A 71,648-nucleotide genomic window follows, 5' to 3' on the forward strand; every position below is an offset into this window, starting at 1 on the left:
GAGAACCAGGTTTCCGTATCTCTGTGTGCTCCTCCTCCCCTGCAGATGGGGGTGAGAGTCCTCAGTGACTGGCTGGCCTTGCCCAGACCTGAGGCCAAACACTGCTTGCATGCGCTGCTGTTTGCTCAAGGGGGCAAGCAATGGTCATCTGGTCATGTCGATCACTGGAGTGTGAATGGCCAGACAGAGGCACAGGAGTGGGAGGTGGGATGGGGTGATTCTATCATCTGCCTTGCATCACTGCCCTCAGAGAGTCTGAGAAATTGGATAAAAGCATACCATGTCTTGGGCCTTGGTCACTTCCAGTCAGAGGTTGGCTATGTCTTGCCCAAAGGCAACCCACTCCCTCCCGGAGCTGGGAATCCTGAGTTGTTGGCATGCTTGCTTGTCCCTAGCACCGGCCCACTCAGAGGTGGAGGGAGGTTCTGGACCTTGGAAGAGCCTGTGAGGTCAGGCCAGGCCAGATCTGACTGTGTGGGTGTGCGTGTGCACACGGGAGTCACGGAGACAGGCACAAAGATCAGCTCAGGCATCTGCAGTGCCAGCCAACATTAATTGGCACGTCCTCTGCGCCCGAGGGAAGAGAAAGTAAGTGGGAACCATCCCCAACTCTAAAAAGCAGCTCAGAGACCGGCAAGGAAGCAGGAACCTGGGAAAACCTACACGCCTCTGCCTGGCCCCAGTGCCTGCTGTGTCTTTCAGTTTAATCCACCCCACACCAAAGAAGGGGACATTACCCACGTTGTAGCTGAAGACATTGAGGCTCAGGAAGACTAATGGACATGACTTCGGGGTTCCATGGGCAGCCAGCACCGATCTGTTTTTGCTCACCTTTTAAGTGACTGGCCCATATGAGAGAGATGCCCAGTGAATCTTTGGTGAGTGAGCGAGTGCGAAAAGTGTCCAAGGCAAGATTAGAATCCAGGTCCACCAGTACCAGAGCCCTGGATGCTCCTTAAATTGCAGAGATACACACGTCAATGCAGAGCAATGTGGGAACGACAGTGTCAGACACTGCAGGAGGAGATGGGGGAAGGGACCGTGGCACAAAGAGCAAGGATGTTTGATTGAAGTTTGGAAGTATAGAAAGGAGTTTTCTAGGCTCACCATTCATTCTCCCAGATATTTAATAAGCATTTATTATTGGCTGGCACTCTTTTAGGAGCTTGCATTTCTACAGGCTAATTCGCTTCAGTCATGTCCAACTCTTTGCAACCTCTGGTCTGTAGCCCCCCAGGCTCCTCTGTCCATGGGATTCTCCAGGCCAGAATAACAGAGTGGGGTGCCATGCCCTCCTCCAAGGGATCTTCCCAACCCAGGGATCAAAAACCCCTGTCCCTTACATCTCCTACACTGGCAGGCAAGTTCCTTATCACTAGCATCACCTGGGAAGCCTTTTAGGAGCTTGGGATCCATCGATGAAGGATATAAGGTTTCTATCCTGTGGGACTTAATGTTCAAAAGAATCACAGGGAGAAAGAATCTCAGACAGAGAGAACAGCGTAGGTAGAAGAAAGGAGATATATTTTGCTCAGTCCCACAGTCATGTCTAACTCTATGCGACCCCACGGACTGTAGCCCACTGGGCTCCTGTGTCCATAGGATTCTCTGGGCAAGAATACTGGAGTGAGTTGCCATTTCTTTCTCCAAGATGTATCCTGGGGACTCAGAATAAGGAGTTCATTGGGTACATATATACTTACTGTGTTTTTCTCCTAATTTAAACCATGATTACCATCACAGAAAATCTGAGACTCCAGAGGGTTTTAGTGTCATTTAAGAGAAAGGAAATTATGTTTATTCATTATTCATCTTTTCATTCTTTTTATTGATTTTGGTATTGAAACATATTTATTTCCACATTTAAAGCTGCAATCTTTATGTCAGGTACACAGGCTTTAACAAGGGTGGTTAACTTGCTTATAAAATATGTGACATGTTTTAATTTCTTTAAATCAATCAATCAATCATTCGTGATGTCTCTGACGGGGATAAGATAGAAAGCAGGCTTTTATTTTATTAGGAAGCTGAGGTTGTCAACATTTCAAACGAGAAAAGTTGCCTAACCCATGTTTCTACAGATTGTTGGGGGAAAAGTTAGAGTAGATAACTCCAGGGTTGGATTTGGGTGTGGCTCTGTGGAGGACAGGGGAAGCGAAGGGGATCTCCCATCCAAGTAGGGCCCACTAGGGCGTGGGGCTGTGGGTGGAACAAAGTGGGGGTGGGAGCAGCTCCTCCTGCAATGAGCAGAAAGGGAGGCAATGACAACTGACTTCTACTGGGCCCAGGTGGCATTGCCCAGCCAAACTGGGAGGGAAAGCTCAAGGATCCAGCAGCAAATAAGGAAACAGAAGTGAAGGAAGGCTTTGGGAGGAGCCATAAGTCTCCTTTGCTTCCCAGGTGGCGCTAGTGGTAAAGAACCTGCCTGCCGAGACACAAGAGACACAGGTTCGATCCGTGGGATGGGAAGATCCTCTGGAGGAGGGCACGACAACCCACTCCAGCATTCTTGCCTGGAGAATCCTATGGAATGAGGAGCCTGGTGGGCTGCAGTCCATAGGATTGCACAGAGTCGGACATAATGCTAAGTGACTTAGCAGGCTTCAGAGTCTCTGTAAGCCAGGAATGAGGAGTCAGATGATGGGGATACAGACATGGGCGAGGCAGGGACGACAATCTGCAGAGTCTGAGGAACAGGCAGGGGACGAACGGTCAAGGTGCCCAGGACAGAGCCTGAGCCATAGCTGGCACTTGCCAAATATCTATTGAGTGCATGGTCTTGGATACCAGGCAGATGGCCTTGATTTTTTTTTCTTTATAACTTTGATATGTTAGATATTTTTTATATGCTCAGAGATAAACTTGCTAAAGGCTTCTCCTTCCCTCCTTCGTTCATTATCTCATTCTACAGACGAGGAAACTAAGGCTCAGACAGGCCAGTGGCTTAACCAGGGTCACAAAGCAAACAAGTGCAAGAATCAGGGCTTGAACCCATTTCCTTGTGAGTCCAGCACCTCAGTCCTTTGTTTCTTGGGACTTTGTCCTGCAGAGAAAGAAGTTCAAAGCCCAGGCTGGATCACGGCTTTCGAGAGACCTAAGAACCATTGCTTTCATGGGCTCTGACCTCCATAAAAACATATTTAAAACTGTAACGCATGACTGTGTTGATATAAAGAAAAATATAATCCAGGCTGGATGATATTCACTTTTTTCCCCTCTGACTTTAAAAACATTTTCTTGGGCCCCCTAAAGTGTCCTGGGCAGTAGTCAGGCCTATTGTGCCTGCCAGAAAAGTCAGAGAAGTAGACCCTGGGTGTGGTGTCTGTGGGCCCCCTTTCAAACTAACCCAAGTGACTCTTTGAGGTGTAGCCCTTAAAGCCACATAGCATATGGCAGACCCCTCCAGGAAGTCATCACCCAAGGAATGACTCTCTTCCTGGAAACATTTTCAACTCTTCAGCTCTGCAGTCAGAGAGGAGAAAGACCCAACTGCTCCCTGGGACTCAGACCAGGCCAATTTTGTGCACAGAGAGAAACAGTAGGAAAATCCAGCCTACTCCAGGTCCAGCCCCAGCCCTGCCCTTTCCCCGACTCCCAAGGAGCAGAGATACTTGTGCTGCTCTCTGCCCTCTGCCCCGACCCTGGGCTTCCTGGAGCTCCCTCCCTGGGAGGAGCTGGGGCCCCACGGGTGACCTTTAGCATCTCTGATCTCTGTCTTCCCTCCTCCCCACCTCCTCCGCCCCCATCACCGGGGAACTGCTGGAAAAGGGCAGAGGGCACTGGCAGGTGGGAGGGTGGGGAGGAGAGGGGCCTGTCCCCAGTCCGGCCTCCCAGAACCCTGTCTGCCCCCAAAACTCCTGGGGTCTGGAATCACCCATCTCAGCCTCCTGTATGTCTGATGTAGAAATCAAAACCACCCTTTCCTGGCTTCCTGAAATCCCCAGTACCAGCCAGCCCCAGTCTTTGATTTCTGAAAGAAGACAGGAATAATTTGCAACTTTTGCAAGTGCCAGACTCTGCGCTAAACACTACTCAATGCCCATAACAATTACACTAAGTAGATACCACTGTGGCCTCGGTAGGGAAGAATAAATGTTAAGAGACTTGCTCAGGGTCACACAGCAGTCAGTGGCCAAATCAGGATTCAAATCCACCTGGCTCGCTCCGTCCTCTGCTTGCTCCAAGCATCAGGCCCCTGTGCTCAGTCGCTTCAATCGTGGCTGACTCTTTGCAACCCTTATGGACAGTAGCCCCCCAGGCTCCTCTGTCTGTGGGATTCTCCATGCAAGAATACTGGAGTGGGTTGCCATTTCCTCTTTCAGAGGCACTTCCCAACCCAGGGATCGAACCTACATTGCCTGCATTGCAGACTGATTCTTTACCCACTGAACCACCTGGAAAGCCCACCAGGCCCCTGCAGCTTCTCAAAAAGAACTCTTCGCTGACTCCCCCGTTCTCAATTCCCGAGCCCGAGTCCTAACCTAGCCTTTACCAAAGTCTTGTGACACCCACCCCCCACCACCACTCCCACAGGCATCAGGCACCCTCCAGCCATCCAGAACCACTGATGATTCTTCAAAATTCCACATTGTTTCATCTTCCCATGCCCTCAGCCTGGAGCATTCCCGATAGAGGAATTTCTCTAGTGGATTGAACGTGAGGTTTTGACACTCTGACCTGGGTTTGAATCCTATCTCTATGCCCCTGGGTCCAACTGTGTGAACTTGGGCCAGCTGTCGCATCTGTCTGAACACTGATTTCCTCGACCATAAAGCTAGGGCCACAACGCCTGCCTCGTACTCTTTTCATGAGAATTCAGAGAAAGGACAGGAGGAGAGACAGGCACAGGGATTCAGTATGTATTCTCTCTGCTGGCCCCCACCTTCACTACCTGCCCCCACCATCACTACCCGTCCCCATCTGTTCCTCTTTCAAATCTCAGCACAAATGTCACCTCCTCTGAGATGGCCTCCAGGAGTTTCTCAGACAAGCAGACGGAGTGCTGCCCCCTGGGCTGCAAGTTCTGGGAGGGTAGGGGTCTCCTCTGGACCCTAGGCCAAAAAACAAGGTTGACTGTGTTGTTGGAAGGAGAGCAGGAGGGAAGCTGGAAAATGAAATGAGCAAGAGGCAAGCGACTTGAGATTGATAGTGAGATTGAAGGTTAAAAGTGGGAGGTTAATAGTGGGAAATAAGTTAGGTCTTAGTTATTTTAGTAATTAGATCCAGGCGGACTTCTCTGGTAGTCCAGTGGCTAAGACTCCCAATGCAAAGGACCCAAGTTCGATCTGTGGCCAGGGAACTAGATCCCACATGCCACAGTTAAAAATTCCGCATGCTGCAATAAAGATCAAAGATTCCATGTGCTGCAACTAAGACCACTGTGCTGCAAATGGATAAATAATAAATAAAATAAATATATATATTAAAAAAAATAACTAAGTCCAAAGTGGCTGGGAACAGGAAGAGGGTGTCTGCTGGAGTGAGCAGAGATGGAGCCACACCCTTCTCCTCTCATCCCCCACCCCATTCCCAGCCCCACCATCCAGGGTCCTGTCACTCACACCCTCCTCCTCCTCGCCATCCCAGCCCCAATCCCACCTCACCACCACCACTCTTTCCCATCCCCCAAACCCCCTCCCCCCATTCCCACCCTCCTCCAGGTCTCCAATCCCATCCCAGAAAGCCACAGTAATAACAGCCTCCGAACCAGCCCGACAGGTTCCCGGGGACCCAGCCCTGCCCAGGAGACAGGTAAGGAGGTGGAGCTGAGAACCCCAGCTGCTGGCTGCCTGAAAACACCAATTATCTCTGCAGTCCCTTGACAGCCCCTTGTGGGGGTTGTGAGGAGGTAGGGGGCAGGGGAGGATGCCCTGGTCTCCAGGAGACTGTAGTTCCAGACCCCTGAAGTCCAGGACCACTCCCACCACGGATGCAGCCTCTTCTGAGAGCTGACAGGTCTGAAGAATTCTGCCAAGCCAGACACACTGACTCATGTTTAATTACACAAGGAACCCATCATCTGGTTGAAACGAGTGAAGTTTCACAAAAGGAGACATGAAATTCTGGGTGGGAGGGGGAAATTAGCAACTTTTTTTTTCTCTTATGAACATATTGTTCGAAGCTTTGATAGGAACTGTCCACGAGAATCTCTTTGGGATCCAGGATTTCTGAACTCAGCTTTCTCCACTGGGCCCTCTCAGGCCCACCCCTTGGGCCAGTGAGGCTGGAGAACTTTGTGAAGTTCTTGTGTGATTTTATGTGAGGATGTGAGGAAACGTAGGTGTCTGCATGTGTGTGAGCAGATAAACATGACTCAAGTGTGTGTGTGTGTGTGTGTGTGTGTGTGTATGTGTATTAGTCGCTCAGTTGTGTCCAACTCTTTGCAATCCCATAGACTGTAGCTCATCCGGCTCTTCTGTCCAGAGGATTCTCCAGGCAAGAACACTGGAGTGGGTGGCCAGTCCCTTCTCCAGGGTATCTTCCCAACCCAGGGACTGAACTCAGGTCTCCCACATTACAGGCAGGGTTCAAATCCCAGTTCCACCTCTTAGCTGAGTGACCCTTGGGAGAATTATTTAAACTCTCTGAATCTTGATTCCCTATCTGTAAAATGGACTAAGTTACCTGCCTCCTGTGGGGAGTCGTGGGAACTGAAGGAATTCATAAGCATAAGCACTTAGCCATGGCTGGCTGATGCTCGTGTTTGCTACTACCATCAGTATCAGTATTCACAGCATTACTATTACTATTACTATTCTGATTACAGAGCACCGTACCTGGAGTCATAAGCCACACTCATGCAGAGCAGTACTGACTGTGTGTCATTGACTGTGTGTGTGAAACAACCAAGGAAAGGCCCTGTGGATGAATAAGTGGATTTTCCCGGGGAAACGGTGGTTCAATAGTAGTTTTAGTTACAACAATAGGTTGGAAGTTTGACCCAGTTGCACTGGGCTAAAATCAAGGTGTCTGCAGAAGGCTCTGGGAGACAATTGGGAGGCTGCCTACACTCTTTGGTTCACAGCCCCTGCCTCCTCCTTCTAAGCCAGCAATATTGTGCCTCTTTAGCCCTTCTTCCCACCACATCTCCCCCTGCACGTAGAAGGGAAAGGCTCCCCACCTTTTGGCTTCCCCGGTGGTACAGTGGTAAAGAATAAACCTGCCGATGCAGGCTGAGATCCCTGGGTTGAGAAGATCCCCTGGAGGAGGGAATGGCAACCCACTCCAGTATTCTTGCCTGGGAAATCCCATGGACAGAAGAGACTAACGGGCTACAGTCCATGGTCGCAAAGAGACAGACACAGCTGAGCACCACCACCACAAGATAACTGTTGCCCCATCCAAAGAATTCGGGGTAACCTCTACATCCCAAGTCACTAACTCTAATCGTAAAGGCAAAGCCCTTTTTGTCACAGTAAGATAGCACGTTCACAGGTTCCCAGAATTAGGACAGGGACATCCTTGGGAGGCCATTATTCTGCCTCCACAAACGAAAAAGACCCTCCTGGTTCTGAATCTGTGGGAGTAGAATCTATCAATAAGCATCTCTCTTCAGCATCTGTCCTGGAGCTCGGGATACTGGAAGAGGCTGGAGGTAGCCAGACAGGCAGTGGACAAGCAAGTCTCCAAGTTCAAGAGCACTCCAGCTTACATTTCGGGCCAGGCTTGGGTAGCTCCTCCCAGCTCTGAAAGGGGCAGAGAGGTGCGGATCAGACTCTTCCGCTGACCTGCTGTGTGTCTGTGGAGACATCACTTCCTTGTTGAGCCTCGACGTTTCCTAAACCGGTGGATGACAACTCATTCTGAGGACCACACTCGAAGACCCTGAAGTTCTTATGACACTGTTGATATCCAGTAAGGGCTCAACTCATGTTTCAATACACCCATTCCACACCCTTGAGACAGGAAGTTCAGTTCACATTTACAAAAGCAGTTAGAGTGTGTGGCAGGGTGTGTATGTGTGTGTGTGTACGAGAGCAAGTGTGTGAATATATGGGCATGAAGGTGGGAATCAGTGGGTAAGAGAGTGCCTCCCTGCACAAAAGTCTAAGCCCCGTGCTCTTTCCCACAGGCCAGACACCTCTCACCCAAGTTCCTCTGAAGGCCAAAGCCATTGCATCCACAGACCCCACAGTTCTGGGAGCCTGACCACAATGAGCTTTCCCAAGAAAGACATTTCTCTGAAGTCTCGTTTTTGACACATTCTGTTCCAAAGACTGTTGTCGGCCGCTTTATTATACAGAGCAGTGTTTCAAGCTGCCAATCTTTGGAACACCGTGCAAAAGATTTTTGCACGGTGTTTAAAAGTGTGGGGTCAGACTCTGGACAGACAAGATGTCCAAAACATGTTGTTAAGCAAAAGAAAAAAGTTTCATAACACTGGGCATAGGTTGGACCCATTTTTGTTTGAAAACAAAGTGTCCCTCTTGCCAAGTTTCAGAAACACAATTGCTCTCAAGGCACAAGATGGGAAGTGGGGGAGGGAAGACTCTAGGGAGAAGTCAGGCTTATGTCATCCTCCTCATAAAAAGATTCAAATTCCAGCTTGCAAAGTGGGCAGTCAGACTTTGGCCTCTGGGGCCTTCGCGTGGAGGTGGGGGGCGGGGAGGGTGTATATCGTATGCTCAGTTGTTGAGTCACGGACAACTCTTTGTGATCCCCGTGCACTGTAGCCCACCAGGCTCCTCTGTCCATGGGGTTTTCCAGGCAAAAATACTAGAACAGGCTGCCATTTCTTCCTCCAGAGGATCATCCCAACCCAGGGATCGAACCCATGTCTCTTGCATCTCCTGCACTGACAGGCAGATTTACCACTGCACCACCTGGAAATGACGTGGCAGGGGGTGTACAAATTCTCGATGGCTTTGTAGTGAGACAGAAAATTTTCTTGCCTTTTCTTTTTTCTGTTTACATTGTACCTTTCTTCAATTTTTAAAAAGCAAGTTTTAAATATGTATCCCAAAAGTCTTAGTATAGTTTTAAGCTTAAAAATTAAGATTTCCCTAATTATAAAACATAGAGGCCAAAAAGTCAATATGTAATCAAATATGTGTGCAAAAAAGGCACCCCCAGGGGGACTTCCCTGGTGGTCCAGTGGTTAAAAGACTTCACCTTCCAAGGCGGAGGGTTTCGGGTTTGATCCCTGGTTGGGGAGCTAAGATCTCACATGTCTAGAAGCCAAAAAAGCAACACATAAAGCAAGAAAGGAAAGCAATATTGTGACAGATTCTGTAAAGGCTTTAAAAAATGGTCCACGTCAAAAAATAATCTTAAAAAATGGCCCCCCCCAGCAAAATCAGCAATGTCTGTTCCATAGATTCTAGCACTGCTGGGCACATGTGATCACGACACTGACCAAGGTCTGCCTGGGATCCACGCTGCCCCAGCCCCAGGGGTGAGTGAGCAGACCTGCTTGGATGGGCTTCAGAAAAGGTCAGCAGGGCCTCCAGCCAAGACACAGAATGTCCTGTGTGTGCGTGGAACTCACACACACACACATTCATGCAGGGTTCTTCAGACCAATCTCTCATGGGGTATACTTTTCATTCTCCATGGGCACCGGTCTAAGAGATGACAGGTCTGACTTCCATGGCGGACTCTGCCCCTTGCCTGCTGAGTGGCCTTGGAAGTGCCATCTTTACTCTTTGACCTTTGATGTCTCCATCTGCCAAACAGAATAAAAGATGATACATGCAGAGTGCCTGATACGTGGTAGGAGTCTAATAAACCGGGTTTCTAAGGAAGAGAGGCTCACAGTCTGTCCCTCATCCCTGGGCTCCCGCCAGGTAGGAGTATGTCATCAGAAGTGGGCTCGCCGCCTGGAGAGAGCAGAGTCCACTGACCTGATAAGGCCAGCCTCACTCTGCCCCACACAGAGCGGCCTCTGTCCTCTGACAACCTATAACTGACTAGTTCTAGGACACGTGCTTCGTGATCCCATGGCCCCAAGGCTCAGGAGGTCCTCACTGCCTGCCTTGCGGAGGCTGGGGAGAAGCAAGATATTTCCATTTTGCAGATGGGAAAAATAAGGCTCCAAGCGGCTATGTAACTTTTATCTACACAATATCTGCTTTCCGTTCTTTCATTTGATGTTTAAATGAGATGCTCATGAGGACCAGGCACTGCGTGAGTTTCAGGGCAGGAGGAGGCAGCAGTAAATGAGACTGTCCGTGTTGTCACAAAATCAGGACATGGGCATGTGACCTGTGTAACCACACAGGTGCTGGGCTTGCCTGTCACTCATTCATGTTTGCCTCTTTGAGATCCTGTGGACTGTAGCCCACCAGGCTCCTCTGTCCATGGGATTCTCCAGGCAAGAATACTGGAGTGGGTTGCCATGCCCTCTTCCAGGGAATCTTCCCAGCACAGAGATCGAACCTGTGTCTCTTAAGTCTCCTGCACTGGCAGGACCCCACAGCTAAAAAAGGCCATGCTGGCTTTAATGCTCCATTGCCATCTTAAACTTCTCAAAATGTTTAAACAAGAGGCACTTTATCTTCATTTTGCCCTGGACCCTGAAAATTATGAAACTGATGGAATTAAGAGGGTCATGAACCCAAAAAACAGTTCCCAGTAGATGGATGTCTGGAGAAAGGAATCTGGGCAAACCTTGGAGAGGCGGGGGCCAGTGATTATGGTAGGAGTGCCTGATCCAGTCGAGAGCTTTAGTGCTGCCTTCCTAAGGGACTAATGCTGAGACCTGAAGAATGAGTAGAAACTGACCTGGTAAAAAGGTGGAAAAACGAGATGAAAATGCAGCTTAAGTGTAAATTGGAGATAGTGATCCTGACTCTGCAGGAACAACTGTTACAATGAATTTATCCATTCATTTAGTCAATATATTTCAAGCACCTACTCTAGTAAACACTGTCCTGTGTATGGACCAATATATTCCTATGACCCATGTGTCCTCACTAGGAGATGGATGTTAAAACAACTTATCACACAGGCAAGTATTTCATCCATCCTGAGGTCCCAAGGGTAGTGGGTGGACCTTGGGAGGAGTTAGCCCATGGCAGGAAGAGGTCAGGAGAGCAATAAAAAGCTTAATTAAAGGGAAACAGCCTTCAGAGAGAGGGAGGCAGCGAGGGAGGAAGCCTAGCCTTACTGACTAGCAATTGTGGGCCTGGTATTTCCATCACATAAGTCAGTCCACGTTCAGAGCCCTTGAAGGCAAGTGCCCCATGTTACAGTAGGAAACCAAGTCTCAGAGAGGCTAAGTCACCACCCAAGTTCACACATGAAGTTAGGACCAAGATACAGACTCCCAGAGCAAACTCTGTTACCTCTACTCATCTCTCCCTGACCAAAAATCTATCCTGGCTCATCCAGCTTTTGTGTCCTACCTCCTATATCTCACTGATTTTGTAGTAGCTGGGTTCACTCTATTAGATTCGGCTTTATGATGCCATCCTAAACATCTAAGGCTTACTCTATAGGCCTGCTCCATCCTTCCCTCTCTGCAGAGAGCCTTTCTCTGGTTCCTTAGGCACAAGGACCAGCTGAAGCTCCCCAACTCTCCATCCTCCCCTTTCCAGCTCCCACCACACTCTAACTAGCACCCCAGAATCCAAACTCTAATTTCCTGGGAACCTGATGCTTCCTGGCCCAGCTCTGGTTTAAGTGTCCACTCTTAATTCCAGCAGCTGTGTACCCAGGCTCCCTGGCACAGCAGTGATATGGCAGCAGGATTCCATCACCACAGGGTGATCCTCTGACTCCTTATCCTGGGGTTCTAGCTCCTTAGGGCCCGTGTGCAGACCTCAGTTCAAACCCTAGCTCAGCCACTTGGCAGGAGGACTTGGGCAGATTCCCCAGTCTCTTCAGGAGCCGCCACGGGAGCACAGACTCACAACCACTCAGAGTGACTGTAGGATGACCTGGGAATCAGAGAGGTTGGGGTGCAGAAGTGCTGAGTACAGAGAGTAAATGAAGGGATTCATGGCTGAAAATCAGCAGGCAGTCATTCATTTATCCACACGTCAGTCCCAAGAGCTGGGCGGTGGCCCCTGTACCTGCTCTTGATCCTCTTGGTTCCCAGGGACACCAGGAAGGGCACAGCAAGCAGCCTCTGACCTCTGGATCTGCAACCTGTGTCCACTCAGTAGAGGTGGTGAGCTCACATGCGCGTGCACACACACACACACGCACGCACGCACACACACACACAGCACATGCGCAGACTCTGCAGAGGGGATGGGCCTCAACAGATCCTTGGCTCAGACCCCACCCATCCTTGTCCTCTACCCCCAGGGGGACCCACACTGGCCCTGCTTCCAGAAATCCCTGTTGGGAAGTAGGTGTGAGCTCCTTTGTCCTCTTCAAGTTTCTGGCCATCTCCTGTTCCCTGAAAGATCCCCCTCCCCAAGACTGGGAGGGGGCTGGAGGGAAAGGCTCGAGAGAGGGCCCATATATGCTGGTGAGAACCTGCCCGGGGCAGGTCGCTCCACTTACTGCTTTGTGTGCATTTTCTCATTCACTCCTCATCTCTCCTCTCCTGCCCCGCCAGATTAATATGATTATAGCCATGTTGCAAATGAGGGGCGTGAGGCTCAGAAAGATTACCTGGCCTCTCCTGGGCCACCCAGGTGGGGAAGCCAGAGTTTTCAGGCCAGAACTGGCAGTCTGCAGAAAGCGTAGGGTCTCGCCAGCGTGGCAGGCTGAGGATCCCAGCCCCATCCCAGGGAGAAAGAACCCCCTGACTGGGTTGAAGGAAGAAGGCTAGCCCCTGCTCCCCTGAGGGCTTTCCAAGGAGGCAAGTGTGGACAAAGTCAGCTGTTCGGGCCCCCGGAAGGCTGGGCTAGCCAGGCTCTTGCACCCCTCCTGGCTGGGGAGGAGCAAGGCGTCATTATTAGGAGGCCGACTAGGGTGTGGAGAGGGAGCTCCTCCCCCACCATCCAGAGTGCCTTGCGAGGCACAGGCTGGAGCTGACAACATGATGTGGGTAGAGGGACCAAGGGAGGGGGCAGGGGGGTAAGGCTCGAGCTCTGGCCCACGTGGATGATGCCTGGAGATTCCATCAGGCCTTGTCTACACTCTGAAGGTGGGCCAATTGCCTTAAGGGCTCCCCTCACCAACAGACTTTCCTCTAGAAGAGTAAGTGGGTACCAATAACGGCGGACAAGGTAATGATCGCCTTAGTGAAGATGGAGATGAAGGTGCTGGTGGTCACCACCGTGATCATGAAACCGACACCAGTAACAGCTAACACACCAGCACCGAGGATCCACCAGGCTCTGACTATTCTAAGCACCTTATGACACAGCAAGCCTGTGAGACAGGTACAATATTATCACCCTCATTTCACAGAGGAGGAAACTAAGACAGGGAGCAGTTGAGTAACTTGTCCAAAACCACACAGGGAGGACGTGTTAGAACCGGCATTTTGGTTTTGGAGTCTACACTCCGGCCTTCAATATTACCCACGTTATATGTAAATATAATACCATGAAAATAGGGATCACTCTTTACTGAGCAGCTACGATGCATGAAGGATTGTCTTAAGCACTTTACGTGCACGCCCGATTACATTCTCATGAGACCTTTAACTCCTCAACGTTATTGTAGTTCCCTTCAGATGATACAAAATCTGAAAGCTAGCAGGGGAAGTAACCTCTCTGATAGTAAAGGGCCGGCAAGGGCAGAGGTGACCATCAACCCCAGGCAGCCTGACTCTGAGGCCCCCATCTCAGCCACAAAGGCATACTGTTTTCTGTGGTTTTGTACACACGTGTACATACACCCTTCCAGGGTGTGCCCACACACACATGTGTACTGGGACGCGCTCACCCAACACAGACTTGCATAAAGCATGGCCATCAAAAGCTGGCTGCGTTGTCACCCAGTGAGGGACCCAAACCCTCAGCCCAAAGACTCAAGACATTCGCTTCAAAAAGCTGTTCCCAAGGCAGGAGGCAAGCATGCATTGCGACCATGCCAGAAAAATGCTGGCGAGTCATGTGAGTCCCGGCTCCCTGGGTTTGGAGCATCTGGGAGAAGCTGGTGGGGGTGAGACTGTTTGCACTTAGGCCTGAAACTCCAGCTTCTTTCCCACAGTAAGTTCACAGTTGTAAATCCCACTTCCCCGGAGCTCCTGCTGGGGTTTGTGCACTCCCTTCCAGGCCTTCTCTGCCAGTCAATTTCTTTGCAAATTGAGCCTCATTCTAGTCAGGGGATGGGACCGGTTAGACCTGCTTGACAGTCTCCCAGCTGCAATGTGGGAGTCTGGACTTGTGGCTGAACCTAACCCTTCTGGGTGACTTCTAGGAGCATTTCCTGAGCTCCTGTCTCAAGCCGGGCCCTTTCAGAAAGACACTGCTGGGGAGAGATGGCTCAGATCCAGCCCTCTCTCCAGGACTTATATTGTGCAGAGAGATCCCCTCCCCTCCCACTGGCCCAACCACACTCCCCAGAAACCACAGCAGGCACCATTCACTGCCCCTACCACCCACCAGACATCACTGACAAATCCTCCTGAGTGGAAAGAAGTGGGTAAGATGCTCCCCATTTTGCCAGGAGGCCACTGAGGCTCAGAGAGGTGAAGTGACTTACCTAAGTCCCCACAGCCAGCAAGAAGAGGTCTACCTGACTCTACAAGCTGAATTCCTTCTAGGTCCCCACTCCAGCTTCAGTAAAGATGTCAGAAAAAATCCCAGCATTGTCTCTGACTAACTCTGCATCTTTGAACAAGTTGCTTAACCTCTGTATGGCTCAGGAGCAATTGAAAAAGGAGGTGATCTACAGAGGGGTGGGCTGTGAGTGACAGAGAACTTCATAGGGAATCACACACCTCCAAGGTGTGGAGGCTGGAGGACCCAGGGCCAGTTCTGGGGTCAGTCTGGCCTAGCACAGGATGCTAAGCAAAGAGTGGAGTAGCAAGCGCTCCCAGTGCTGGGCCCTGAAGGCCAAGCTAAAGAATTTGGAATTTGCCCACCGATGGCAAAGGGGAGCCACCGATGGTTTCTGAGTGGGTCTACTTGCCAACATCTCAGAAAAATTAATTTAAAAGCAGTGACACATACACACCACTGTATATAAAATAGATAACTAATAAGCACCTACTGTATAGCACAGGGAACTCAAAACTCTGTAATGACCTATATGGGAATAGAATCTAAAAGAGAATGGGTATACGTACATGGATAACAGGACTTCCCTGGTAGCTTAGCTGGTAAAGAATCTGCCTGCAATGCAGGAGACTCTCATTCAATTCCTGGGTCAGGAAGTTCCCCTGGAGAAGGGATAGGCTTCCCACTCTAGTCTTCTTGAGCTTCCCCAGTGGCTCAGATGGTAAAAAAGAAACCACCCTCAATGCGAGAGACCTGGGTTCAATCCCTGGGTCAAGAAGATAATAGCAGCCCACTCCAGTATTCTTACCTGGAGAATCCCATGGACAGAGGAGCCTGGTGGGCTACAGTCTATGGGGTCAGACACAACTTAGCGACTAAACCATCACCACCACTCACTCACCACTGCTAGAGAAAACCCACAAGCAGCAACAAAGACCTTGCACTGTCAAATAAATAAACGATTTAATTTTTAAATAAATAAAGGCAATTTTCCTCATCATTCATGGGGGAAAATATTTTTGTGACTACGGATGGCTGACGAATGTTAACTAGACTTAACATTGATGGTTTCACAATATACACAAAGGTCAAACCAAATGTCAAATCATCATGCTGTACGCCTGAAAGTAATACAAAGTTAGATGTCAATTATATCTCAAAAAAAATTTTTTTAAAGCAATGTCCCCAGTGGAGCAACAAAGGGCTCAAGAGAGGAAGCAGGGTGATCTGGGGTCAGGGGCACTCTCAAGAGTCGAGTCTCCATTGGATAAAATCCCAAAAGCGCTTCTCCATCAGTCCCCAATTCTACCTCACTTATCATCCAAAGCCCAACCTCAGAAGAGTAGAAGAGCTGAGAACAAAGGCTCTGGATTTGGACTGCCTGGCTTTGAATCCCAGCATGGCCACTTTCTCGCTGTGCATCCTTGAGCAAGTTGATTAACCTCTCTGTGATTCCATTTCCTCACCCAGAAAATGGAGACATACTCTTCCCCTGTTTCATAAGTTTGCCGTGAGGGTTGCATGAGTGAATGGTTGTAAAATATTTAACAGTGCCAGGAGCATGGATGGTGTCTGTCAAATAAGGATCTTCAAGGCCAAGGCCCCTGATCCATCAAAGATCAAAGCAGGATGACTCTGACAGGATGTGTTCCTGGTGATCCCATTCTGGGTCCTAATAATCACCAATCCCTTTGCTACCTGCAAGCCATCCTTCTAATAATATGCCCTGGAAGAGTCCCAAGAACCAACTCTAGACCCACAGGTTACGGAATGAATCTATCACCTATGAACAGTTTCACAAGTTTCAACCTCATGCTTCTGTTTTTCGAAAGCAGGACTCCTGGTCTTCTGGTCACTCTTCTCTGTCACGCAGACAGAGAGAGGAAAGTGGGCCACCCCAGAGAACACAAGAGAGTTATTCTTTTTAGAGATCTCAAGCAAAAGAAAGGTCAAGATACATCATGCCTATAATCCAGTCGATGGATAACTTTTCCTACTATGTAAAAATATAAAACCCAGAGAAAGGTCACTCTCTGTTGACCTTGAAGGAGACAGAAGCTGGATGGGCCAACAGGCAGGTAAATATGGATTCCTTTTAGAGGTCATCTGAATGCCAGGACAGACTCTTATCAGGGGACTTTCCACTTCACTTCTAACCTCTGACCTTCCCCAAATTGCCTCAGAATCTGGGCTCAGCATCTTGGACTGCCAAAGCCACAGTCAAGATGGAACTGAAATCCAGAAACTTGCTCTCTTCTGGAACAAAGACAAACCAATGACTTGTTGATGTTGCCAATAAGACAGTGACATGATCAGAGGTGAGTTTTTGAAAGAGGGCTCTAGTAGTCTTGGAGGGGTAGGGTGGGAGCTGAAAGGGGAATTTATTTGAAGACTCTAGGAACTGACCAAAAAAGAAGCAAGGACATTCCAGGCTACAGTGTGGTATGGAAGAAACCAGAAGGATGCCTCTGAGAGGGCATATAAATGCAGATTTGCCCCCCAAGAAATCAGCTTATTTCTCAAGAACTGAACCAACAAGGACTTGATGGAGTTCCCTTGGCTGCGTGGTATTAATGGGCACCCTGAGACACTTTCTGTCCCAGCTCTGCTTGGAAACAAGAGGCCCCCGACTCTGTTTACCCAGCTGTGAGATGGGCTGAATGGCTATTCCCTTCCAGTGTGAGGCAGAGAGCCAAACATCCTATAAAGAATGCAAAGTGGTAGGGAGCAGGGGCGGGAGGGCGGAGAGGCTGCTCACAGATGCTTGTAGATTTCCCAGCCCAGAAGAAACGTCCTCCAGTAACTGCGGCAGCCTCATCTCTGGTCTGCTTTTAGAGAGCTTCTTCCTGCATCAATGAAACAGAAAGCAGGGGCTTGGGGAAGGTTGGTTTTGACTGGAGGACACTGCATGCAATCCTTTCTGGATGTTTACCAAGTATGTTTACCAAGCAGCCTGCTCTCCAAAACCTAGCAATTGCTTAAAACAAGAGAGCTGTTGATTTGTGGCGTGTTTTCTTTTCTTTTTTTTTTTTTTAAGTCATCACAAATGTTGGATCTAGAGACATTATTTCTTTTTAAAAATAACTTGTCAAGGGGACAAAATATTTAGGAGGCTTTCTTCTCAGCTCAGAAAGCAACGGGGAGGAAGAGCCTGGGTTTTTTTTTTGTTAGTTTTTTTTGTTTTGTTTTCTGCATGAGATTAGAGTGAGGGACAGGATAAACTGGGGGAGGAAGGGCAGTCAGAAAGGGGTGGGAGACTAGCTACCTCGCTTCCCTCAGCATTGAACAAGAGCCTTCTCTGATCCCCCACCCCACCTTTTTCTCTTCGAAGACCCACCAAGCACGTAGAGGGAAGCAAGGAGATCAAGCTCTGCTCTGGCTCCCTCCCCAACTCCTCCTCCTCCTCTGCTGTCCCACTCTGGGGCTCCCCCATCTGCCTCTCCCATCAGAGGTCAGACTTTCTCCTGAGAAACACCAAAATGTGTTCCAAAGGGCACCAGTGATATACACAAGAATTTGGAGCATGATATACAAACAACCTTTAAAAAACATTTTCAGTAGTATGTATTTTAATGAGTATCAAAAAACTAAATACAAGATAGATATTTGATAGATGGATAGACAATTGATAGATGAATAGATACATATATTGGATGAATAGATAGATGCTTAATGAATGAATAGATAAATAGATTAGATGGATAGATAGATTAGGTAGGTGGATAGATAATTGATAGATGATAAATAATAAACAGAATAAATGGAAAGATAGGTCATTGATAGATGATTAACAGGTTAATAGATACATAGATTGGATGGATTTATAGATACTGATAAATGAATAGATATATAGATTGGATGGATGAGTAAATAGACAGATTTGTTGTTGTTCAGTTGCTAAGTCATGTCTGACTCTTTGCGACCCCATGGACTACAGCATGCCAGGCTTCCTTGTCCTTCACCATCTCCCAGAGTTTGCTCAAACTCATGTCCATGGACCTGGTGATGCCACCCAACTATCATCAGATGCATGCCAAGTTACTTCAGTTGTGTCTGATTCTTTGAGACCCTATGGACCCATCAGGCTCCTCTGCCAACGGGCTTTTTCAGGCAAGAATACTAGAGTGGGTTGCCATGCCCTCCTCCAGGGGATCGTCCCAACCCAGGGATCAAACCTGTGTCTCTAACATATCCTGGATTGGCAGGTGGGTCCTTTACCACTAGTGTCACCTGGGATGCCCCAGATACAGATACATAATTGACAGATAGGTGTAGATAGATGACTGATGAAAGGATACATAAATTGAATAATGGAAAGATAGATAATAGATAGGTAGGTAGATAGATGGAGATAAATATACATGGGACCTCAAACTTTTTCACAGCTGCTATACCCTTTCCTCTTTAAACACATTTTACTCAACACACATTCATTCAACCCATTATTGGGTAATTGAGGTGCTACAGTGCCAGGTACCACTCATGGTGCTAAGGAACATCAGTGAACAAAACAGCCATCAGGCGGTGACCTCAAGGAGCTTACTTGCTGGCAGGAAGATGCAGAAAATGAGCAATAAATAAAGAGTTAATCCAGAGTCCTAAGATTATTAGTTCTATGGAGAGAAAGAAAAAAAAAAGAAAAAGAAATGGTAAAGCAGAATAAGGCAGGTCAGGACTTTTCAGGGAGGCGGTAGAGAGCAAGTTATTAGATCAAGTAGAGAGGTTAGGATAGGCCTGATCAAGGAGGTGAAATTGGAGCAAGGACTTGAAGAAGAGGGAGTTTGCCACAGTTATGTCTGGGGGAAGAGTGTTTCAGGCAGAGGAAACAGCTCAAGCCAAAGCCCTAAGCTAGTAGGGTAACTAGCAGGTTTCAGAAACATGAGACAGTTAGTGTGGCAGGACAGTGAGCAAGGTGAGAAAACAGAAGAAAAACTTAGCAGGGAGACAGAGATCCTGATCACTTATTTTAAAATTAAGACTAAAAGAGATTTAGACCTGGAATGTTCTTCCCATATCCATTTGACTTGGATAACTCCTATTCATGCTTCAGATCTTCACTCAAATATCACTTCCTCCAGGAAGCACTTCCTGACCACTCTTTGCCAGTCTGTGTCAGCTTCTTTGTTATACATAGGCTTTCAGAGGGCTAGGCTTTGTTCCTCCATAGCAGTTATCTCTTTTTTAAATTATATCCTGGATAGTTAAGCATCTAACTGCATCTGTCTCTCTCCTTATTGTCCTTTAGTTGCTAAGTCGTGTCTGACTCTTTTGTGACCCCATGGACTGTAGCCCACCAGACTCCTCTGTCCATGGAATTTCCTAGGCAAGAATACTGGAGAGGGTTGCCATTTCCTCCTTCTGTGGATCTTCCCCACCCAGGGATCTCCTGTATTGGCAAGCGGATTCTTTACCACTGAGGCACCTGGGAAGTCCTTTTGCTCTCCTACTAGACTGTAAACCTCACGAAGATTTGTTTGCAGGGATTATTTCTGGCCTTGCCCATTGTTGTGTGGTCTGGCAGAGGGAAGACACAGTGCCTAGTCCAGGGCCTGGCATAGAGAAGGCACACAACAAATATTTGCTCAATAGTTGAATGAAAGCTTTGAGGTGGCAGGACTGGAGGCAGAATACTCACTGAACACAGGGTTAAGGCAGTATAGCTCAGTGCAATGCAGCAGGTTCCTGGGGCCCAAAATGTAGCCAACCCCAGAAGCTGGAGTCCCTGCTGCAGTGAACCTGGGTCAGCCCAGGACCTCCAGCCCTCTTTAGCACCCACCAGCTCTCCAAGGCCCTCTAGGATCACTTCTGTCTTCAATGGAGAATCTTAGGCTCAGATATTCACACACAGCCTCCCTGCACTTGCAGTAGCAGCAGTGTTCAAATGCTTCTTTTCGCTGCCCACAGAAGAATCCTCGGAGTGTTGGGACCGACCTTGGCACATCGGCTGGGATGCCTGGGGAGGCGGGGAGAGGCCCGTGTGCTCCAGCACGTATATGGCCGCCCTCATGGAGCAGGTCCAGGAGCACACAGCCCTGGATCTGACAGGTACCACGCAGCAGCTGCTTGATTTACAGCGGCTTGGAGGGAGAGGTTTCGTCTCCTGCTTTGAGAGCTTGAGTGCTTCGTATAAATATTTATGGGAGTCTGGGCCTCCATTAACCCCACCAGAGCCACATTTCACTTGTGACGTGGTGCTCGTGTGTGAATGCATGTGAAGGCCACTGCTCAGTACCCAACGTGTGCGTGTGTGGATGTGACCCACGCATATTTTGTGAGTGTATATACATATGCAATCAGTTGTGTTTCAATGCAAGTGTAAGTCTATACAGGCGTGTGGATAATGGTGCACATTCCATGCACACTGCCTAAGTGGGTATGTATGGGCATTTGGACAGGCACACACATGGGCATGGAGACATATCTGTGGGTCTGTGTGCAATGTACCTGCGTGTGCATACATGCAAGAGAATGTGTAGTAAATAATGCATTTGAATGTGTGTGCACCTATGTGCCTGCCTCAGTGTATGTAAGTGTGAATTACACACACGTTTCTGCAGGTGCCTGCATGAGACTGTAGGCACACCTCAGTGAGGGTCCAAAGCTCCCATATCATACTGGAAACAGCTTTGGTTCATCTATGAGTAATTCCATCAAAATTGCCTCACCTAGAGGCTGCTTCCTCTAGAAACACTTGCCCTGATCATTATGAAATAATTTTTGGAAAGTTGCATTGAGAACGGATAAAAGGTGAGAGCACTCTGACTAATTACAAAAAGCACCAGTGTCCCAAGCCTAACAATGCCCAAGTGGGCCTCCCCGCAACACACATAGACACACACACACCAAACACACAAGCACCATAACTTGCTGGCTCCTCCATGAAAGATTGAAATGGGCATCAGACCTGCAATGTCCCTCCCACCCTCTTGTGGCATTAGTCCTGCTGCATTTCCAAGGGCCCACTCCCCATCCCCTGTGCCTGGGCAGGGAGCCCTGTGGCTGGAGAGCATTACGTATACCCCCAAGAAAGTGACTGCCCTCTACAAAGAGAATTAGATAGGAAACTGTCCCGCACAAAGGCTATTTCCCACCAGTCCATACTTTTCCCTAAGCTCTACCCCCACTCCCCAGTGTTTCAGATAAGGCATAGTGGACTTATGGAGTTTGGTGGCAAAAAGACGAATTTTGGCATCAGATAGGTGGGGATTCAAGTCCTAGATCCTGCACTGGGTGACCCTGTGTAAGAGATGACTGCTCTGGGCCTATTTATCCATCCCTCACTGGTGTGGATATTAGCAGTCCACACTCAGAGAGTCAAGTGAAATGTCGTGATGGGATGTACCTCGTGAACTGGTCAGGCCTTACGTGTGCTACAATCGGCTTGCCCCTGGTCCCTGGAAAAGGACTAGTGTGCCAGGCTCAGATCCCCAGGACACAAAGGAGGGCAGATGCCAAGTCCTGCATCAGGAAGCCCTTTGCTGTCCCTGGACCAGACCAGGTCCATGCCCTCTCTGAGAAGAACAGAGATGCATGTAACCCCGGCAGTGTCAGAGCAGTGAACGAAACAGATCAGATGAAACTAGAGGACTTGCAAGTAACCTCAGGACAACCTCGGTTCCTGATTCCTGGTGGAGTCACAGGCCAGGCTCAATGTCCACCCACCCTCACCAGCTCCAAAATGGACACCGTCTAGCTTCCCACCCTTGTCTAATTACTGTAGGAAATACAAGCCCCAATAAAGGGCCCCAAGCTCCAAAAAACGAAAATACAACAATATAAATACTGCCTCTGTGGACTTCAGCTCTCTCTTCTCCCGGCAACTGGCTTCTTCCAGAAAGTTGCAGGCCTCCTCCCCCTGCCCCTGTGGTGGCCCCTCCAGTCTAAAGGATATCATCCTTTATTTATTTATTTTTTTTTTGATACCAACAAAAAGGAATGTGTAATGAGTGGCTGCTATTTCACATGAAAGTAACTTCACAGACAAAGAATGCAGAGAGGCAGATAAAACTGAGTCTGCTTCAGAACAAATCCTTATTAATAATGTAGCTGCTTTTCCAAATTGGAGTGGCAACTTCTCTCGTGTATTTAATTCCCTCCAAGTGAGAACAGTTAGCTCTGATTTTCTTATCTAAGTGCATCTTTTAAGATAATACGTGGAGGACAAGGGAAAAGGGTACAAGATATTAAGAACACATGTAAGGCACAGAAATGCATGTAGTGCACGGTGAAGGTGTGCAGGGTGGAGAGAATGGGGGCTCCTCGGGTGAAACGCGTGCTCTCCAGGGTCTGGGCACCTTGCTCCCAGAGGCAGGAAGTGGAGAAAGGGTGAAATTCCAACAGCAGCAGCATCTGCCTTCCCCAACAGGAGGCTAGTCCTCTGAGTCTGTAAGTACCAGCTGCTTGCGAGAATGGGGTACACCCTGAACGCAGGACTCTCCCTTCACTGCAATCTGGCACATCTCCCCCAAGTATTGTGCTGGGCACAAACTCGGGAGCAGCTTTTCTACCCAGACTGAATTCTACCAGGAGAGCTGCCGCCTGCTGCAAAAAAAAAAACACTGTGATGGTTTTTTTTTTTTTTTTAACACGATGCGCCATGTGAGGACTTTTATTTTGGTGGGGGGAGGAGGAGCAGCACAAACCTCTAATCCTCCCTTCCTTACATAACAAATCCAAACACTGCTATCTCAGGGCTGAGAGGCCAGGCCAGCGGACAGCCGGCTGTAGAGGGAAGGGTTACGCAAGATGCCAGTTCTGGGTTTTCCTTTCTGAAAACAGAAGGGCTCAGAAGCGGGTTTTGCATCTGAAAGCCTGCAAGGGAACTAGTCAAATCTCTCAATCCAGCTGTTTTCTCCGGAGCCCAGAGAGAAAGAATTGGAGGAATGGGCTTGAGTGGCTGAGGATTTTGCATGGTGTGGCAGAAGGCGCCTCTCTAGATCACAGGAAAAAAAAAAAGCAAAATGACCATGCTGGGGGACCTGGTTTTGTTCTTGGCAGCTCCCACTGGGAGGCCCCCCTGGGTAGGGCACAGCCAGAGTGGGTGGGTGGGGGGCAGCTGGGCACCTCTGACAGGGAAGAGGGTTGTCCTGCCACAGAAATGCCCAGAGACCCTGGACTGACTGGAGGAAGCCTGGCTGTGCCGCAAAGAGGCGTCTGGGCTTAGGGTCCAGCCCCAGCTCTCCAGGGACCCCCTTTCACCACCACCAGCGGGCACCTCGCTCTAGATCCATCCCCAGCCGCCCGCCCAGCCGCTGAGAAAGATAGGGAGGGGAAGGGCCGGGTAGCGGGATCAGGCAGGCGGGAGCCAGAGCAGCTGGCCAGCGCTGCAGGCGCTGCGCGGAGGCTTCAGGGACGCCAGGCTCTGGCCTCCACTCCTCCCCGCACTTACCGGGCACCTCGGAGCCCGCTGCTATCGCTCTTCTCTGCCAGGCTGCGCCGGGATAAAGGGCAGAGGGGGGAAGAAAGAAAAGGAGGGGGAGGGGAAACGGAGAAATAAAGTTTTCTGAGATGATAATTTCCGCGGGAAGGGGTGAGGAAAGGAACAGGGCAAAGAAAGTAAGGACGCAGGAGGCTGTCGGGGAGAGCCGGTGCGGGGAGGATCCCCGGAAGCCGCCGGGCGCCTTCCCCAATCGGCCTCTAGGAAGGTTGGCGGCGGCGGCCCGTCCAACCAGCACAGTCTCCCTCGAACTCGCTAGATTCGGGGGTCGCAAGAGGGGACCCGCGCGCCCTACGCGCCCGACCCGCCCGGGGCCTCCCCCAGCCCCGGGCGCGGGCTGCAGCGGAGCCACTGTCGCGAGGCCCGCGTGTCTGTCTCGGCGTCTGTCCCCAAGGGCAGGCGCCAGCTGTCTGCGTGGGACCCGTGCTGGCGTGGAGGACTGCCGGCGTGGGGAGGATTTTTTTTTTTTCCTTCCCGGGCCTCGGAGGGTCGCGAGGAGCCCGCAGGCGGCGGGGAGTGGTGGGAACCGCAAGGAGCCTCCGGTCCGCAAAGCGCCGCCGGGGAGGGACGAGCCGAAGGACGTCGGGAACCGGTCGCTTTCCCCGAGCATCTGGGCGCCGGGTCTGCGTTGAGGCGGCGGGCCGGGACTTGCCTGCTGGACGAGCCCGCCCTAAGGCTCCCGAGGTCCCGCGCTCCTCCCGCGCGCTGCCCGCTCTGCCCGGCTTTCGCCTGCGTGCGCCCGGGCTGGTAGGTGCTCCGAAGATGGGTGGCGCAGGGAGTTACAATGTCTGCGACGGCATCAGTGTGGATGAGAGATGGGGATGTCTGTGTATCTGTGCGTCAGTGTGTCACTAGGACTGTGTCGTGGGACTGCCAGCTTCTCAGAGACGCACTTGGCCACTCTACACCGGCCTGAGCCACCGCGTTGTTCTGGAGGCACTGTGATGACATCGGTCGCTGGGTTGTGTCTGTGTCTGTGCTCTGGGGAAAGAAAACCGGTGCTTTGGAGTTTGCAACCCTCCCCAGCCTCCAAGGCTTTTCTGGCAGAGTCCAGGTGACTCTAGAGGTGGAGGGTGCCAGTCTGCTTGGGACCATTCCAAAGAGAGTCAAGTCAAGTCAAGTCTCCACCCCACGGAGTCCTGAGGATCCCGCCTGGTCCCACAGGGACACCTTTTCTGGTTTCTTCCAGAACTCCACCTGCCAGACCTTTTTTTGCCCTAAAGGGACAAGTGGGTACGCTTGTCCAAGTGGGGCACACTCTTACTCTGTGGATGTGCACTTGTGCACGCAGTTACCCAACTAATCATAGCCCTTTGCTCCTTCTGCTGAGCGCACGCGGGCAGTCACCCCACTGCCAGACTTCCATTCTCCCCTCAGCCAAAGCCTTCCCTGCCATGTACCTCTTTAGGTTGGTGAATGAACTGGGCCTTGGAATTTAACCCGAGCTAGGATCTTCGACTTCTGTCCTACTAAACAACACCACAGCACTGCTAAATGTAAATTACTGCTGGTATTTGCATCCTTACTGTAGGGATTTTTGCCCTTCTTATACCCTGGCTACCAATCCCAAATCTCCAGGGACTGGGCCAAAATCTATTCCCTGGTAGTTTCACCCTCTCCTTGGCTCTTTCCAGCTCTAGTCCCTGGCTGGGGTTCTACTTTCTGGGATTCCTGCATCTCCCCATTCAAGTACTAAAGCTCCACCTTAGGACCCGAGACTAGAAGGCTGAGTCTTCCGAATTGCAGATGCTGTGTCTAAGGAGATCAGAAATCCCATGGAAGCTGCTGTTGCCAAAGCAGCAAGAGAATTCTTCTGGAGGTAGTGGGAGGGCGGTGGTTACTACCCAGAATTATAGATGGGGTTCTAAGACGGCTGAGAGGGGCTTGGGACAACCTAGGCAGGTGACCTTGCCTTCTCTAAGAGTCTGGGTAAGGACAGGTTCTGGGACCACCTCCCAGTGAAGGACTTAGGGTCAGAGTCGCTGGCCTAGAATGATGCCCCAACCCCCTCCAACCCCTGGTTTAGGGAGTCATTGAAATCCTGTTTCAGTCCTTCTGGGGGCTGACCACTCCAGGCCCAAGTGGCAGCAAACAGGTTTGCAGGGACAGGCTTCCTGTCTGAAGGGTCTTCCACCCCAAGACCTCATACTAGATTCCACTTGCTTCCAAAGGCCCTGCGGGGAGAAGGGGCTGGGCCTCCACTTAGAGCAGGCATTCTAGGGCAAATCTGGTTGCCCCCAGCCGATGCACCAGGCTGGACATGGCAGGGCCAGCGAGCCTGATTGCCAGAAATACCCTGTTTCCCCATCAGGGTGACAACTCCCAGCTTCCTGGTTTTGGCCAACCTCAGAACCAGTAGGCTAGCAGGCCAATCCTGGTGCCCAAGCCTGAAAGCTCCGCCAAAGTGGCATGGGCCCCCTCTCTGCTCACGAACACCGGCTCCTGACCGGTGTCTATACCTAGGGTGAGAAGCAGAAAACACATTTAAGGCTCAGGTACACACACACTCACACACTCAACAGAGAGGTCTGCCCAGACTTGGGCTGTTTCTCCACCGGCCAAGGAAGGGGTGAGAGTGCCCCTCAAATTGGATCAACTCTTGAAGAGGCAAGAGAAGAAAAGTCAGGCGAACGCAGAATCCTCTAAATAAACACCATTTCCATGGTTTTAATAAGCAAAATAGGAAACCATTTTAATAACCAAAAAACAGAAACCAGTCTGAATAAAACTACAATAGACTAGGTTTTAATATTTTCATATCATAAGCAGGGTTTGAAATTGATCCCTTATTGTACATGAAATAAAAACAATTTCTGTTGTGGCAAATTTGATTTCAACACAGTTGAATCTGTAAAAACCGAAGCTCGTTTCCAATGCAGGACAAATATCCACAATATTTAAAACTGCAAGCACCATGCGGTTCATACAATCTTGTTATTACTGTTAATTTATCAACTAATACAAACTCAAAAATGCATCCGGCCAGCAGCGCCAGCAATTTCAAATGAGAACTAAAAAATACGCTTCCATTTTGGTATTTTTGTCAGTGCAACTTAAATCCTCTTACTGACCTGCAGGGGAGAAAAAAAGTAATAATAAAGAAAAACACCCAGATCTTCCCTGTAACTACTATACAACTGAAGGGGTGGGGGAGGGGGTAACACCACCAATAACTCGCCCGCCATCTCCAAAGCAGGGAAAGAAAACACACGTAACATATAGATCTAAAGAACGCACTTGAAAGTTGCAAAATGTCTTGCCAGTGTTGGGGTTTCTGGTACTTTCTGAGTGTGGCAGTAGGTTCAACATAAGTTGGGCTGTCCGGGCTGGTGAAGCCGATAGCCCTAGGAGCTCTTTGGCCCCAGCAATGAGTGCCGGCCTGGAGGGTTTCGTGGGGACCCTGGGAGTGATTCTGGTTGCACTAAAAAGCAAACAAGACCTGCTTTCCCTCCTTTTCTTGTTAGGGGTGTCAATTGAGCCCTAAGACCAGCTGACAGGAAGGCACTCCTGTACCTCCCGAGTGTGAAACTCTGCACACCCTGGTACTCAGCAACTGCCCTGCCCTGGCACTCAGGAACTGGGACCCCAGTCCTCCTTCTCCCATCAAAAACAAAATTGAAAACAAACTCGGAGGAAGAGAGGACCAAAGGGGGTGGGGGACGGGGAGACAACATGCAACTTCCAAGGGTGCCCCAAGACAAAGTTGTTTTCTGATGCAAATACCCAGAACTTTTTTTTACTTACAAAAGAAAAAAAAAATGCCATAATAATAAACCCAAACAAAGACACTCCACTTGCTGCCACGTCCTCTAAGCGGTTTGGCGGGGCGGGTATTTACAAGCCGACAGCCGATAGACTGCAACCGGACAGGCGGCCGCCCGCCGGAGTTTCCGAACTGCGATCCTTCTCACCCAAAGAAAACAAGGGGGTTATGATCCATGATCAACAACATGCTAAAGTTAAACAAGAAAAATGGTACAAAATAGAAATTATTACCATACATGTCCAGCATGCAGGATTAATATTTTTAATGCAGATTTTCGTATTTTTTTCTATATAATCGAGCAGGCAATAAAATTGATGAGATTTGCGCGCAGAACGTCCTAACTGAGGCCCGCGTCTCGGGGCTGAAAGCCAGTGTTCTCCGGACCCAGGACAGAGAGGTCCGCCTCTGTCCTTCCTTCGCTCAGCCTCGCCTCGCGCCTGCCGGAACGGGCCGCCAGGGTCCCTTCTCCTTTCCTCTCCTCGCTGCTCTGTTGCTGGGCTGGATTACGCTCCGGACTGAGGCAGCTGCCCCGGCTTAACGCGCAAAAGTTCAGGAAGCCAGGAGTCTCCAGACGGCCTTGGCGACTCCTCGCGACTATGCCTTGCCGCCCTCCAGCCTGGAGAAAAGTTGCTCTGGGACTTCCCACCCCCTTGCCTCTCTCTGGCTCTGCTCGAGTCTAGGAGGCGGCGCTGGCGCGCGCCGCGCTCGATTTGGCCAAGGTCCCCTGCCTGCCCGCGCGCCCTCCCGTCGCCCGCGTCCCGCGCGCCCTTCCTCCCTCCAGTCGAACAGGTCAAGGCTGGGGCCGTGGCAGGGACAGGGTCCGGGGGAGTCCGGGGCTAGGGATACGGGACGGGGGAGTCCGGGCCGGGGCAAGGGCGGGGGCCGGGAGCGGCCACGACTCACAGAAAGAACTCGGGAGAGGAGGGGCTGTCGCTGGTGGAGCCCGCCTCCCTGAAGCCGGAGTTGGCGAGTTTCTCGCACTTGACCTTGTAGGCGTCTCTTTCGCGGGCCAGCCGGGACACCTCCTGCTTAAGCTGCTCCACCTGCTGAATGAGCTGCGTCTTCTCATTCTCCAGGTGGTGTTTCTGCTGGACGCGTTTATACCTGCACGACTGGGCGTAGCCCCGGTTCTTCAGGGTCCGCCGCTTCTGCTTCAGGCGGATCACCTCGTCCTTGGTGAAGCCCCGCAGGTGGCGGTTCAGCTCGCGCACGGACATGGACACGAGCTGGTCGTCGGAGAAGCGGTCCTCCACGCTGCCGCTACCACCAGCCGCCGTCGCCGCGGCCGCCGCGTGCGGGCCAGGCCCGGGGTGGCTAGTGGGCAGCTGCTGCGCGGGACTGGCCGCGCTGGACGGCGGCGGCGACGCTTGGTGGTGGTGGTGATGGTGCGGGTGCGCGTGCGGGCCCAGCTCTTCGTGAGCCACTCCGGGGCCGGGGTACGCGTGGTGCGGATGTGGGTGGTGGTGGTGATGGTGATGGTGCGCGCCGCGGAAGCCGTCGAAGCTCTGCAACGGCTGGGGCACTGGGTGCGAGCCTATGAGCGCCTCCACCGCGTCCTCGGGCGTCAGGTTGAGCGCCTCGGGGTTCATCTGCTGGTAGTTGCTCGCCATCCAGTACAGGTCCTCAAGGTGAGTCTTCTGTTCAGTGGGGCTGAAGCTGGGCGACGAGGGCACCGAGCTGCACGGCGTGCTGAGCGGTGTGGACGACACCGAGCCGGCTGGCTGCAGGCGCGTGCAGGGCCGGCCCGGGCGCTCCGCGCGCCCCAGCGGCTCCTTCTTTACGTCGAACTTGAGCAGGTCGAAGTCGTTGACGTACTCCATGGCCAGCGGGCTGGTGGGCAGCTCGGGCCCCATGCTCAGCTCCGCGGCCATCGCTGACGCGAGGCGCAGCCGCCGCCGCCGCCCGGGAAACTTTGCGGCCGGCCGGGACGCGCCGAGCCGGGAGCTGGGGCGAAGAGCGGTGAGCCCGAGAGGCGAGGAGCCGAGGGCGCAGCGGGCCGGGGCCGCCGGCCAAGCCTTTGTCTGGGGATGCGGCGGCGCGCCGGAGAATCCCGAGCCTGCCTGCGCCGCCCTAGAGCTCGGGGCTGTGGCCGCGCCGGGGCCGGGCAGGGCCGGGAGTGAGTGGAGAAGCGAGCGGGGCGCGCGGCCGGGCGGAGGGGAGGCGCCGGGCAAGCGCCCGCGGCTCGCTCTCTAGCTCTCTTGCTCTTGGGCTCTCTGGATCGCAGCCGCTCGCAGCCCGGCGGTGCAGCTGTGCGGGATCCGGCGCCGCTGCTGCCTTTTATCGCCTCCCTGATGTCACCGGGGCGCGGGGGCCCGGGCAGCCCGGCGCGCTGGCCAATGGCTGCACGGGCCCCGCGGCCGGGCGGCGCAGGGCGGGGCGCGCCTGACAGCTCCTCCGCCCCCCGAGTCAGCTGACTGGCGGCGCGAGCAGTCGGAGAGCCGCCGAGGCCTGGCGGAGGGCTGAAGCCGAGAGGGACCGCCGGCCCGGGCCCAGCCCCCACCCCACCCTCTCGGTGTCCCGGCCCCCGCCCGCTCGCCTTCGGTGCGCGCCCCCCTCCCTGCCCCCGGCCGGGCCGCCACCTCCACCCCTTCCTTCGTGCGCTGTCCTCCCTCTTTACCCTTGGTTCCCCCAACCCGTGTCCCCCAAGCCACAGAGGCTCAGAATGAGCGCCAGGACGACACCTCTCGAGTCCATTGTTCCCAAGCGTCCCCTGCTCGGTGGGAGATGCTCCGTGTGCCGAGCGGCCGCGTGTGTGCAGTGCGTGGCTGTGTTTCTGCAGGTCTGCGCATATTTGTGTGTTAGGGTGGCGGGGTTGGGACTCCAAGAGTTATGTTCAAATCCAACTCAGTCTCAGGGGACCCTCCTCGAGGCCAAGCGGGAGCCGTCCCCCTCCTGGCGGGTGCGGTGGCCGAATCCTGAGATCGGCCTCGGTTCCCCACACACCCCACCCACAAATGCACGAGATGAAGGGAGCAGGGGAAGAACTGGTCCAAAGGTTCCGAAGCTCTCTCCCCAGCCAAACGCGGAGAATCCACTGAGTTCTCCATGCTGGGCACTGAGGCCAGTGCAGGACGGTGCTCCGGGTGGCTCCCGGCTGCTGGGAAACCGGCCCTGTTTTTGTTTGAACGTTTTGTAACGATTAAGCAGATCCCGGCGTCAGCCGGAGAAGGAGAGGCTCAAACAGGCATAAAGTGCGACTCCAAGTGGCCACTGTGCGCAAAGACGCGCCGAATCGCGGGGCCCGCAGCGGGAAGGCTAGACTGACCACTCGGACCTAGCTGGGTCTTCCCAACCGGCCCAACCCAAGGCGACCCGGAACGTAATCTGTGTGTGCACCGGAGCCCAAGACAGTTTCTTCTTGAGCCACACACAGGTCCTCAGTTCGGTCCTCGGACTCAGCCCCGAGTTCCGCGCTGATCTCCCCTCATGAAACTCGCCCTCCAGCTCCGGGGGTCAGGGGTCGGAGGAGCAGGGAGGGATGCCTGGAGGCGGCTCCTTGCACGGGAAGGTCCTAGGCCGAATTAGAAGGATGGCCGAAAGCGGAAACGCCACTGCGAGGGGCCCCAGGGTTGTCCGATGAGAAACCAACCCCGAGCGCAGACGGAGACCCCTGAGCGCACCACACTGAAGCATCCATACAGTGCCTGAGCGCTGCGCACCTTCTCTATCGGGTACAGGGTGGCCCGAAATATGAGCTCTGGAGACCCCGGCCCGGGCGCAGAAGCCGGATAAATCGCGAATTCGCTGTAACCGGAGACACGACCCGCCTCCGGCGTCGCCTTCTGCTCTTCGGCTTTGCGCGAGTGCAGCGAAAGACAGGAGAAGCGCGCACTGGGTGAGTGTGTCCTGGCCGCCGCCTATGCAGGATCCCCGTTCCCCCTACCCCACCCCGCCGCAAGACCGACGCCAGGATCGGGTGTGCACGCTCATGCGGCGACGGCCAGACGTGGTTTTTTAAGTGTGCGAAGGTAAAATATTTGCCTCCAGTCAATTTTGAAAACTCTGTTCTCTTGCGCCCCCGGTAAGACTGGAGTGAGGTGTGACCCTGGGCCGCCTATTTTTAATAAAATTAATATATTTGAACTAAAACTGGGACTGAAAGGTTTGGGTCAGCAGCTGTAATGCTGGAAGAGCCAGTCTTCAGTCCTCTACGCGAAGCATGCTCTCCGCAGAAACGATTAGGCTTTTTCCCAGGAGAGTCCGGGCCAAGCCGCCGCCCCGCCCCTGCTCGAAGGTGGGCGCTCCGGACACGCACCCTGCGGGTCCCTGCCTCGTTCTCCTGCAGCCAGAGCGCACTCAGATCGCGGCTCCGCAGGGTGACTGTTCGAGGCTACACTGGGTCGGCCTTCTCGGATCTATGCAGACTATGGCTCAGGCTCCTGGCGGCCAGAGCCGGACACACGCACTGGGCTCTCCCGGTGCCACTGATCCTATCCGTCAGCTCCCTCCTTCGCGCGCACACTCTGGCCTTCTGCGAGAGCACTGAGGCTGCCCGGCCGGTCTGGGCCCTCCTGGTAGACCCTCGGGTCTGTCTGACCCTTACTGTCGAGGACCCAACCTGAGTATCAGGAGTGTCCCACGTCGAGGCCCGAGGATTCCTTCCCCCGCAGCCCTCTGCGTTCTAGCCTCCTGCTCGCTTACGGTCATCCCGCGCGCTCTCCAAGCGTCTAGAACTCGGGCTTTGTCCGGGCGGTCGCGTTCCTCTTTGTCCCTGAGCCTCTGTCTCCCGTTTCGGTCCCTCCCTTCCCCTGGGCTCTGGCTTAGCTGTCTCTGTACAGTTTAAGATCCACCTTCCCCAATACCCAGTCCCTCCTCTATCCACCCTGCACCCAACCACCTCCACCAAAAACTTGGAAACTGGATAAAAGTGAAGCAGACCGTCGTGTTACTCCGGAGTGAAAGCCAATGCAGAGCAGCCGACCTCACGGGGCAGCCCGGCCTCCCCACCCTGGCTCCTGCTGCACTCTGCCGCGGGGTCGCGGCGCCCCAAATCCTAGTGGCCTCTTTCCCCTGCCAGCCAACGCGGGTGCCCCTTCTCCGAACCCGGCGCGCGGGAGGTGGGGGGTAGGGTTGTAGGGATCAGCGCGCGGGGATCCCCATCAAGGCGTACCTGGAGGCTACACCCCATCTCTGAAAGGTGAGTGGGATAGGGAGTGGGGGAAAGAAAGGAATAAAATAGAAGGGCTGATGGGACTAGTGGAGAGTCCAGAAGGAGACGTGAAGGGAAGGAGGCCAGGAGACACAGAAGCAATGCGCTCGCCGAGCCCAAGCCTCTTTTGAAGGAAAGCCAAGCAGGACTGGTGGCGGCCAGAGACCTCTTCTGAACAGTTTGCTGTCTCTAACCCCGCAAACTCTAATTCTGAAGTTTTCACCCCCTTCTCCCTACCCACCCCAGGTGGGGTCAGGAGCGATGCGTTCTGAGCGCACCACCTTGGGATTCTTCAGGTTACAGATGGTGATCAAGGAGGCTGTGCGCGTCCGAGCCACAGCGGAGCCTCCGGGCACCGGAGTGGGGATGGGCGAAAAAGTTATTCCTTAAGGGGACTGCATGTCCACCGCCTTCTGCCGGGTCCCAGGTTCTCGGCGCGGCTCCCTCCGCCCCTCCCCAACCCATCCGCTAACCCAAGAGTGGCCCGCGCGCTCTCTAGTGCGCCTCCAACCCTGCGCGGCACTCCCCGCAGCCGCGTTCAGCCCCAACGTGCACCGTACACTGATTTCCAGAGGGCTGCAGGTGTTTGGTGTGGGAGTGGGCGTCTCTGTGCGTGCCTGAGTGCAGTGGGAGGCGGTGCGGGAGGGGTGTGTGTGTGTGTGTGTGTGTGTGTGTGTATTGGGTAGGGAAGCCCGGCACAGGGAATGCTTCGAATCACGGAACCGGCAACTCCGCGCCTCCGTGCCAAGTAGGTTGCAAGATTGTACTATCCCGGTCGCCAATCGGAAGCCAGTGTTCCCAAGGTGCGTTGTGCCCGGGAGGTACCTGAGTCAGGGGACCACCCACCCCCCCCACCCACCCCCCCACCCCCCCGCCCAGGCTTCTGCCTTCTGCGTTTGCATCTCCCAGATATCGGATCACCTGTCTCTTCCAAGGAGCCCTGAAATCTCCCCTACGTTTTTCGAGGCCCATTGGGAAGAGGAGAGTCCTTCGCTGGCACTCCCTCTGAGTTTCCCCAGGTCTTTGGCTTCCAAGAAGAGGTAGCAGATAATTCTCCCTTCCTCTTCCTCTTTCCCAAAGGCAGCTGTCATTTCCACTGTTCCCTGCTGCACACAGTGGCCATTGAATTCCAACCCAATGCTTCCTAAAAGGCATTCTTGGGTTTCTGGGTCTTGGTGGCCTTATGCATCCAAAGGACTTAGTGGATTCCAATAAGAAGCCAGAGTTACCCCAACTCTGCAGAGCCTTTTCCTAGCTTCCTTCCCTAGGGACAGGGACTCCCCCACTCCCCCACGACCCAGACTCATGCTGGGAATGGAAATTTATCATTTAAACTGTTTTACCTGCTTCTTTTTACTTCGTTTTAATGTGAATTCTAGAAGATTTTAAATTACATCTGTGGCTTATATCTTCTTCTTTTTGGACAGCACTGTGTTAGATGACCACTGGGCAGTATGGCTTCCAAGTTGCTCCGTGATGTCTGACTCTTTGCAGCTCCTTGGACTGTAGCCCACCAGGCTCCTCTGTCCATGGGATTTTTCAGGCAAGAATATCGGAGTGGGTTGCCATTTTCTCCTCCAGGGGATCTTCCCAACCCAGGGATCAAACCCACGTCTCCTGTGTCTCCTGCATTGCAGGCAGATTTTTTTACCCACTGAGCCATCAGGGAAGCCCCACTAGCTTCCAGTATAGATGGGATATTTAATAATAATATCCACACCCATGTGTACAGAGATTCTGAAAGCCTTTATCCTTCACTTTTTCCTTCAGTCCTCACATCTCTATAATGTAGGGACTATGATTATCCTTGTTTTACAGAGATAGGTAGGCAGGTAGGTAAATACAGATGTATAGCAGTGTCCAAAGAGTTTTATTAACTTGTTCAGTCCCCACAACTGCCCTTGGAGATGGGGAGGATTATCACCACTCTACACAAGGAAGGAGGCTCAGAGAGGTAAGTGGTTTCTTTAGCAACACAGAGGTGACCAGCTGGAGCTTCAGGCCCTGAGTCCAGTACCCCGAACACTAGGAAGCCCGTGGTCTTGACTTCGACTGGGTGGCAACCCGGGAATGCAGCGTCAGCACCGTTCTTCAGCTGCTCTTTGGGTCAGGATTTCCAGCTTCCCAGAGACCTGGTGGTTCCTTTCAGGTCACAGCTGAGCCTCTAGACCTTGCCAAGTCTCTGCTGAGAGCTCAGTTATCCAGGCAGTGATGAACATGTCCGTCCTCTGGCCAATGGCAAACATCCTTGAGCTCACTCTTGCTCTCTTCCCTCTTCCCTGAGGGATGGGGCTAGAGGATGGAGGTTAGAAACTGGGGCAAGATACAAACCAAAGGGGAGAGAGTTTGCAGAGTCTTCTCCAAGCTCCTGTCCTTTGGTAAAGGACAGCCTGACCTCTAATCATGGCCTTGATCCTTCATCCTACCTCTGTCCTGTGTTGTACCATCAGCCTGTTTGGCCGTCAGCCCCCATCCATCCATCCCTATGGTGGTGGCAGAATGGGGGGAGATAGCTCGAAGTTCACTGTCACTTAAGGCCAGTGAGGAGGACCAGGAGGCCTCCTCCCTGCCCACTCTCTCCCCAAGACCCGGAAGGACAGCATTAGAGATTCTAGAGCCTCATCATTGCTCTCCAGAGCTGGGTCTTTCATCCCTTACTTCCCAACCATCGCTTAAGACCTTAGTTTCTCTGTCCAATGCCTTCACCCTCATCCAAGCTTTTGCTTAGATAACTACAGAGGTCTTGGCTCAGACTTTCATTTTCTCCACAGTGTAGTAGAACCAGGTTTCATGTGAATCTGATTATTCTAACTTCACCCCTCCCCTGGGTTTAATTACAGATTCCTTCGACACTTGGACAAAGAACTAAACTCCTTAGCATGGGCTTCAAGCCCTGAATGATTTATCTGCTCTTGCCAACTTCTCCCACCTCATCCCTCACTGGACCTGTCCCCCACAAATGCTCTAAGTACACTTCTGTAAGCCCTGCCATAGCCCAAGCTCTGTCTTCCACCAGGCGTTTGCACTTGCCATTCCCTTGCCAAAAATGAGCCAGTCCCTTGGTTCTGAAGGCCTTAGACGAGGTAGTCTGTTGTGGCTCTTAACCTTAGAGGGACTTGTGATGCAGCTGGGAATGGTGGTGGAGAGACAAGTCCAGGAGTCAGAGCAAGATTGTGGTCACTCTGGGGGAAATAGACACACTAGAGTCACGTGGCAGGGCCCCCCTCGATTCCTTCCCTCTCCTAGCTGAATTGGGGTTGACCTCACGACCTGGTTGTCAGGTTTGAGCTAGGCCTTAGGAGATAATACCAGAAAGGTCAAGGAGAGGCTTCGGTCAACTCAACCCAATGTCTTTCACTTGAGAAAACATGTTGCAAACCCAGATTCCTGACTACAGCCCGGCTTTATGGGTCTACGTGAAACCCAGGTATTTGCATTTTCATAAGTTCCCTAGGTGATTCTGATGTTTGAGGTCCAAGAAACACGTTTTGAGAAATTGTGTAGAACTGGACCATGAGATCCTAGAGAAAAATGCTGTGATGGAGCTATCTCTAGGTCTCTTACCAGGAGGGACAGGATTACAGTTGTGGAAGAAAGGAAAAACGGAAAGAAAGAAGGAAGAGAGAGAGACAGAAAGAAAGAGAGAGAAAAAGGAAGGAAGGAAGAATGAGGGAAGGGGGGAAGGAGGGAAGGAAGAAGGAGGGAATTAACAAGTAGACAAACACAGATGCTTCCTTGCAATACGATATCTCAGAACCCTCGGGCTTTTCCTGAATGCCCTTCTCCTCTCCCATAGTTAACAATCATTCCTAAACCAATCCTTACCCTTCCTCTTTAGAGCAAGGACCAAGTCAGGAGAAATCTGGTTGATCTGAGCGATTCCATCCCACTGACCTCCCCTCTTCCCATCTCCTCTACCTGGATGTTCTTCAGGAGTCCAGGACTCTAGCTTCCCACCACATTCTCATCAGCTTGGAGAGTAAGCTTCTGGGCACAGGGGAAGTTGTGTGGCACCTTCTCATGGCTGGAAACTGCTGTCGAGGGCTGATGAAAGGAATAATATTGTCTGACTGCATCCGGAGCCCATGCTTATTTCAGCCAGGAGTGACAGTGGTTGCTCCATCTCTTTCTTCCCTTTCTTCTTTCAAAAATGAATTATACAAGATATACAAGCCTACTTTCTCATTGTAAAAAATGCAACAATGTAGTTTTAACATCTATGTCTAGAGCTACCACTCACTTTTTATTTTTACTCAGCAACTTCTTTGTCAATACATCGAGATCTACTTCTTTCTTTTTAACTAATGCACAACAATTTGTCCAATGGATGCTCTGTAGTTTTTTATCCAGTCTTATATTTATGGACATTTAAGCTCTTTTCCATCTTTCACAGTTGCAAACAATGCTGCAACAAATTGCTTTTACATGCTCCTCTTTGCATGTGTGCAAGTGTTTCTCTGCAATAGATAGGAATGAAATTGCTGGATGGAAAGAAAGATGACCACATTTGTAATGTTAACATGCAAATTAGCCTCTAAGAAGATTGGCCCTTTGGAATTTTCCACCAGAAATATATGAAAGTAACCTGTTTCCCCACAGCCACACCACCAATGGATTTTATCACAGTTTCTCATTTTTTGTCTCAGTTCCACTTATGTCCATTCTGTGACTAGTACTGGGAGATGAGGCAAAGGAATGGGCATGGCTTCTTTCTTCCCCTCCAGGGAGCTGCAAACCCTGCCATTGCAGATGGAGAAGTGTTGTGATGATGCATCTATAATGCAGGCAGATACTCAACAAATGAGCCCTTGGAGGGGATTAGGGGAAGGGTTGGCTATAAGGCTGCACTTAACTAAGGCTTTGAAGGCTGAGCAGAAATGTATCATAGATGTACAGGGAGATCCAGGGGTAGGCCTAGCCCAAACAAAGACATGGAACAGAGGTACCATCTCAGGCATTTGGTGGGCTATTTCAGAGAGGCTATTTCAGGAGCCGACACTTGAAAGGCCTTGAGTGCCATGCCAGAGTCAGACTCCAGTCATAGCTAGAAGATCATCCAAATGGGGAGGCTTTTTTTTTTTTTTCGTTTGTTTCACTGTTGGACACATCATAGGCACTCAGTAAATATCTGTAGAAATTAAAAAGAGCATCCCAAAGGTTTAAACAACATGCTTGATTTCTTATTTATCTCTCATGGAGACAAGGTGCTCTCCGTGCCCAGGACTGGGAGTCTGGCTCCATTCTAGACGCTGGAGAAACGGCATGGACAAGTGCGGCTCAGGGATCCCTCCCTCGGTCTCAGCCCCCCATCCCAGCCCCACGCCAGGTCCCTTTCACCTCTGCCCATTAGAGATTGCTTTTGGTTTCTGTGTTGACAACCCTGTTTCTGTGTTTGGAGCGACTGTTCAGTGCCATTTCCTGATTTAATATCAGAGGCAGCACGGAGCAAGGATGCACAGTTAGCAGTTTTTGCTCCAAGTATTTTTCAAGTTCCCTTTTGATGTAAGGGTTTGGTTTGCAGCTTCCCTGATCTTGCTGAGCAGGGAGGGAGAGATGGCGGCTGAGGCTGGGAGCCTGAGGTGGGAGGAGAGGAGGGGACCCAAAGAAGATTCATCCTGTCCAGCTGAGCTGAGAGACACCAAGCTCCTTTAGTTCCTTTCTAGAAAGGGGAATGGCCGAGGGCTCAGCAGAGACAGAGGGACGGGTTAAAGGCTCTGCTGGCAAGGCTGCTGTCACCTTTCTGTGTGGCTGTCCTGGGCTTCCCCAGTGGCTCAGAGGTAAAAAATCTGCCTTCAATTCAGGAGACCCTGGGTCGATCCCTGGGTTGGGAAGATACCCTGGAGAATAGAATGGCAACCCACTCCAGTATTCTTGCCTGGAGAATCCCATGAACAGAGGAGACTGGCAGGCTACAGTCCATGGGGTCACAAAGAGTCAGACATGACGGAGGGACTAATACACACACACACACACACACACACAGATGGGCTTCTCTGGTGGCTCAGTGGTAAAGAATCCACCTGCCAATGCAGGAGACGTGGGTTCAATCCCTGGGTCTGGAAGATGCCCTGGAAAAGAAAATGGCAACCCACTCCAGTATTCTTGCCTGGGAAATCCCACAGACAGAGGAGCCTTGTGGGCTACAGTCCATGGGATCACAAAGAGTTGGACATGACTTAGCGACTAAACAACAAATGCATACATGCTTTGTCACAAAAACAAAGGATAAAAGAGCTTAAATAAGCGAGTGTGATGGGATTCAAAATACCTGACAATGAAAATAACATTGGTTCAAAGAAAAATTTAGGCCAGATAGAGCTCCCATAGAAACTCAGGTTATTTTAACTGAGCATCTACCATGCACAAGGCCTTCTGCAGGACTAAGTCGGGGGACAGACGGGAACTCATCTTCTGGTGAAAACATTTTTTTTCACTATGCTATGGTCGATGCAGTGATGGAAGCATGGACTGTGCACACACATATACACATACTCACATTCACACATACATGCACACGCACACACACAGGCTTGAAAGCAAGACATGGAGAGAGACTGGAGTCCCTGAAGGCCTTGACCCCCCACCTATAGGCACCCCTGTGACCTGTTGTTGGGTCTCCTATTTATCTCCATTGCAGCCACTTCTGGGAGGGACATGTCCCCTGACCCTCTGGGTCCTTGGGGAAAGGGACAACTGTCGGATTAGACACACAAGAGGTTTACTGGGGACACACCTGTGAAGGATGAGGGAGCAGGAGGAGGCAGGGGGAGCTTCCGACAGAGGCAGACCTGACACCTAGGAGAGGGGAGGGGCGAGGAGGGAGGGCAGGAGAGGGGAGGAGTGCAGACCGCAGCCCTGTTCTAGAAAAGGTTCAACCAGGCTGGTGGGGCATTCCTGGGACAGTGCCTCACATCTGGTAGGAAAGGGCCAGCCGGCATCACCCCTGAGCTCCATCACTGGCTGACAGCAATGGGGAGGAAAATGTAACCTCAGCTTGAGCACCCGGAGGGGTGGAGGCTGGGGCTGTCAGTCACCCCTGCTCCCTGCAGCAATCTCTCCCGAAGGAGACTTAAGGAGAGCATTTCTATGGCCACCACATCGTCCTTCTCCCTCCCAATCAGGGCAAGACCTCCCCAGGGCAGGAAACTAACAGCAGCAAGCATCTTACTCTTTTCTACCTGTGAGGGGCCACACCACATCTAGCCTGCATCATCTCAGTAATTCAAGGTAACCTTATGAGATAGTAACTTTTATCACCCCCAGTCCAGTATTCTTGGGCTTCCCTGGTGGCTCAGCTGGTAAAGAATCAGCCTGCAATGCGGGATACCTGGGTTCAATCTCTGGGCTGGGAAGATCCCCTGGAGAAGGGAACAGCTACCCACTCCAGTATTCTGGCCTGGAGAGAATTACATGGATTGTGTAGCCGATGGGGTCACAAAGAGTCAGACACGACTGAGCGACTTTCACTTTCAATCCATTTTATAGACCTTGAGACTGAAGCTCAAGTAAACAAAATCACTTGCCAGAGGCTATAGCTAGCAAGGGACAGGAAGAAGATTCAAAGTCTATTTGACTAACCACTGCGCTAGGCTGCTTTGGCCAGAAGGAGACTTGGAAAGGGTAAACGGGAAGCCCATATCTCTCTTTCTGCTGATCCTTGAGCTGTGTTAACTGCACCAGCCCCCAAGAAAGCCCCTCACGTCTCATCAGGGACAATACCAGCCCATTCCTTGTTGGTGCTGGGGTACCAACATCCTGCCAATCAGCTCCAAACAGAAAACCCAGAATGCTCACCTGAAGTAGGCACTCTCCAGCAGCTGCATATGTCTTTTTTTCCAGCATCACCTCCTCCAGGAAGTCCCCCAACTGGTCCATTATTCTATAGTACATTTTATTGACCTCCACCCTTGCGTTTATCACACTGTGTCCAAAGTTCCTGTTTTATCTGTTTCTACCATCTAAACCGGGATTGCCCAGGGCCCGAACCAGGTCTAAGTCATATTGGGGTCCCTAACAACCAGAACATGGGGACCGAGAACTGGAGAGGTGACAACACATAGAAAGGATGCTCTGATACATGAAGACTGGTCCAGGGCATCAAGAAGACTGTCTTGGAGGATATGGGCCCCTTTTCCTGAGGACCCATAGCTTTAGCCTTGAGGGGTACAGTCTGCACTCCCCAGCCTGGCCACCAGGGGCCTCATCAACCCTCATGTCAGCTCCCAGCTTCTCTGCAGTAAATCCATCCCTCCCACCGAGGCCCAATCATCTCTGAGGGCCCAGGCTCTGGCCCTCCAAGACCTCAGCATCTGCTCAGCCACCAGTAGCCCAGTGGGTAGCCCCAGCCAAGGAGGAGAGTTATTTTTATTTATTTCTTCTTAATCATGAACTTAATTTAGCTGCTAATCAGGTTACCATGGTGACTTGCACTAGATTTATAGCAGTTTCCTCAAGCGCCTTTTTTGCACTCTTTGGGTAAATGAATAAAATTTGGGTGATGAGCAAAGCACATAAATATTGGGTGTCCTAGAAAAAGGTCAGATGCTCCCGTTTTGTATTTGCCTGTCACCTGGCTTGGCATATTTAAGAAAGATCCAGAACTCTGGGTGGTCCCCAGGTTTCTCTCTTCTGCCTTCCCTTGGAGGCCATCAGTGGATCTCTGTGCCAACCAGGTAAAGTCTGAGCTTTTTGCCTCGCTTTCAAGGTCTGCCCTTCCAGCCCCACTGCCCTACAGCTCTCCCTTCCTCTCCCCTGTGCAGCTCCCCTTCCAGCCCCACTGCCCTACAGCTCTCCCTTCCTCTCCCCTGTGCAGCTCCCCTTCCAGCCCCACTGCCCTACAGCTCTCCCTTCCTCTCCCCTGTGCAGCTCCCTACTGGCTGGCGCCTCTGTGCCCTTGCCTGTGCTGTGTTCAGGCTGCTTTCAGAGACATCTCTTCTGTCTTGGGAGTGATGGTGGCCTGGCTCACCTTGGGATCACAGCCTGGTATTTGAGGACACCTTTGAACCCTCTTATTGGTTTCAATACCACCCTGGCAAGGGTGCAGATTATCATGCTGGCCAGCCAGGAGCGCAGGACAGGGAGACAGCAGGGAAAGGAAATGAGGAGCTGGCATTTTGACAGTTTTCTGTATTTTGCAGTCTGGAAGGCTCATCTAGTGTTCCATCCCCATGGTTGGGGTGGGGAGAGGAGGGGACATAGTTCATCTCCCCTCATCCCATGGGCTCAGAGGCACTCCCACCTTGGGACAACCAGAAGCCCCCTCCCCACCCACAGGTGCCCAAAAGGGACACTGTCTCCAGGCTGGAGGCCACAATTTCCAGGTTTCCCCTGAGGATCTCCAGGCTGGCTGCCAGTCAGTCCTGGGATCAGCCATAGTCCATTACTGAGCGAGTGCCCAGGGCTCGAGGCAGCAGGGGAGCGACCAACACTGGCGCCAGGAGCACCTTTCACCATTGTCTTGGCCTTCGTTATCAGCCCAACAGGAGACCACTCAGGGGACCTCCTCTTAGCTTGCAGGAGGAACAGATCCAGCCTGTGCTGTAGCCCAAGCTGTAGGCAAGGCTGTGTGAGCTCCTTGGGTTACCACCCCTCTCTGAGCCTCTCTTCCTTTATCTGGAAGATGGGGTTGCAGTCATGGCAGATTTGCTGGCATCACTTCCAGCCCTCCGTGAGCTTTGAGCCAGGAGGACCGGGTTCAAACCCTGTCTCAGCGCTTTTATTTGCTTTGGCTTCATGATGGAGGTCGAGGGAGAGGAAAGGTTGGTTCTCAGAATGCTTTGGGGAGGACAAGGTTAGCAGGCCTAGACTTCTACAATAGTGACCGAGAAGGGAAGGTCTGTGATGTGCCAGGAAAGTGTTATATGGCTACAGTGACTTTGGCAGGGGTGTTTGTCCATTTTCCCAGAGGAGTTTTGCCCCACATGAACACGACTCGTGGGTGTGGAGGTGGGGAGTAAAGCGAGCCCCTCTACATGGGCATGGACGGTCCAGACACAGTGGCCCAAGGCTGGAGAGAGTCTGAGGTTCTAATCCAAGCTCAGGGGCAAACTTGCTGTGTGATCTTAGGCAAGCCATTTAACCTCTCTGGGCTTCCGGAAAATTTTTCTGGGAAAGTCAAATCTCATTCGAATGACAGCGGGTCCTTATACCTCTGATCCCTCTCTAAGGGGTGGCTTTGTCAAGCTGGTTCTGACCCACCTGAAAGCAGTGAAGGACAGAAACAATAAATTTGTGTAACTCAAAGAGCAATCTGCCTTTGGCCGTGGAAGGCTGCCTTACTCCACCCCTGCATACCTCACAGTGTAGAAACTAACAGCTGCCCATTCCCTGAAATGGCTCAACAAGCATCCAGCGTGGAAACCCAGGCTCTGAAGCCCAACAGCCTGGGTTCAAATCCCAGCTCTGCCACTTATGAGCTGTGTTGTCCTTGGGCAAGCAAGTTACCTAAACACTCCGTGTCTCCTCTCCCCCATACGTATAACAGAACTCATAGAATAGAATTGTTGGGAAGATTAAGCAGGTTAATCCACAGTTAGCACTTAATACTGTGTGTGGACATGATCTACCAGACACTCCCCCATCTGTTAGTTCCGAAGCTATTCTTAGGCCCACTTTACAGTCAAGGAAACCGAGACGCAGAGCAATTAAACCTCTTCTCTGGGCGGGCTGCTCTAAATCAGTACCTTTGTCATCAGACCTTGCTGCTCCCACACCTGCTCGATAGGATCAATGTTCTCTACTGACTTGTTTTGCAAAACAAGTTCTCATGCCACGGAAATAGAGATGGGAGTAGGGAGTTCATTAAGAATGGCAGGGCGAGCCACTGATCAATTGTAACATCTTTAAAGGAGAACGAGTAGACATTAGGATCTGATACAACAGAGGTTGCACAACACCATCCACAAAGACTTCTGGCCAAAAATCAAATGTGACTGATCCAGCCTCTGAATCTGAGTTTCCAGGAAACACGGGGGACAGAGGAACACATTAGATCATACCACCAGGAGGCAATCAGCCAGAACGTGAAACATTCTGCAGGATAAATGACCCAGGCTCATCAAAAAACAAATGGCATTAAAAAAAAAAGAAATAAATGACATTTTTTAATGTGGGGATAAGAGGGAAAATGTTATCGATGAAAAGCAACTTAAGAGATGTATCCACCAAAAGCAACGTTTGTAGGCCGAATTTGAACAATCTAAATGTAAAATAGAGGTTTTTGAGACAGCTGGGAATATCTGAACATCATACAAATACTAGATATTAAAGGAGATGGGTGTTTTAGAAAACCTTTCCGTTAGATGTGATCATAGTATTATGGCTATTTCTTTAAATCATGTCTATTAGCAACACGCCCTAAAATATTTATGCATAAAATGAGATGATGACTGGATTTATTTTAAGTATTCCAGTGACGGGTGGGATAAGGAGCACAGGAAGGTTTATTATAATTCTCTCTACTTTTGTGTCTGTTTTGGAATTTTCATAATGAAATATTTAAAAGAAAAAGAAGAGCAGAGGATGAAGACAGATCACCACACAGGAAGAAATGCACATACAGTTATCTGAAACATGGGTTTTAAGTAAGGCTTAAATACGAGAGGGACAGGAGAGACTCCTCAGCCCTTTGGACTTCAAGGAAGTGGCATGTCTCTTAAATGAGCCTTTGTATGCGGCCCTGGAATTCATTCATTCATTCACTCACTCATTCATTCATTCATCGATTCATTAATTCACTGTCTAATTCATGCCTCCATCTATCCATCCATCTATCTATTTAATCATTCATTTCTTCAGTCAACACCCCTATTTGTCAAGAGTCTATAACGTGTCAGACACTGAAATCAACATTGAAACAAAGGTGGTCATTTGACAGTGGGAAGCAAGGAAGGGATTCAACTTGTTAAATCTGCCATCACACAAATATATCCATATATATATATATAATCACAAACCATGGAAAGTCTGAGGAACAAAGTGTGCTTTCAGGGAGTTTAACACTGGGGGGACATGACGCGGTCTGGAGTGAGGGAGAGTCAGGGAAGGAGCTTCTATAACATTTCAGCTGAGACTTGAGGACTGAGAGGGAATGGCCATGTGAAAAGTGCGGGCAGGGGAAGGCTGTTCAGGCCAAGAGAAAAGCAAGAGCGAATGTCCTGGGGTACGAGGGATGGTCAGGAATGTGAGGGTGGCTGGAACTGAAGGCCAGAACAAGGAGCTTAGACCAGAGGAGAGCCTGGAGCCTGGGGAATGCCTGGGGTATTCACTGCTGCTCTTGAACCAAGAGAAATTTCTCCCCCAGAAACAGAACGAGTCCTATACAGACATAGGCCTTGAGCTATCAGACAAAGCCTCCTGCAAGTTATCGAGACAAGCTTTGGGAAAGTTTGTGTAAGCATCATCCAGCAAAAAATGCTCTGCTTACTTCAAGAATGCTAGTCTAGAAGCGGGGTGGTAAGGAAGGGAGGGAGCCTGCCCTGGGGCGGAGAAGAGGCCTCTACAAAGGGAATGTTGGAATCGCTGAGTAAGTAAGACTCCCAATTAGAGATTTAAAAACCAGCGGTGAAGAGGTGGCCACGCCTCCCTCCAGCCCCTCCTCAACCACCCCGCCAGGGGAAGGAAGTCCCAGCCAAGGCAACCGTGGGGACAGTTGTCTGGTGATTTATGGTCCTGAGACAAAGGCTCCCAAGGAAAGGCTCTGTGAACCTCAGACATGTTGTTGGAACAATTAGAGCCCATCCATCTATTGAGTCAGCACACTATCGGAAAACGGGCCTGGGGCAGGGTTGGCATGGGCTGAGTGCCAGCTCTTCACCCAGAACTTTCAACGTAGTGAACCAGCACAAAAGCCTAGGAGCTGAGAGATAAGAGTCCCACTTTTCAGATGAGGAAAATGATGCTGGGAAAGATGACTTGCTCAAGGCCACCAGCTAGGAGACCCAAATTCAGGCCCCTGGAGTCCCATGGAAGGCCACACTCCTTTTTGTCATATCTTACTGCCTCCCTGGGCAGTTTCTGCAGCTGCCTAGGGTGGCCGCTCCCTTGGGGCCTACAGGGCTTTTTTCCAGTTTTCCAAGATTGGGCTGCTATTACTCAGGCAGGAGGTTTTGGCTCCCAGCTCCCAATTCACCCTTAAAAAAAAAAAAGCCAAGCTGAGCTATCCAAAGCCAACAGCAGCCTTCTCTCCTGCAGAAGCAGTGTTCCTTTGGAGCTCTGACTCTACAAGGTCCTGGGAGTGACAGTCCCCTGCCTCCAAACCATCTGTAGTGCTCCGGTCCATTGCCAGAGATACGAGTACTGCAGTCACCCCCTGCAGGGCACAAGCACAGCCCTCTGAGCTGACCGCGGCACCTCTGCTTCGGGAGCGCTGTATCTGATCCACAATACGATCCCAGCACAACACGATCTGACCCAGAGGAAGCCCACAACAAACATTCACTTCATCAAAGAATGGACCTTTGGCCCTGGAGACATTGCAACACACCCAAAACCTGAGAAAGAAAAAAAAAATAGGGCTTATGAAAATGACAAAGAGATGGGGGAAATGCTTATGGTAAAATGTTCGTTGTAAAAAGCAGAATGCAAAGCCATATAAGTTTTTGAAAAAGCCCACATAAATCCAGTATGATTCTACTCATGTAAAATAACACACATGTTATTTTTGCACCTAGCAAAAACCCTGGATGAAAATGCAAACCAAAATATTAATACTCATACCACTGCGCATCTGGTTCAGGCTTGGTTCTATTTGCTTTTAATTTTTTTTTTTCCTACATGTATTAAAGGAACACGGGCAATTCTCCAAACAATAAGAAAAAGCCGTAACTAATTTTTTTTTTTTTAGTACTGTAGTTTTAAATGATAAAGTTTAGGGCACTGGCTGCCTCTCTGAACCCAGAGTCAGCAGCTGCGTGCTGGACAGGCTTTAATATCCTGGGAGCTCAAGAAAGAGTTCCCCCTTGTACCGGCAGGACCCAAGCCATGGGACCAGAAGCTCAGGGTTCCCTCCCCAGGGCCTCAGGATGGAGGTTATAGATGCCAGGTCTCACAGCCATCTGCCAAACCTCACCACAACCAAGTACATTTCCATGACTCCTTTCCCCACAAGCAAGTCAGTAAATCAAAGCACGCAAGGTGGGCCCTTTCTGGTAAAACACAAAAAAACTTAATCTTTGGTCCAGAAACAGTAGATTGCGGCGGCAACTCGGCAGCCAAAACCATTAATCTTTGCCGCGTTCCCCAACTGGCCCGAGTAGTAAAGAAGATAATACCCCAGCAGAATCAGTGACCCACTACAAATTGGTCCTGAAAGGTCCACCAGCATAAATAGACTTTTGCTGATCCAACACTTGTTAGGAACCCCAACAAAGAGACTATTGGCTCATCTGATGAGCCGCTAGCAATGGGCCCTTGTAATGGCTGGTGATGGATGACCACCCTCCCTTCGAGGGGAAGATGCAGCTCCTGGTATGGGGCCCTTTCTCATCTTAAATTTGTCCTCAATAAATCACAGGTGCAGAGGAGCCGGCATCACTTTCATTACACCTACATGCTCCAGTATCAATCACGCCACCATGGCGGCCTGTCTGGGAGCAGTTCATTTCAAGTGAGTTTTTCTGTCCTGATTCTGTTCCCATCTCGATGCGTGCATGCCTCCATGGGCGGGAGAAAGCAGCTTCTCTCTGAAGGCCTCTGCTACTGTGGCCTCAACACCTGCTTCCTCTTTCTCCAACAACTTCTCCAGAGGAGAGCCATTCTGAGCTCTGCCCTTAGCGGCCGTGCAAAGGCATAGAAAGAATTGGCTTCAGATAACGGCTCAGACGTGTGCAAATTTGGAGCAAGTCATCTCACTGGGCTAAGGCTCAGTTTCTTTGTCTGGAAAATGCGGCAAATAGCACTTGTCTGCCGAGATTGAACACCGCGATGTGTGTCAAGAACCTAGCAGAGTGCTGGGTCCAGGGTGATGTTAGTCTCAGCCCATGCACGTTCCTGAGTTGAATGCTGGCCAGAGAGAAAGCATCATAGGGATGGCTGATCTTGCTTTCCTTCGGCCCTAGACCCATGAGAAAATAGAGATCCCACTGCTTCTCTTCCTTGTTCCCACCTGCCTGGACTGCTCCTGGTGCCAGCAAAGGTGTGTCAGTTACAGCTCAGAATTTATGAAGATGCTGCCACAGCTCGTTTTGTGTCTTGTTCCTTTCATTGTAGGCAGTTAAAATACACTTAAAACTAAGGACACCAGAGAGCTCTCAGACCTCTTCTTAATGCACATAATCAAATACTGTAATGTCATTAAATGCATGTATAAGGCTCATCATAAAAGCCGTGAACTTCTGTTTTAAAGAATCATAAAGGAGAATAAATGGTTTCTTTTTAGGCAGATCCTGCGCCTATCTGACTACAGCCACCAGAGTCAGGACTGACACAGCCTCCAAGACAACCAGCAGCCTCCTCTGAAGGGCAGGGCACAGCACAGCCCAGGAGCCTCTGCTGTGAGTGGAGCACTCAAGGCCCAGGGCGGTCCTAGAAATCATTAACCACAGGAGCCGATCTTCTAGCAGAAGGGAGGGGAGTGCAAGACCCTGCTGCTGGGCCAGTCAGGGATGTTAAAACAAGCGTTTCAAAGAGACACTTCCATTCACTCTAAACCCACAAGAGAGATGGAGTGACAGAGCCATTTATTTGCAGAAGAGCTGGGTAGGGATGGAAAGGAGAGGCAGAGAGAAAAAGGAAGAGAGAAAAAAGGAGAGATGGGAGAGGGAGAGGTAAAGGGGAGAGAGAAAAGGTTCAGAAAGCATGTAGGGAGAGAAAGAGATAGAGAAGGATATGGGGCTTTACGCAAGCACATTGTAGTTCATCAGCACCGTACCTTGGCTCAGAGTCTGGAGGAAGATTCAGCTGAGCCGTGTATATATGCGGTACTTCTCAGAGACTAGAATAGAATACAATAGCCATGCTGATGCTGATGATACTCATGATACCGGTGCTGGTGATGCTGTTGAGCATTCTCTGTGTCCTGCCTTTGGTTTATGTTCTTTACAAACACAGCCTCAAAGAGACACTGATGTATAGAACAGTCTTATGGACTCTGTGGGAGAGGGAGAGGGTGGGAAGATTTGGGAGAATGACATTGAAACATGTAAAATATCATGTAAGAAACGAATTGCCAGTCCAGGTTCGATGCACGATACTGGATGCTTGGGGCTAGTGCACTGGGACGACCCAGAGGGATGGTATGGGGAGGGAGGAGGGAGGAGGGAGGAGGGTTCAGGATGGGGAACACATGTATACCTGTGGCGGATTCATTTCGATATTTGGCAAAACTAATACAATTATGTAAAGTTTAAAAATAAAATAAAATTAAAAAAAAAAACACAGCCTCGTTTAATTATTCTAACAACCCTATAAGGTAGCTTCTACATACCATCAGTTCTAAGATAGACGCTTTCTTTCCCCTGTTTTAGCATCTATGAGATTGAGATGCTTCTTACAATCACTGTCAGCCTGGCAGCAGTCTTGATGTCACAGTCAAATCTGGGAAAACATCAAAACAGTATAGGTTTCTGTGGTTTAAAATCCCACAGAAAATAGACGAGTGGTTTCTAAAGAAATGCTACCAGTGATGTTTGTGATGTTACAGAAGATGCTAGTGTGTAGAAAAACATGGACCACAATGATTCCGAGTCGATTTTTAGAATATGAAGAAGCTTTAGGAATATCTTAAACAAACTTCTTCATTTGTATTTTCCTTTTTATGTATGTACAATGGCCTTACAAAAATCTTTGTCTAAATAAACCAAGAGCTTTTTCCCTAAGTATAAAATTATAATTCTAAGCGATAAGAGAGTTATTATATTATAGTTTAATTTGCAACAATTCTGTTTTTCCAGGTGTGACATAAAGCAATAGTGCAACATACTGGACTAAGAGACATACTAAGTGCAACTACTTGGACTAAGAGACATACAGGATCATCCCATCTTACAGATGAGCAAACTGAGGTGCAGGCACCTTTATGACTTGCTCAAAGCCACATAGAGAATCAAAACCCCAGATCGTCTTGATTCCAGAGCTTGTGTTGTCAGCCACGATTGCTACACATCTCAACCATTTCCAGAGCCAGACCAACACAGGTTCAAATTCCAGCTCTGTCACTTACTGGCTTCGTGACCCAGGAGAACGATTTCATGCAGAGATGATGATGAAACCTGCTTCTCCTAGGTGTAGGGGAAAATTTTCTTTAGATGAAAAGCATAGTACTTGGCCCCAAGAATTGGGGATTGAATGAGGTTCTCCATACAAGTCCACGGGAAACCCAGAGGCATCCCCTTCAGTTCTGCAGCAGCTGACAAAAGGCATGGGCTGCACCAGAAGCCCAGATCTAGGCCTGGGATGGTGGGTACCGATAAAGATGCTCTTAGCTGCATCCCGAGACAAGTCAGTCTATGCACACATCTAAGACCCGTTAGGTGCTCAGTTTGTCCTTCCTACTTACAAACCAAGAACCACATCAGTAATGTAGTCAGTCAGTTCAGTTCAGTTCAGTCGCTCAGTCGAGTCCGATTCTTTGCAACCCCATGAATCGCAGCACGCCAGGCCTCCTTGTCCATCACCAACTCCCAGAGTTCACCCAAACTCATGTCCATCAAGTCGGTGATGCCATCCAGCCATCTCATCCTCTGTCGTCCCCTTCTTCTCCTGCCCCCAATCCCTCCCAGCCTCAGGGTCTTTTCCAATGAGTCAACTCTTTGCATGAGGTGGCCAAAGTACTGGAGTTTCAGCTTCAGCATCAGTCCTTCCAATGTACACCCAGGACTGATCTCCTTTAGAATGGACTGGTTGGATCTCCTTGCAGTCCAGGGGACTCTCAAGAGTCTTCTCCAACACCACAGTTCAAAAGCATCAATTCTTTGGCACTCAGCTTTCTTCACAGTCCAACTCTCACATCCATACATGACCACTGGAAAAACCATAGTAATGTATGACTATCCTTATTACTGTTTACATTTACTGAGAACAGTGCCAGCACTGTTCTAACACTTTTACACATATTTTTATCTTCACAGTAACCCCATGAGTGGGTATGTTATCAATGATGGGGAGATTCAGAGAGCTGAAGAACACACACAGGGTTGCTTTCAGCTGTCTCAGGTCTATGCAGGGAGCAACACACCCAGCGTCTTAGGTTAACTTCGTGCCAGGACTCAGAAGTTCATTAGGTCTGCAATTTAAGTGAAGAAGTTGATTTTTTAAAAGCAATCACTGGTGTCCCCATACCTGAAGACAAGTAAAACATGTTTAATTTAGAAAACTTGGAAAATACTTTATAACAAAAAGATATGACCATATAAAATCCCATTACAAAGAGAACACTCCCTGAATCATGTATTTTTACATGACTGATATTACACCTTCAATTTTATGCCCTGCTTTTCTTTCACTCTGCATAAGCATTTCCCCATATTCTTAGAAATTCTTTCACAACATCATTTTTGTTGCTTCCAATATTTTATTGAATGAATGGACCATTATCTACTTACCCTTCATGTGGGAGAGTTAGCAAGTTTTCAGCACTCTAGTGGAGACTTATGTGTCTAAAACTTGGCTTACATTTTAATTTCCTTGGGATATTTTACTTACAATGGTTTTGCAGGGTCAGATGACTTATAAATTTTTGAGATTTTTTTAATAGAGATTGTCAAATTGCAGTTCATATTTTAAAATGACTGTTTCAACCCATCCTTGCCAGCATTGAATATTAACATTTTTAAATTCTCTGTTAATCTGATAAATAAAATTTTTATTTTTTTAAATTACCATATTGTGTTTACTGGTAAACGTAAACTTTTTTTTTCAATTTTTTTACATGATTATATCTGTGAATTTATGGGATTATAGAAGAGCAGTTAAGAGCCCATGCTAGATCAAGCTGCCTGCTCTTGAATTCTGGATGCCCACCCATAATCTGTATGATTTGGGGCTGACTAACTTTTCAAACCTTTATTGTTCATTTTTTTTAAAGTCTGTATTGAATTTGTTACCGCATTGTTTTTGCTTTATGGTTTTTGTTCTTTGGGCCACCAGGCATGTGGGATCTTAGTTTCCTGACCAGAGATCAAACCCACACCCTCTGCAATAGAAGGTGAAATCTTAACACTGGACCACCAGAGAAGTCCCTGTTCTCCATTTTCCAATCGGGATGAACACAATAACACCTACTTCATGGGGTCTTTATAAACAATGAATGAGAGATCCTGCATAAATTCCACCTGGTAGATGTTCATTAAGTAAAAGCTACTTGAGTTTTTCTTTTGTAAACTCTTTCTCACACACTTTCATTTTTCTCCCAGCATCTTTTCAATTTGAAAGAGCTCTTTTTATATGAAAGACATGTAAAATTGTCATGTTTATTGTGGCTATTTTTTAATTGGCTCTTAAAGATATATCCTTGCTGACGTTCTCTGAAATTATCTTAGTGCCACCCATATCTAGTAAAACAGCAGGGAGAAGTTATTTCTATTAAAAGATTTAGAAATAAGAATGGAGATTGATTTCCAGTGATGTATCTCAGAATACATAGCTCCAGTTCTCAATGCTGCATTTTCAACAGATGAGGTAGGAATAGAGGGGGTTTATGGTACCCAGAAGACAGAGCCAGAGCCGAGTGCCCAGAGAATGTTGCTACAGCTGTGACGTGTTGATACCTAAACACAGCACCTTCCTTCATGTCGAGGAAGGAAACCATGGAGCTTTCTGGAGCTCAGCCATTCTTAGTTCTGAAGCTGTCCTCATGTCCACAAGAATATTTTGGTTAAACAAAACAAATTAAAAAAGATACCCCTCCTACTCCAGAATTTTTCTGTCAACGAGGATTCAGAAGAGCAAGAAGCCTCTGTTTTCATTTTTTATGTCTATTAAAAATAAACATGCTGAGAAGCTGTCTCTTCGTCTCTTTATCAAGCCCCAAACAATGTGTAGCCCTTGTCAACTCAGCGTTGACGAAAGCAGCCAACACGATTTATAAGGCATCAGGAGCAAACTTAGTTAAAGGCCAGTTTCCCCTCTGCTGATTAAAACGGGTTTTAGCCCAGTGATGAGCAACCAGTCCCTGGACTCAGCTACGGTGGGCAAGCAGGCAAGATGCTGTCTCCAGCCCACCTGTGTGGGCCCAGCTCATGAGCCACCTGGTAACGTTGGCTGCCAGGAGAGCTGGGAGCCACCTCCTCACCAGTTGGCACAAACCAGACACGTTTCATGCTGAGTCAATTTCATCGATACTTCGCTTGCTCTGGAAACTCGGGACATTTAGAGACAGCAACGCCATGATACACAGCACAGCAGCTTTAAATTCTAATGAGCTTCTCTGTGCTAATTAGTGACTTTGCTAACGAGAAGCTTTCTTTGTTAGAAAACACACCCTTGCTTTGGAGTGACGCAAAATGCCAGCTTTTCCTTTCCCAGACATGATCTCCCTTCATCTTTTATTACTAAACCAGAAAGGGAAGTACTTTGGGCCTCTCGGCCCTGTTGAAACTAACAAAATTTTTTTTTTTTTTAATTTATGTGATTGTACCTTGTAAAAACTAGAAAGTGCAAAAGATCAATTCCTCCTAAATCCCATCTGTCATCCTTCCTGGCAGAAAATGGTCCGGGGAGTTCAGGACGGTATGCACATCACCCAGCCACTTCTGGAAGAGATATATCAGTTGCTCCCCCATCCCACCCCTCCCATCTCACGGTGAGATTTGGTAATTTGCAAATGGAGCAGCCCGTCTTACTTTCCAAGGAGCAAGCAGGGTCTCCTCTTCTCCTCACTAGGAGAATGCGACCCAATCATTTGTCTCGGCGACGCACGGACTCTAGAGCACTTGAGAATTCTTAGCCATAAAGCTGATTACTAACACAGGGATGGTTGGAAAGAAAAATCTTTTTAATCTGAGAAGGAGGGGAGGGGAGGGCGAAGGAAAGGAGAAAAAGACAAAGCGTCCGCTAGCGTGGTTATCAGCCCAAATCGGAGCTTTTTATGAATCACAATTAGAACTTGGACGTGTGAGTGGAATTTTTCTCCCTCTCACTTTTCTGCCTTGTTTCCGTCGCCCTCCGTCTGGGTTTCTCTGTCGCTGTCTCCATCTCTGCTCTTCTGTCCTTCCTGAGTACTTGATGAAGATATCCTGCCTGGAAATAATTGCTCTCAAACCCCTGAGTCCCACTTAAAAGTCTCTGGGTCTGATCGAGATAAACCCCATCAGGCTTTTGTTTCCACTCAGAGTGCCCCATCGTTTATTAGAAGAATTAAAGTATCAATTTCTGTTTAAACATTAACAGGGTGATGCCAAATATTAGTCAGTTCCTAATAATTTTGAGGGATTAAAAAGATAATAAAAGTAATAGTCCATTACATTACCTACTTCAGCAAGATTGTAATGAACGTAATAAATTCTGGATCAGGGTTATAACAACTTCCATCTATTTAAAATGAATTTGTAGGGTTACTTTCATTAACTATGTATATGGGGAAAATGATCTGACATATTACTTTAAAAGAGCTGTAAAACCGATTAGGAGAAAATATGCTTTTCAGACAGGGATGCGGGCCACCGGGGAACACTGCATGCATGGGAAGAAGGCATTCAGCTGCCTAGACAGCCTGATTTTTGTCCTCTGCGCTACTTCCTACTCCAAAGAAATGATGAAAAAAATCAGTGTTCATCAGAATGAACAAGGGTGAAGTAATCCTATTTTTTTTTCATTTCTCTCTCTCTCTTTTTTTTTTTTTCTTTTCTCCTCCCCAGGTATATTCTCGCTAATGAACCAGGGCTTGCTCTGGGAAGTTCTCCACAAGGAAATAAAACCAAAGCCGGCAGTGAAGCCTGGCTTTGGGGCCCCCAGGGGAAAGCTGCCGCATTAAAGGGGCCCATGCCCTCATCGCTGGAGGAGACAAGGGAGAGAGCACTTGGCTGCACCACAGAAATTACTGCTGCACCTCCAATGCCCGCTTCATTTATCAATTTCATAGCAGAAAAACCCATATGACTGCCTTGTTCGCTCGCTCGCTAAATCTAGTCGCAGAAAGCTCCCCACCGCCAGTCAAGTGTGTTACGCACGGGCCTGGATAAAGTAACTTGAAATACCACTAATGATTTATACTTAATTGAACCTCTAAGTGATTACAGTGGCAGGAATGAATGGCACACACCCGGCCCATTCCCTCGCCCACTCAGCATCTCTGAACAGTGGCGGGGAGGTGGCGGGGGGCTTCACCCGGGACGTCAGGGAGCACCACCGGCCAGCTCGAGCCTTTCTCCTGAATCGCATCCCCCAGCCGCTCCTCTGGGTCCCAGCTAAATTGCTCTTGCTTGCAGTAAATGACTCCATAAGCACCGTATCAGACCATTGATCCTTTTTATTAGATTACCCAATTGTAAGGTTAATGCATTTGCATTTGGCAAACGGAGTTGGCCAGCCTGAATCCCCACAAGGGGACTGGTGTTTCAATGCACACGCAAGAAGAGCAGCTCTGTCAACAGATTGATCTGTTGGTAGCAGTTAGCAGATGTGAAGGCCCTTCCTAAGAGCACCCCCAACCAAAAGAAAGTACCAGCTGCTGCATCTATCTTGGCAGAAGCCCCCCTCACAGCCAGGAGGCCAGCCCCGCTGCCCATTCTGGGGACTCGTATTTCTGGAAGAAGGAAGAGTCCTGCGAAAGTTTCCTATCACCTCTGACAAGGACAAAGGTGGGCAGTTCACCTGGGACCCAGAACCTGGCCACTCCCTCTACAGAAAGGAGAGCCACAACTCAAAGCAGTGACAAGGAAACAGGCTTCAGGGGCCAAAAATTCTTCTTTTGTGAACACGATGGAGTCAGACAGGAGCAGCCGTTTCTACCTGGGTTTCTATACCCAACATGAATTATTTTTGGTTTTTCTAAATATATTGACCAAACACCCTTGATGTAGTCCACCCCTGTAAGGGTTTGCCAATCAGTGAATTTGCAAGTTGGAAAAACCTACTTTGTTGATCTAACACGAGCTCTACATTTGTGTATGCTCAGTTTCTAACTCACATCCAACCCTTTGCAACCCTATGGACTGTAGCCGGCCAGTCTCCTCTGTCCTTAGGACTTTCCAGGCAAGAATACTTGCCTGGAGTGGGTTGCCATTTCCTTCTCCAGGGCTTTTCCTGACCCAAGGATCGAGCTCACGTCTCTTGCGTCTCCTGAATTGGCAGGCAGGCTCTTTACCACTAGTGCCACCGTAGCTATGAATTTGGGGAGATTAAAAGTAATCCAGAGAAATCACCCCGGAAAGCCACATTCTTTTACAGATGGAAAAACAGAGACCCAGAGAGAGAGTGAAACTGACCTGAGGAACCCCAAGAAGTTCATGGAAAAATCTCCCCAGTCTTCTGCCTTCCAGATCAGCCTCTGGTAAGAGGTGGTTTTGAGGCTGTGATAGTAAAGAAATAGTCTTTTTATATAAATGTCTTAAGACATCAGCCATATTTCATATTCAGCTGTATAAACTAGGCCTTTGTCTGAACTGTTCTGTGGGGGAAGATTCACTGTAAGTACTGCTTACAATATGGATTTGTTCAGCATCTTGCCTCCAAGGGCAAGCTGGTTTCATCATTGCAAATCAGCTTGCTTTTTCTGCCGTTCACATTCCAAGGGTGGCAGAGAGGATGAAGAGCAGACCATCACCAGAAGTCAGGAATCAGGGGTTCACTTCCCAGCTCAGCCACTTAGGGCCTATGTTATCTGTCTGAGCCATGATGTCCTCATTTGTAATAATCCTTCCCTTGCCAATTGTTTGGAAATGAAATGGGATAATATGTTTAAAAATGACCAACACGAATGTGGTCTGAATCCATGTCGGGCTCCTTATCCATAAGCTCCCTCCCTCTGAGTTTCATAGGAAAATGGTAATCTCCTAAGCTTTACAGGCATAACTGATCAATGACAAGTAGCTAGGGACAGCTCACACCAGCGAAGGAAACAGCTGACCCACCTGGTTCTCTCCTGTTTTGTAAGACAGATCCATACCCCTTGCCCAGATTCTCACCTCTCTCCTCTGCCAGAAGCTGGAGGTCCAGCCTTATATGAACCACCACTCAGGCCCTGCCTGAGTTTCAGAGTTTCATTTAACTATGAACTATACGTTCATAGTTAAAACAACAGTCTTAGTCACTAACATTTTTAGAGCCTGCTATCATTTATCAAGTGCTTCTAACATGCATTTTATCTCATTGAATCCTCCCAACAACCCTGTAAGTGTCAAATGGTTATGCTCATTTTACAAATGCAGAAACCGAGGCTTACAGAGACCCAGGGACTGTCCACAATGACACAGCTGGGAAGGGGCCAAGCTGGGGTTTAAGCCCATGCCCATCAGACCCGTGGTCCGTGGTCTGTCACTGTGCCCCTCTCTTAGGACTCGCAGTATTTTGGGGGTGAGAACAAACCAGAGTTCAGCAGAGATGCTGGCTTTTCCTTCTCTTTCTTGTCTACTGTTCCATTAAGCCACCAGCCCCGGGACAGGTCATTTGTCCCAGGGAAAAACAAAGCTCCAGTTGTGATGGGAAAAGAAAACGACTGAGTGAGCAACAGTTGACCTTGGCGAGTTATTGAGAAAGTGCCGAGGTGGCAAAGCAGGGTGGTGACAGGGCCCCGGGAGCCCTTAGCAAGGGGGCTTATCTGATGAGGGGTGTGATGCGGGCAGATGCTCCCTGGAGATAGCTGACACTGGTCTATCTGGCAGAGAGGACAAAGAAGGCAGGCTCCAGCTGGAATGGGCTTCTTGAACAGAAAGTTCCAGTGTTAGAGCTTGGTGCCCTATAATTTTCGGCCAGAGCAGGCCAATTTCCCATTCCCTACAGACCAGAGAATCAGCCACAGGCTCTGTTCTAGGAAGGACACTCAGAATACCAGGATGAGGAGGTGCTTGTCCTGCACAAACTGGCCTGGACAGACCCGGGCAGACTCTAAGAGGGCATGTGTTTGCCTGCAGGGCTGTGTGTATATATGTGAGTGTGCAGGCAAGTGACACTGTCTGAGTGTGATGTGTGGGGCAGTGTTTCTGTGTGCAGCTGTGTCTCCAGGAGAGGATGAGGGTGGTAGGCATGTGTATAACTGACTGTAACTGGGCAAATTGATGTCCACGCAACTGGCTGTGCATCTATATAGGTGCTAGACCTCCATGAGAAATGTAATGGCCACGGCTCTGCCGAGGTGAGGGATGGTGGGGGAACAGTTGGCCCATTCAATAGAAAGGTGACCATTCAGAGAAGTATAGGCTGCAGGACCAAGGAGGGAGAGGATCTGTTCTGTCTTGAGTGGGGAATCAAGGAGGACTGACTGGAGGAGGGTGCATTTGCTAAGTGACACCTTCTTTCTGTGTCTCTGATGAAATTGATGGGCATGAACCAGGATTTTGGAAACCTCAGTTACCAATCAGAAGCATATTTAGTCCATCGTCCTCAGTGCAGGGGCTTCCAAGGTGGCGCTAGCAATAAAGAACTCACCTGCCAATGCAGGAGACATAAGAGATAGGGGTTCGATCCCTGGGTTGGGAAGACCTCCTGGAGGAGGGCATGGCAACCCACTCCAGTATTCTTGCCTGGAGAATCCCATGGGCAGAGGAGCCTGGTGGGCTACAATCCAAAGGGTTGCAAAGAGTTGGACACGACTGAAGCGACTTCGCATACACACACATACCTTAGCACAGAGTGGGGACGTTGCCCAGATCACACAGCCTTCTTCCTGGAAATACAAATGTGTGCTCCCCAGTAGATCCTATGTACCTGTGATGAGACCAGTGTACCCAGGACAGCCTACCAGTCACCTTGAACTCTTGACCTGAGGCTTTCAAGTATCTTCTGGTGGGTGTTTCCTAGCCTGGCCTGACCTGGCTTTTCATGGACAACACACCAGGAGAAAATTCTGCCCAGCTTCAGCACTGGCCTGGACCCCACGGTGTCTGAATTCCACTTCTAGGGCCACCTCCACGGCTGCATGATCTGAGATCTGCTCTTTCAGCAACATGACTCTCAGTCTCCTCATCTGGGGATGATTTTCCCTCCCGTACTTGAGTAGAGGTTGGAGTCCCGACCCTTAGCAGTTGTGAGACTTCAAGGACATCACTAAGTCCTCTGAGGTCTGGATTCCTCATCTTTAAAACAGAGATGATGATAGAAAATGAGACAATGTAGAGGAAACACTTAAAAAAAATTTTTTTTAAATAGCATTTCCGAGAAGTCACCTGTAAGATGGAAAACCTCAGCGGGATTCTCAGTTCCTCACCGATCCCCAGCCCCCACCATCTGCCTCCCCGACCTGGACATTTCTCAGAGGATCTGGGCCTCTGAGTGTTGTCTTCAGGAGGTAAAGAGAGCCAGCCAGGGCTGCCGGACCCCAGGGACAGGAAGGCTCAGGGACAGAGTCTGCTGGCCAGAAGGCAGTGGCCCGTGGCTCCAGGCACTGCACAGCAATGATTCAGGAAAGGCTGACAAGGGTATTAGCAGTGTGGGTTTTTTTTTTTAATTCTGAGTCCAGAGAAAATGCACGGTCAGGAATAAAGGCGCCCAAGAGAGCAAGGAGAAAGAGAAATAATCAGAATTAGCCAGCAGGCGGGCAACGGGAGCAAGGGTAAGAGAGCCCCATCGAGGGCTGGGAACTCCTGCAGGACCCCCACTAAGGAGGTGTCCAGGGAGTGGGCAGGCCTGGCCAGGCACACAGGGGGCTGCTGGCTCCCCCAGCCAGGACCTGGGCCGACTGGAGTCACCGAGCAGGCACAGTGGAAGACAAAGAAGCCAGCGCCAGGTGAGTCCGGCACCCCCTGGGGCTGCCACGTGCCCCTGGGGCCCCTTCAGCCAAAAGGCCATAGAAAGGGTCCCAGCAAATGATGTGGGTCCTGTGCAGGCCTTTGTTCACAGGCTCTGGATGTGGGCATGGGGGTTGGGGGGCAGCCAAGAGGCTGCTCAGATCCTGCAGAGAGGCTGCAGAAGCCTCTGCAAGCGGGCCTCCGTGGCCCCCCGTCTCTGCCAAGGCTGAAATGAAAGGAGGATGACAGAGACTGTAACCCAAGAAAGTCCCTGGGGCACTTTCCCGGGCAGGTGGACCATGGGTGTCAAGGTGAGCAGGAGGTGGTCGCAGCACCTGCTTTAAGAGCCAAAAAGAATGGATTTTGGTGAGCTGGGGCAGAAACATCCCCTCACGGAAGTGGTGGATCTGATGTCTTTCCTAATTGAAACCTGCTTTTCACAAATCATGTTAGACTATCAGATTGCTTAAGAAAAAACTCCCCCACGTGTGTGTGTGTGTGTGTGTGTGTGTGTGTGTGTGTGTGTTGGGGGAGGGGTCAGAATTAATGCATCCGGCTCTGATTCCTCTCCAGATTCCAAATTAATGGAGTAGAAATTAATGACAAACGTGTGTGCTATCCTGCGAGTCAGACACTTCTCCCACCCCCTCGGGCAAAATGCTTTCCCATCCCTGAGTGTCTTTTCTACGAATGTGATACAGAGAACAGGGCTATATGTCCCCAGGTCACTCTTGCCATGGTGGCAACCCAGCCAAGCTGGCCTTTATACCATAAAAGACTTTAAATGAGAGCTTTTTACACTGTCTGTGTTCATGACACCATTATAGAGAATTATATGTTACATGGATGAAAAGCATTCGTTTGCCAAAGGTAACATTTACTATACCACAATTTTGGTAATTCATTTTGGCCTTTTCTCCCCCAGTATTTTAATACATCAGCAGCTTTGATCAATGGATGCCTCGGAGACTGTCACACTCTGATCTCTGAACTCTGTTCCCAGTTCCTTTAATGAAGGTTTCCTTCTCTCCCAAGTTTCTAGAATAGAGGTCTCTTTCTCCCAATTTTAAAGAAATTGAGATCTTATCACTCAAGTGAAATATAGAAGGGGAAGAAAGTGTGTTTTCCTGGAGCTTGCTGATTATCCAAAACTCTGTGCAGAACTCTAAATTAATTACACTTCCAAACATGGAGAGCCAGGCCAAGAACCACCAGAAGCTCTCAATGTTACTGCCTCCCATCAGAGCTGTTCTGTCGCGGGGTCAGTAACTGAGCAAACACCCTTATACTCCTCCCCCAGGGTCCAGGTCCTTACCTGAATCATCTAGACCTCTTATCCTCCCCCAGCCCACTCGCTATGGGTCACCTATGTGAACATCAAACCCAAAGAACAAGCCCCCCAAATTTAATTTATTTCTACCTAAACAAGTTCTTTTATCATAAAGCAATAAATTTGTCTTGGTGCTAGCAATTTGTTGCGGGTGACATAACATTGCAAATTGATTAATCGCTACTGTACGCGGCAAAATGAGAAAAGCAAGGAATTATTATGAATAGCGTCCGTCTTTTACGGGAGGGATTCATTATTCAAAAGTGCTCACTGGTGCTTACATGTGGCCTTGGCGCAGATTGCATCCATTTGCAGACTTCCCACATCATGCTTACACAAATCAACAAACGTGCATTTATTAAGACATAGAATGAAAGCTATTTAAAAGTGAAAAATGGCCTTTTGCATTCCTCCTCTTCAAGGAAGGCACATCTGGGTGAGATGTTCCTGCAAAGCGGGCCGGCAGTGGTCACGTGAGCATCTCTGGAGTCCGTGCATCCTGGCTCACGCAGGCACTACCAAACCCGCCTGCTCGGCTGAATGTCAGCCGCAGGATCAGAAATATCCCACCGGTTGGTTCTGGAAGTCTTGCTCTGGTTTAGCAGGCTTTAGTCATCGGCTGTCACTACTGCCTGGGGCAGTGCAGCTGATGGGAGAGCTCTGTTCTCTGAAACAAGCCTCCTTACCATCCCTTCCCCTTGCCCCAGGAAGGAAACAAATATTAATCGAGCACCTACTCTGTACCAAAGGCTATCCGGAATGCTTTGTTTGCATTTAAGAAGGCAAAGCCCGCCACGTCCCTGAACTTCATACAGTTGCTGTAAAGACCAATTGAAATAACACGTGTACATAAAGCACACACAGCTTAACTGTGATTGCTATTCTGATTTCATTTTATTACTCTGAAGGTTAGTCTTATTATCAATATTTTACAGATGGGGAAACTTGAGACTTAGAACGGTTGCAAAATGTGTCAAATCACACAGTGAGTAAGTGAGCAAGGCTGAGCTTCAGTTTAGAATCTGGCTCCAAAACTTCATGCTCCTTCTCACTAAGCCATCCCCACAGCTCTCACCCATAGAGAGTGGAAATGTATTGTATTTACTTCCTCTAATCTGCCCTGGTGGCTCAGTGGTAAAGAATCCACCTGCAATACAGGAGATGCACTTTCGATCCCTGGGTTGGGAAGGTCCTCCGGAAAAATAAATGGCAACCCGCTCCAGTGTTCTTGTCTGGAAATCCCATGGACAGAGGAGCCTGGCAGGCTACACTCCATGGGGTCTCAAACAGTGAGACACGACTCAGCGAATGAAAAACAACAGTTCTAACAGAGGAGGTCACCCACCATCCACACCGCAGGTGTCCACTCTTTCTTCCCCTGAGGGCTCAGCTGGGACATTTGAGAAGGTCTGGAGATTTCTCCACCTCCCCATCTCCTCCCCTAACTGTCACCCACATCACAGAGCTCAGTGTGTGTGTGAGTCTGGTCCCCTTCTTCTCCATCCACTTGTCCCACCCTCAAGGACCTTTCTGAAGGAAGCGCATGGCTTGCCCCAGTGAAGCCTGATGGGCGGAGCTCTGGCACTGATTATTCCTGCTGAACTCATGCTTTGCTTAAAAATAGTCTGAGATCTCAACTTTCATAGTCCAATTAGATTTCAAAGCAACTTTTATAAAATGAGAAAGGCTTCATTACGTCTCTGTTGCTTATAGAGCCACTTCCCAGCCAAGTTACAGGCTCTTCTCATCCCTGTTACCACTCATCAGATGACCGTAGATATTCATTCTCTTCCGAGAAAACTGCCCCAAACCACAGACCTGTCTCCAGGCGCCCAGGAGCCAGGGGTGGTCGGATTATAAGCCTCTGAATGTGACTAGAGCTATGAGCCTGCCCCACTGAATGCATTTCACAAGGCAGTGTTTCTCAATGTGTATCCCTCAAACCATTTGCGCTGAGACTACCCTAAAGCTTGTAGGAGAGGCAAAGTCTGGGCTTCCCCTAGATCTGCCTCAAAAGCATCTGGGGGGTATGGGCTAGAAGTCTGAATATTGGATAAACTGAATGATTTATTTTGTGAACTGCGTCCCAAATACTTCCTAAACTCCCTGCTCAGTTTTTTTAGTCTACTTGGCTGTGTTGGGCCTTAGCTGTGGCACCCAGGATCTTCACTGCGTCAGGCTGGGTCTTTCATTGCGAGGCACAGACTCTCTAGCTGTGGCCCTCAGCCTCAGGAGTTGAGGCACGTGGCTTTGTTGCTCTGCAGTATGTGGGATCTTAGTTCCCCGATGAGGGGTTGAGCCTGTGTGCCCTACATTGCAAGGAGGATGCTTAACCACTGGACCACCAGGGAAGTCCCCTAGTTCAGTTTTTGATGCCATCTGGTTGAATCACTGATTTTCCTGAAAATGTTGGTTAATTCACTGACACCCTAGGGGAGACACAACCTAAAAAGAGCTCACGATCTTTAGGTCCAGCTGACTTCCCATCTTAGGTCCCCCAGGGCATCCCTGGGCTCCCAGCAGGACTGATGTGTCCAGGCTGAGCTGGGCCATGGGTCACCTGCTGGATTTATTCTACTATTATTCTATTATTCTGGATTTAAAGCTGCTCTGTCTGGGGCAAGGAAAAGACCAGACTTCCAGACACGGTGGAATTGGGAAGTACAACTATCCCCCATGCAGTCCTGGGTACTGTTTAACATGGTCAGAGCCCCATAGTTCTCAACTGCTTCTTTCCCTAGCTGTTATTTTCACAGCCTGCCATTATTTTACGGGCCCTGTGCAGAGCTCTCACACCTTCGTACACATCAGAATCACCGGGGGGAGGGTGGGGTTGTGGGGAGAGGGGTGGTGTTTGCTAAGACCCAGATGGCTGGGCGCCCTCCCTGCGTTTCTGACTCAGTAGGCATGGGGTAGGGCCTCAGAATTTGCATTTCTAACAAGTTCCCAGGTATTAGTGCTGATTCTGGGGGCAGAATTTTGAGACACTAGACTCTAAGCTCCATGTTCACATCCCCAGGGCCCAGTACACAGTAGGGATGCAACCTGTGTTTGCAGAATGAATCAATGAATACAGAACTGATTGAATAAATGATACAAACTGCCTTTGTGAGCCCTCTAACCGGGACTCCATACGCCACTACACTTTGTCTGAGTTACCCAACATCTATCAGACATCTGTAAGAGCACCCAAGAGGAATATGTGTCCTGGGACAGGGCTGAGGGCTTTTAACTGCATGAGAGGGTTTGTGACTTCCCTCCCCGACAGAAACAGGCTGACTCTCCTAGGTGGTCAGGAGGCTATGAGGCGGGTAAGGCAGTCCATCCCAGTCTTGATGAGAGCAACGGTGATTCTCGCAGCCTTGAAGAACTGGCCCATCAGTAAAAGAGACACAGATGTAGAGAATGGACCTGTGAACACAGCAGGGGAAGGAGACTGTGGGACAAGCTGAGAGTAGCATTGACATATACATACACCACCATGTGTAAAATAGACAGCTACTGGGAAGTCGTTGTACAGCTCAGCTCGCTGCTCTCTGATGAACTAAGGGGTGGAATGGGGTGGGGCTGTGGGAAGGGAGGCTCAAGAGGGAGGAGATATCTGTATGCATGTGGCTGATTCACTTTGTTGTACAGCAGAAACTAACACAACATTGTAAAGCAATTATACTCCAATTTAAAAATAATTTCTTTTTTAAAAAATAGAGTTGCAAAATTTTCCATAACAGAACAAAAACAAACTGGCCCATCACTTCCCAGCTGGGTGACCTTGGGCTCGGCTCTCATTAAGAGTCCCAGGGGCCTTGTTTGCGAAACTGGTCCTGATCATTGTCTCCAGAGCACTGTGAGGGTTCAGGGGTGACATGCATACAAAGGTTGTGCAGGTGTGGGGAGCTCGGTCGAGGTCTGTTCCCTCCCTCATTCCCCATACCCCCCAGTCCCTGTGAAATGAGTCCTGGAGATGTTTCGGGAAGTAATGAATTCCCTCATTTCAGCTAAACCACCCGTGATCTTGGTTTTGTAGAGATGTACGGCGGAACATGATGAATTATTGTTTTAAGCAGAAGCTTCATTCAAATATCCATTTCCCTGTCAAGTTAATTTTGTTTCGATGTATTTTCTAGTGGGTTTTGACTGGGAGCAGAGATAGTACATAAACAGAAGAACATTATGTCTTTGGCTCGTCTTCTGGGTAATGGGGAGCTGACGGCGTGGGGGAGGGAAGATCTGGAGACTGTAAAGGACAAGAACCCCCACTTCCCAGCCATGGCGGGTGGGTGACCTAGCCCAAAGGGCTCATTTACAGGTAGCCTGCATCTGTGTACAGGACACAGAAGCACCAGCCAATGGCTAAGTTCCTCCAGCCGGGAGCAGATTTCCTGGCAACACTCAAGAAAGTAGCCTTGTATCCAGCCAAGGCCTCCAGTTCCTTGTCCCACTTCCCCTTTTGAACCCTAAAGACATCAGGGCCTATTTCCTAAGAACAAGGGCATTCTCTCACATAATATTATAATAGTCAGAATCAGGAAATTTACATAGATGCCATGCTATTATTTAGTTTGTGGTCCATAGTCAAACGTTGCCAGCCCTCCCACTAATGCTGTCTTCTAAATGTTTATTTATTTACTTATTCGGCTGCATTGGGTCTTAGTTGCAGCACACAGGATCTTTGTTTCGTCATGTCTCTAGATGTGGCATGTGGGCTCAGTAGTTATGGCATGCAGACTTATGCCTCTGGGCGTGTGGGATCTTAGTTCCCCACCCAGGCATTGCACTAGCATCCCCTGCCTTGCAAGGCAGATTCTTAACGACTAGACCACCAGGAAAGTCCCCACTAGTGCTCTGTATAGCCATTTATTTTCTTATGTCAGAGTCTGGTTCAGGACCACATGTGACATTTACTGGTCGTGTCTCTTCAGACTCCTTCTTCCACTTCAGACTTCCCTTCTCTTTGTCTTTCGTGACCTTGTGATTGAAGGTGTTAGTCACTCAGTCATGTCCAACTCTTCTGTGACCCCATGGCTGTATGTAGCCCACCAGGCTCCTCTGTCCATGGGATTTCCCAGGCAAGAATACTGGAGTGGATAGCCATTTCTTTCTCCAGGGGATCTTCCCGACCGAGGGATGACACTCGGGCCTCGTGCATTGCAGGCAGATTCTTTACCATCTAAGCCACCATTTAGGTGATGAATTTGGAGCTGAAACACCACAGAAGTGATGTGTTCTTCTCAGGGCATTCTGTCCCATTCTTGGTGAAGCTGACCCCCATCACTTGGATAAGGTGGTGATCCTAGTTTTCTCCACAGTAAAGCTATTGTTTTCCCTTTGTTATCCGTGGGTAATTGGGGGAGAGACACCTTGAGATACATAAACATCCTTGTACACATTCGTTTTAGTCTCTATTGATGATTCTTACCTGAATCAGTTGTTACTGTGATGGGTGCAAAATGATGGATACTTCTAAACCTCTTCTACATTTCCCACTTGGCATTCTACTGTAAGAATACAACAGAGTTCTGACTTTTCCCCTCTATTTATGAATTCATTTTTTAACAGCTTCTTTTATTTTTATTTTTGGCTGCGCTGGATCTGCATTGCAGTGCTCAGACTTGTCATTGCGGTGGCTTCTCTTTTTGCACAGCGCTGGTTCTAGGCACACAGTCTTCAGTAGCTGCAGCATTTTGGCTCAGCAGTTGCAGCTCTCGGGCTCTAGCACACGGGCTCAGTAGCTATGGCCACAGGCTGAGTTGGTCCTTGGCATGTGGAATCTTCCCGGACCAGGGATCAAACCTGTATCCCCTGCGTTGGCAGGCAGATTCCCATACCCTGCACCACCAGGGAATCCTATGAATTCATTTTTAAATTTCTGACTATACGGACGCAGATTCTTCTTTTATTCAATGTGTTATAATCCACTGCTATCATTATTTGATGCTTGAATTGCATGATCTCTCTTGATTCTCATGACAAGTGGGTGATGTTATCAGAGATGCCCATATTGTCATCTTAGGTCTTATAGTTGTATCTGCAGGACTCTGCTTCCTTACTCCCAGCACCAGGCTCTGTCCCGGAAAACCCTGCTGTCTGGGTAGCGCCCTATCTGTTCAGTGTCCTTGCTGGGGAGACAGGAGACCACATACAGCTTCACCAAGGATTCTCCAACCTCCCTTCCAAGCCCCATGTGAACAGGCATTCAGGGTCGAAGGCAGTGTGACTCTCCCCCAACACTCTCTTCCTGTTTCCGAGGCAGCTCAGCTCAGCTGTCTCCCTCTTTCAGAGGAGACACGAGGCCTGTTACCTAACCTGTGAACCAGGTCAGTCTATGGGGACATCACTGACATCAGGCCCCCAGGAACTCTTGGCACAGGCCACTTTATAAATCAGTGAGTCTGACTGCGTGAGTTGGGCCATTCCCAAGTTCATGATTCAACAAATATTTGCTGAGCATCTGCTATGTGCCAGGCTCCAGGCTAGGCTGGAGGTACAACAATGAGCAAGTTAAACAAGATGCCTGTTTCACAGAATTCGTATTTGACTGCAGTAGCTAGCAAACAAGTCGTCCACAGGTAAATAGCCGATGACGCAGGGATGAGGGCTCTGGGGGAAGGATCATTATATTGTGAACATATCTAACAGAGAACTTTGACCTTGTTTCAGGCGTCAGAGAGAAGCAGTCAAGTTAAAATCAGTGGATTACAACACACTTTTATCTGATGCCCTTACTCAGAGCCAAGAAGAGGGTGCTGAGATTCAGCTTGGTTAAGTAACTTACCCAGGGCTGAACAGTAACACAATGCACGTTCAAATGCAGGTCTAAAGACTCCTCCGCCCCTCATGTTGTGCAGCTGTCCTGCCAAAGCAGTTTCCACAGGGTCTCCGGGGATTCTGGCAAAGGGCCTGTGTCCATCTGTCCAACTTGGTAAACTTTGTCTTCACTGTGATTCTGCAGGAATCCCGTTAAGTCACAGCAAGGAAGAACTGACTTTCAATGAGGTCCAAACATTCTCTGAATCAGGGTTGTTGTGTTTTTTTTTTTTTTTTTTCTTTTAAGGACTAAAGCCAGAAAAATTGACCAAACCTGAGTATTAAAACAAGGGGAGTAGGTTCAAACTTATCACTCAACATCTGAGATCTGTAATCGTGCACCAGCTGTGAGCTGAACATAGAGGCTGAGAGTTACTAAGATGGGTCCAAGGCCAGAGCCCCATGCCCTTAACCATAGCACAGGTTAACGTCCCAAGGGATGTCGATCTGTCTGTCTGTCTGAGCCCTCAGAGCAGCCAGGGAAATTCCAGGAGGGAGAAAGGATTCTCACACCTGCTCCTACTGCCCAAGGCATCAGGAGGCATCAAGGTGGCAGGCAGTTCTATCTTATGCTCACACAGCACTAGGCTCAGCACGAACACCCCCAGCCTCCAGGTCTCCTCTGGCTGGCCTTGGCCGGTCCTGGCTTGATACCTGATCCCCCTGGAAGCTGGAAGCTGACACCTCAGCTGGAGAGGGATCAGGGCAGACACAGCGGCTGCCACGGGAGCCGCAGCCGACTTGAGGGACAAACTCCGAGGACGCTGGCCTGTGAGCTGTCCACCACCCCTCCACCAGCTCCCACTTTTATTTTAGCTCCAAACCCAGGGAGATGTGTGTATAAATTCTTATACAGAACAGTAATGGCAGAAGAAGAAATAATTCAGCTTAACTAACTTGGCTAAGTTCATACAACTGGGAGAGTGGGCTCAAAATTCAAGTCATCTATCTGCAGAGCTTATGCATTTAACATTATGTTCAGTGAACCTCCTCCCTATATAATCAGGTGTAACACACACACATCCAGTGCCTGGCACAGAGTAGATTCCCCATAATATTTGTTTAATGAGTGGGTGAAAATGTGTGTCTGTGTTTGTGTGTGAAGGAAAGTGTTTGTGTATGCAAGTGTGCAAGCTGGATGGCAAATAATGCAGATGGTTAGAATTGCACATAAGGCAGAAAGTTCTGGAGTTATTGCAGGAGATGCAGAAAGATCAGGAATGAGGATACATGCTACTTCGTACATCTCAGCTCTTGTTTTGTCTCCTGCTTCTCCCGCTGGGGACAAGGGAGAGCCTAAACATTGTTCAAATCAGTTTAGGACAAGGATGTAATAGCTAACACCCACCCTGCGCATAGCAGGGTTGGGTCCCTTCTCTTAGCGCATGCACCTTGATGAAACTGAAAGATCATAAGACTTGGAGCCAGAAAAACCTGAGTCATCTCCCAACCTCACCACTTACTTGAGTTTAAGTGACCTCAAGCATGTCACTTTGCCCTTCTGAGCAGCTGGATTCCTCACCTGGAAGTGAAGATGATCATATGTACTTCTCAGCATTGTTATGAAAATGGCATATAAGGAAAATTCCCAGCACAGGGTCTAATGCATATCAGGTCCTCAGCATGTGTGAGGTTCCTTCTTGCCTCCTTGCAGACATTGTCAAAGCCGTGATAGTAGGGGACAGTCGAGGAGAGAAAGATGATGGTTCTCAAACTCAGCTGAACAATGGAGTCCCTGAAACCTGGGTCCCATTCCAAGAGGCTTTGACTACTGGGCAGTGGCCTGAGAATCAAGGCTTCTAGAAGCTGCTTGGGTGATCCTAACAGGCAATCAAGGTTGAGACTCTCTTGTCCATAGGGTTTCTCTGCCATTCATTAAGTACCTCGTGGGCTTTGCCACCAGTCTGTCTGGTAAGCCAAGGCAGAGGGGAGGAGGAGGAAGTTCATCTATCCAGGGCTAAAGACCTCCCTTGAATTGAGATCTGGATTTCCAAATCAAAACGCAAGTCTCTTAACAATAGAAACTTTTTGCGTGTGACTCTATGGATCTACAAAGTGTTGTAAGATATAAACATGATGTCTTAGATATAAATTTAGCAAATGGATTTTGCTAAAGAAAAAAGACCATTAGACTAAATCCTATTTCGTATCTGCTATATACCTCCCATCCTTCCAAGTTCTCTCAAAAATCGTTGCTCACAACATCCTCTGAATATGCCAGAGCCAGTAGGAATAATTATGTAGAATATGTAGGTTATTCTCACCTCTCAGGCTTAAAACTGGTCCTTATACCTAGGCTTCTCCACAGATTTCTGAGGCATTTTGGAATTTGCATGTAAAATAAAAGGCTTCCTACATAATTGAAATTATGACCAATTGACCGTGAAATGGAAGTGTCCGTGACCAATGAGGTGTTGGGTTGAGGAAGCTGTTGTGCTCAGAAACGGGGCCTCCGGAGCCCGAGGGCTGGTTCTCTAGCTCAGGGACAGGAATCCCGCTGGAATCCTCATGGCTCCCAGCCAGTCCCCAGCCTGACCTTGGTTCTTAATCTGGTAAGAAGCAGTTTGATGTTTAGCTCCAATGGGAGATATTCTATTGTAATCTTAACTCTCTTGGTTGAGAATTCTAGAGGAGGGAAGTTGGAGCATGGAGTATAGAGATATTCCACGTGGAATATCTTCTCTGATACCTGAACACTTTCTCTGAATACCTTCTCAGACCAGAGCTTGGCAAGTCAAGGACTTTCTGAGCCAGTTTGGGGTGTGGGATACTCAGGAGGAGGGAGTAGGCCATAATGCTAGAAAGGTAGATACAGCCCAGTTGCAGATAAAACATTTTAACTTTGGGGAGGCAGTGGAGAGGCATCAAAGATTCAGGAAGAGGAGTTATATATGTCGCCTGTGTTCTAAGAAGATGGTTCTGCAAAGAGGACTGGAGGGGATGCAAATAGAGGAAGGGGGTCCAAAAAGTCAGCTTCAACAACAGCCCAGCAAAGTCACCATGTTGGTATGGACAGCGTGACGATGATGAAGGGAAAAGGATGGAGGAGAATGGGACATGACTAATCAGAAAACAGAAAGAGAAAAAGAACAAGTGCTGTATACTTGTCATCACAGCACTGGAAGGAGATGCTGTTATCCCCATCTTGCTGAAGGAGACCACGAGGCTCAAGGAGGTTATATTTCTTGCTAATAAACAGTAGAGCCAGGAATTAAATACATTTCCATATGCATTCTAGAAATTTTAATGAATAAATGAATGAAATATTAAGACAAGGGAGAGGACAACATTTCACTCTGATCAGCCCCCAATCAGGGTATCACATTCAATTCTAGATGCACACTTTTAAGGGAGACTTTGCTTGGCTAATGGAATATATACAAGGAAAAGTGATGTGAGTGGTCAAGGGGCTGCAAACTATACCATATAAGATCAAAGTTCTGAGGGTGTATGAGTTGAAGAAGAGCAGAGCTGAATGGCATGTAACCCTTTACTCAAATATCCTGGGTCCTCTTGGAGTCCAGGGAATGAGCAGGAGAAAACTTCTGATGGATCAGCAAGAGCCAGAGTGGGCATGTTAGAGACTTAGGCCTTTATCCTGAAGGCAATGGAAAGCCACTGACAGTGTTAAACAAATAGCAACATGTTTTCAGTTTTAACAGATCACTCTAGATACGGATCCAAGAACACCTTATTCAATAAAATTGTATGTTTTCTTCACATGTATTCCAGTATCTCACCTATCTTAGTGAGTTTCCTCAAGTTATCCCATTATTGTTG

The 71,648-nt window shown here is 49.5% G+C and overlaps 1 protein-coding gene across 1 annotated transcript; it reads right to left on the reverse strand.

Annotated features, from left to right (window-relative positions):
- Nucleotides 1-26,726: 26,726 nt before the first annotated feature.
- MAFB (MAF bZIP transcription factor B) lies at nucleotides 26,727-30,020 on the reverse strand. The gene has a single exon (XM_002692462.6). The coding sequence runs from the start codon at nucleotides 29,638-29,640 to the stop codon at nucleotides 28,669-28,671; it is 972 nt and encodes a 323-aa protein (XP_002692508.1). The 5' UTR covers nucleotides 29,641-30,020; the 3' UTR covers nucleotides 26,727-28,668.
- Between the last annotated feature and the right edge of the window lie 41,628 nt (nucleotides 30,021-71,648).

Source organism: Bos taurus, chromosome 13, assembly GCF_002263795.3.
Source record: "Bos taurus isolate L1 Dominette 01449 registration number 42190680 breed Hereford chromosome 13, ARS-UCD2.0, whole genome shotgun sequence".
NCBI classification, from domain to species: Eukaryota; Metazoa; Chordata; class Mammalia; order Artiodactyla; family Bovidae; genus Bos; species Bos taurus.

What these genes read in the sequence shown, in the direction of transcription:
- MAFB (XM_002692462.6), bottom strand. Translation starts at nt 29,640, where the DNA reads ATGGCCGCGGAGCTGAGCATGGGGCCCGAGCTGCCCACCAGCCCGCTG.